The sequence below is a fragment of the Zingiber officinale genome, chromosome 4B (genome assembly GCF_018446385.1).
Source record: "Zingiber officinale cultivar Zhangliang chromosome 4B, Zo_v1.1, whole genome shotgun sequence".
NCBI lineage: Eukaryota > Viridiplantae > Streptophyta > Magnoliopsida > Zingiberales > Zingiberaceae > Zingiber > Zingiber officinale.
In genome coordinates, this window is record NC_055993.1 from 78,090,759 (window position 1) to 78,162,847 (window position 72,089).

General features: G+C 38.0%; 3 protein-coding genes across 3 annotated transcripts; 2 read left to right on the forward strand and 1 right to left on the reverse strand.

Annotated features, from left to right (window-relative positions):
- Positions 1–2,548: 2,548 nt before the first annotated feature.
- LOC121977633 (probable WRKY transcription factor 2) lies at positions 2,549–4,564 on the forward strand. Its single transcript, XM_042530095.1, has 3 exons — positions 2,549–3,340; positions 3,491–3,649; positions 3,899–4,564. Exons 1-3 carry the CDS (start codon positions 2,577–2,579, stop codon positions 4,494–4,496), a joined length of 1,521 nt encoding a protein of 506 aa, XP_042386029.1. The 5' UTR covers positions 2,549–2,576; the 3' UTR covers positions 4,497–4,564.
- A 364-nt stretch (positions 4,565–4,928) lies between these two features.
- On the reverse strand, positions 4,929–29,525 carry LOC121975214 (GPI-anchored protein LLG1-like). The gene is made up of 3 exons (XM_042526720.1): positions 29,331–29,525; positions 29,184–29,240; positions 4,929–5,496 (listed from the first exon to the last, which is right to left on the reverse strand). Exons 1-3 carry the CDS (start codon positions 29,413–29,415, stop codon positions 5,141–5,143), a joined length of 498 nt encoding a protein of 165 aa, XP_042382654.1. The 5' UTR covers positions 29,416–29,525; the 3' UTR covers positions 4,929–5,140.
- Positions 29,526–34,468: 4,943 nt separating this feature from the next.
- LOC121975215 (transmembrane 9 superfamily member 12-like) lies at positions 34,469–37,540 on the forward strand. The gene is made up of 2 exons (XM_042526721.1): positions 34,469–34,622; positions 35,225–37,540. The coding sequence occupies exon 2, from the start codon at positions 35,319–35,321 to the stop codon at positions 37,299–37,301; it is 1,983 nt and encodes a 660-aa protein (XP_042382655.1). The 5' UTR covers positions 34,469–34,622; positions 35,225–35,318; the 3' UTR covers positions 37,302–37,540.
- The last annotated feature ends 34,549 nt before the right edge of the window (positions 37,541–72,089 follow it).

A 72,089-nucleotide genomic window follows, 5' to 3' on the forward strand; every position in this document is an offset into this window, starting at 1 on the left:
GCAAATGGTTGTGGGGCGGACCATGTGGGCCGCTGGGTAACGGATTTCACTTTTTTGCTACAATAATCACAAAATATTATTGAATTTGATTACTATATTATTGTAGTAATCAAATTTGCGAGCGAAAACGAACAGAGGGGTATGGAATATGAGTGTGAATCCTCTGGTCCATTTTTTCATGATCCTCTCCTGATTTCCTTAGCAATTGTGGTTTGATATCTCTCCCTGAATTCACATTTCCACCCAAATTATAGTTTAGGCTTTGGACAGTCAACCAAAGGCTACTCCAATCCGGCCGTAATTGTAAAAGAGACCCAGAGAAGACCATGAAAAAGTAGACTAGAGGAATATGCTACGATTTGGATATTTTCAAATTGACTATAGGATTTGGATAGTATAAAACTATGTTCAGTAATCTGCCGATAAATAAATAAAGCGGGAAGAACAAAAAAAAAAAAAAAAAAAAACTTAGACGAGAAGCGCGCGCTCCCGTTTGATCCCAACGTATCCTTCTTCCGATCTTGCAGCTTCTTCATCCCTTTCTCGACCAAACCTTCCGTGCCTTCTCCTTCCTTCGAATTGATGCCATTCTGTTCGTTCCTGTCTGGTTCCTATTCGTTTGTGTTCGGTGCTTGGCTTCAAATGCGAATTTGCATGCTTTTGGTAGCTTCGTCTCGGCGATTTGATGGCCGCTTGGGCTTGCTGGATTTCGATCTGCCCGAAAGTTGTTTGCTTGTTGCTGTTCTGCGTTCCATCCGGAAGATTCCGATTTGAGGTGAGTAGCTGTTCGTTGCCTGAGATATGAAAATCTTTTATCGATGCTCTTCATTGTAATTTCTTGCACGACTGGAAATCCCTTCGGAATCTGATCTTAAGTTTGATCTAATTGTTTGTTTCTGTTTGAAATAAGGGCCTATTCTGACTTCCTTCACATTGCCGATGCTGCACTGGTTACAGCTGAATCGGGAGAGAAGTTGAATCGATCGTGGTTGAGGTAGATGATAACAACGCCATGATGGATAGCTGGCTGCCTCCAAATCCAAGCTCGAGAACCCTATTCTCAAACTCTTCAAACGAAGAGTTTGGTTCGAGATCATTCTCAACTCTCTTGGTAGAGAATGGAAATTTGGGGCTTCCATGGAACTCCGAAAACCAAAAGGTGAATGTGAGCTCAAGAATAGAAAGTGAGGTTGGAGTCGATTCCTTGAATGATCTCTCCCCTCAACCAAAGTTGTTTGGCGACCCTATATCAAGCTCATTCGGAAGTCTTGCAGAGAGGATGGCAACAAGAAAAGGTTTTCATGTTCCAAAGCTTGATACAGTTAATATCCAATCCACCAGCATGGTTTCATCCTCAGAAACTCCGTCGCCTTATCTAACAATTCCACCGGGTCTTAGTCCTACCGCGTTGTTCGACTCTCCAGCTTTGTTTTCTGATACATCGGTAAGATGCTACCCACCGTTACTTCGTGATTCTTAGGTGTTGCCATGAATTCATCAAGATGCTTGCAAAGAGAATTTAACAGAGGTCTTGTTTAGAAGAATCTCAAATGCAGTAAAAATGTGGAGCTGTTGTTTCAATCTTACCCTACAATTCACAAAGTTGTTGATTTTAAATAGTCTCTCATGCTTTTTCTTTGAACTTGTTGATATGGCATAGTTCTCTTTAAAACCAAAAAGCATTTAAGGAAACAGATTCCACCTAATTATCATACTGTAATAACTTGTTGAAGAAATGCATGCACAAGTTTTCTGATAATTTGAACTGTTTTCTTGTTAAATTTCATACCAAACAAAGAAGCCCCTCATAGTTGTTTGAGATTCTTGTTGGTTGGTTCTAACATTGCATATTGAAACGGCATGACGTAAATTGCCATTAAACTGAATCTAAATCTAGTAATTTTCACAATAGAAGTTGGTTAATGAGTGTTTTTATGAATTGATTATTATACCTCTAGGAATTTGATGTGTAACTGTGTCATATTTCTAGGATCAACCATCTCCAACCAGCAAATATGAATTTTTGGAGATTCGATCTTCAAACGCAATGCCTGTCTCATGTTTGGCGATGTTCGAACACAACCTATTTGAAGACATTTCAGAAGCATTTCCTTTCAAGACACATATAGAATCAGATTCATGTCACTCTAGATTGGTAAAGAAGGTAATATGGTGTATCTTGCATATGGATTATGCAGTTATGAATTCATACCTTTCTCTTGAATCATTTCTATGGACTTGGATATTTAGAATTAGTCACATTGGCTGCATTGCAGCATCAATCCTTCTAATATCTATATGATGTGAGCTAGGATACTCAAATATCTGAAATATAGAGGCTCATGAAATAAGTTAAAGAAGAATTGAAAATGAACGACGATTCTATCAAACTTGGTCTTCCAGTTTCATTTTGTAGCTAAATACAGGAATGAAATCATAAAGAATGGAATAGCTATTTGTGTAAACCAAACATATCATTAGACCTAACCTTGCTAACAAAAATGTCCATATTAACATTGTTATTTGTTTCCTCTCTAATCCAGTTTGAGCTACCAAGCATTGAGGGGTATGTTCAGATGGAAAATCCCGCAGAGGAACGCAAAGTAGAAGCTAGTAGTGAGAATTTCCAATACCAACCAGAATTCTGCATTCAATCTGGTTCTACTTTTGCATCTGATCAAAAAAATACTACAAATAATGCTATGCTAAACCAGCAAATTGCAGACTCTATTGTGGTGAGTGGCCGACAAAACAGAGAAGCAGGCCTACGGAGGGAACTCTCTGCGCCTCTTGGGACTCCAGCTGAGGATGGATATAATTGGAGAAAATATGGCCAGAAACAGGTAAAGGGTAGTGAGAATCCGAGAAGCTACTACAAATGCACTCACCCAAATTGTCAGATGAAGAAGAAAGTCGAGCGGTCTCATGAAGGTGGGATTACTGAGATAATCTACAAGGGTTCCCACAACCATCTGAAACCTAACCTTGATTGCCGGTTTAGTGCTCCTTCACCAAACCCACTCAATGAACTTAAGAGTGATGGCTCAGAGCAGCCAGATTCACAAGCAAGTTTTGATGAAAAACCAATAAAAGGAAGCTCTCAAAGTGGTAATGGATGCCAAGATTGTTTGGGGGATGGCCTGGAGGCAACTTCAGCTGCACCAATTGCTGCTGAATTCTGTGATGCCTCTAATGCATTGCAAGAGAACCAAGATGGTGATCATCCATCCCCAGAGTCTATTGATGTTTCTTCTGCAATGTCCAATGATGAAGAAGATGATCAAGAAACTCATGGCAGTATCTCCCTCAGCGGTGGAGAAGAGACAGAGTCAAGATCCAGGTTAACATTTGCTACCACTTAAAATTTGCCTTTTTTTTTTTTTTCTTGAGCAAGAAAAATTCATCTTTTAGACTAAATTTGGTAATTGATTTTTTTTTGTATTCATGTCCCATAAAATTCACTTGTTTGCTTTCATTTATTCTAATTTAGGAAGCTAGATTCTTGTGTTGTTGAGATAAATGCTGCTTCAAGAACAATTCGTGAACCAAGAGTTGTGATTCAGACAATGAGTGAGATTGACATTCTTGATGATGGATATCGTTGGCGAAAGTATGGCCAAAAGGTTGTCAAAGGAAATCCAAATCCAAGGTATGCCATGATGTGGTTGATGAATCTTGTATATTGTCTGAATATTAATAGTGATATAGTTATGAATGCAGTTAGTGAAACAAAATCCAATAGACGATTTCAAATAGTTGGGACTAACACGATTTGTTGCTATTAGCATTGCATTGAAACTCATTAACTGTTGAACCTAGTTTCTCTTCTTTATTGATATCTTGTATTGAGCTTATAAAATCTCTTCCTCGAGCATCAAGATGCAATTTTTGGTTGCAGGAGTTATTACAAGTGTACAAATCCTGGGTGCACTGTCCGAAAGCACATAGAGAGGGCTTCACATGATCTCAAATCAGTGATCACGACCTATGAGGGAACACATAACCATGAAGTCCCAACGACTAGAAGAAGTGGTCATCAGAACTCTGGCTCCTCAAATGTATCATCATCTAATTCGGCTACCCAATCTCGCAGTCTTCTGCAAAAACATGAACCAATCCAAGACAGATTTGCAAGATTCAATACTCACACTCCTCTCAGCACTTTTAACTTTCCACAAAAAGGCCAGTTAGGGACTGCTACAAGCTTCCCTTTTGCAATGGGGCAGCCAAGCTTGTCCAACCTTTCTATGTCTGGATTCAATCCTATTGCAGCAGCAAGTACGCCAATTGTTCCACCAGTCCATTCATTTCCAAGTCATGGACATCCTACTGAAGCAGGATACATGATGCATAAATTAGACCTCAAGGAAGAATTTTTGCCCGATACATTTCTTCCTCTGCCAAATTCTATGTCAGTTTATCATCAGATGATAAGCAAGCCTACCTGTGTTATAGAATGCAGAAGCAAAGATGGCTATTCCTTCAGTCAAGTTTAACTTCACTTGTGGCAAAATAAATGTTTGAATTTAATTTTTTCAATTTTTGCTAATGATAATATATATACACTGAGCATAAATAAATTTTATGCTTTTGTTTAGTTGATAATTTTCCTTTGCCTTGGTGAATATGTAACCAAAACATGATGCATTGGTAGAGAGATTGCTAGTTTGGCGTTTTGGATTGCAAAAGATTTGTGTTTGGTTGAGGCAAATGGCCAACCCATATGATTTATTCTCCCTAAATCCGGCTGCACAGGGATGATCTCCTCTTTCTATATACATATACATAGCTCGTTATTAGTTTCATGTATTTTATGTTGTATAATTGACATATATTTCATGTGTTTTGTGTTGTATGATTGATAATATTTGCCATTGCATTGCAGCAAAATCTGGCTCCTTGTCGATCTAAATACTGCATTCATAACAAAACAACAAAAGCTTGGCATGGCTGCTCACTTATTCCAACATCAAATCAGTTTGTTACAGACTTAAATATGTACCTATAAGCTTCCGCAAGTAAGATGTCAATTGCAAGAACAAAAACAGTCAAGGGCACAACACTTGCAATCTATAATTGAGATTGATGACAGTCTTTCCATCATCAAGTAGCTTAAGGTCAAGTGAGTTTAAATTCACTCTTATGAAAATAGAAACTCTAGAATGATTCCACAAACAAGGAAGAAAAAAGATACAGGAGTCTGACTGAGATTGCAAGAGCTCGTATTGTCCTCTGACTGTGGAGGAGCAGGACAGGGAAGTCCGTCCTTGTCACCATGACACTCATTAGCGAACAAGCCTGGAGGATAGTGCCCATTCAAGTTAATGTAACTGAACATGGTTGATGCACAGTTGTTTGTCAAATTGTTCAAGTAGGAAGCATATGGGCATGCAAATTCTGTGAAAGCAGAACAACACTGGTCTGCAGGATACTCGGGACCCCTGCACTTGCTTGTGAAGATCGTGTAGTTCTGGCGCTCAAAATTCACAGGGCAATCTGCAGATTTAAATAAGAAGAGATGAGATGCAAAGTGCATGATTTAGTAGCATTCTTATCAATAGAAGAATTGATATCCTTTGATACTGTTCAGTTCTCTACTCTTTTACACCCCAAAGTTTACATGTACAAGCCATCAGAAACTCTCTGAATGGAACAACAACCAAACTTATTGTCATGAAAAACAAAACTCTTCTTACTTTTTATCATATTCCATTGATGCTAACGAAAAGAAAATTGCCAAAATAATCCATCATAACACCAATTATGGAAGCTAAGGCTAAATAACTAGTTATCCAGATAAATCAAGCACTTTGGTGTGGACCATATTGTAATTTTTAAACAGAATATGATGGGCGGTGTTGATTTGAAACACTACCAAGATTTTTAATGGAACATGGTATGTGAATAATTTCAGATGGTACAAGAGTGCTGAATCGGTTGCGAGGCATAAGCAATTTTTGCAGCAATAACCTATTCTCTGAAAACAAATAAATGAAAGATTGATACCAAAGTAGCAATGCTACAATCATTGAAATGGATGACCCAATAGATTGGATGGCATTAGAAAGCATTGTTATTTTTGTAGTACAAACTTAGATTGGTATAGGATCTCCAAAGTGTTTCCAAAAAAAACATACCCATGAAATTAGATTGGTTTAAGACCTTGAAAAGCTTATCATACCCATAAAACTACGTAACGTGTCAACTGAAATATGTAAAGAAAATGTGCTATAGTTGTAAAAATATAACTTTGTAACATAATTATCACATATAATAGTACTATTTCAAAGTGCTTGTTGGTAGAACACAAGGAATTCACGATCTTGTATGAGTGATTTTAGGTTGGTATAAGGCCTAGTCCTTATCTATATGCTATTGGGCACTACCAGAGCCCTAATGGCTCAGTTGTTAAATAAACACAGATTTTTCACCAATTCTTTCTTGATCTAATGATGAAATATGTTGAATATGTTGATTTCAGCGGGAATACAAGGTGGTCAAGGGTTTTTTTAGTGTGGGAGCTAATGTAGCACAGAGAACAAACAATTCTTACCTACAAAAAATTAGTAATTCCCATCTAGAGAAAAGGAAATTGAAAATCATATTAACTCAAAAACTTTCTGATACATGAGATCTTAACCTCTTTTATAAATTGATAGCATGACTTATTCCTCGTGCAATCATTATTTAATGAAAACTCTAAACAATCTTTTTTAAAGGCCTCCACTAATTCTTAAAAAAATTAAAATTAAATAACTTTTTTAAAAAAAAGTTTCAACAACTTATAGAAACTAATGACTTGCACAATTTTGAACAATTTTATATAGAATTAAACTTCCCCATTACGTTATTCTCTCAGACCAAAGGGAGTTTGACTCCGTTAGGGGGGATATCACAATTTGGGAGTCCATAATATGCTTGAGGAGAAGGTTGTATTAAGTAGAGTCTCGAAATCGATGCTAACAATAAGCGACTTGTAGGCAAATCAACAAACAAACAAAAAAGCTCGAATGTTCCCTGATATGCAAATAAGTCCTCAATATTGAAAATTGGGTTGCTGTTTTAGTTAATAGGCAAAACAGCATATGCATTAGTATCAATTTTTCTCATAATTTAGGAAGGACTAGAGGAGCTAGCATGAAGTTTTTTGAAGGAGTTTTTAGGAAGCATTTGGGTTGAATGCTTAGCTTGAATTTTATAAGCTTCATTACTTAATGTGATTTTCTTCTTAACATTAGCATGGATTTCTCTTATGCGCTCAATAAAACTTTCAGCTGAATCAGATGAATGAGAAGTAATGGTAAGCGAATCAAGTCAATGGGTTGATGAGTTTTGACTCATGCACAATTTTGAATGTACTATAGTTCTTAGATTGGTTTACCAAATTACTCAGATAGGATTGGTTTAGCAAGTGGTAGGATAGACAATTGAGATCTTAGGGGCAGATCTTTGGTGTGATGGAGCAGTTGTGACTGTGTCATCTCCTTTTTCTTTTCAAATTGTGACTATGTCATAAGGTAGAGCGGCTGTCTCAATAGTTAAATCGATTTAATGGGTGACTTAGAGCATCCACATCAACTTCCCTAAACACAAAATTTACCTTAAATTTTACATTTTACGTAAAAAACTATTACATAAGCTGCCCTATCCATTCCCTAAATTTAGATTTCATGAACAATACTTTAAATTTAGGAAATGAAATCCATTCTCTAAACAATAAGGCAACGTTTGGTGAGGGGTTAGCCATGTAATGTAATCAAAATTACATTACAATATTGATTATTTTATTTGGTATAATTTTAAAGCTGTAATATAATGTAATCTGGAATACAAAAGATAATAAAGTTTTATAATATGGATTACAAGATCAACACCATGTAATCTAATTACATTCCAAACTCAATGTTTAACTAAAATTTAAATGTCAAATATACCTCTAGTTCATTTCCTGCACTAACCGATTGTCGACGTTGTCGTCGCCGCCGCTGTCGGCATATAATAATATGAATTACATTTCTTATAAAAAATAATGGACACTAAACAAAATAATGTAATCACCCTTGTAATCAAAGATTACATACACAGTATACAACTCTTTCACCAAACATAGTAATGTAATATTAATTACATTACAAATTTGATTATATTACAAACTTGATTACATTACTCCTAACCAAACACAGCCTAAAATATCATTTAATTTAGGAGAGAGAAAAATAAAGAGAAAAGATTGGGTAATGAAAAATAGATATTACATAAGGAGAGAGAAAAAATAATAAAAAAGTGGAAGAAAGAGAAAAAATAATAAAAAAATAAAAATAATGGAAATTTTAGAATAATTGATGCAGTGTGTAGTGAAAAGTGATTGTCTAAATTTAATAAAGTGGATGATTTATCTTAAATTTTAGAGACATTATAGAGAAACGGGTGTGGATGCTCTTAGAGCATCTACATCAGCTTCCCTAAACACAGAATTTACCTTAAATTTTACATTTTACTTAAAAAAACCTTTGCATAAGTTACCCTATTCATTCCCAAAATTTAGATTTCATGAATAGTACTTCTTTAAATTTAGGGAATGAAATCCATTCCCTGAATATTAAAATATCATTTAATTTGGGAGAGAGAAAAAAATAAAGCGAATAGATTGTGTAATGAAAAGTAGATATTGTTGGTGCGGTTAGCACTAACGATTTAACCCAGGTTTTGATGAATGACAAATAGGTTAAGTTAGGTTTATTGTTGATCTAACACCCTGATCGAGTGTGCAGGATAAGTCCAGACAGGTCGACCGGATGTCTGACGAAGTCAGGGTCGACTAGGCACGAAGCGGTGGGCGACCGGATAGTCGAAGTCGACGGGTGACCGACAACACCCAGACGTCTAAGGACGTAAGTCAGCGGAGGAGTGATCATGAGGACGTCTGAAGGAACATTAGGCGTCGATCCGCTTAGATCCATTTCGGATATCTAAGTCGAGATCGTGACTAGATTCCGTCCGAAAGACGGAATCTAAGTCATACTTTTCCGTTAATTCATACTTTATAAATTGTGCTAACAATCTGTTTCAGGATATATTTGCCTCGGACTAACCTTGTTTTGCAGGAGAAGGAATCTTTGGAAAGGTGGTCCGGCGCCGGAGGTCCGCCCGGAAGGATCCGGCAACTTTTATCCTCTCGCCGCCACGTGGAGCATTCTGATGGACTTTCCACGTCGCACTGTGGCACCGGGGATCCAGCGCCGAGCAGATATAAAAGAAGCCCGTGGTGGAGCTTGAATATAATCTCAGCATTCCCAGATTGCTTTGCTGTTCTGTGCTCCAGCGACGCTAACAAACCGCTCTTTAAGCTTTCTTTTCTGTCGGTATAGCTTTGTGTTTTGTTTCATTAGCATTTTGCACCCTTTTTGTAATCACATTCAATTGCTAGTGATTGCCCAACGAAAGTGGTCAAGGACCACGGCCTTGAGTAGGAGTCGCCACAGTTCCGAACGGCAAGTAAAATCAATGTGTTCATTTATTTTCCGCCGCGTACTTTTACACTCGAGTTTTCGAATCCCCTCTATCGAATGATCACGGTCCTACATGTGGTATCGGGTAGCTTCGATTTGGTGCAACCACCAATCAGACAGGGGGTGAAAAATTATTTTTTTTTTCTTTCCGGTTTTCAGTTTTACGTTTAATTTCAAACTAGTATTTTTACCTGTTTTGAATTTTTTTTTTCGTTGCAATTAAATCTAAATTAGTGCAACACCAATTTAGATACTTCTATTATTTTTTCTTCTTCCGCACTACTAATCCAAGACCAAGTCTTGGGATTTTTGTTTTTCTTTTCTTTCTTCTGTACGCAGGACTAAAATGTCTCAGACAGAAGGATTCAGCACAGTACGACCTCCACTCTTCAACGGGGACGATTTTCCGTACTGGAAGAAGCGCATGGAGGTTTATCTCAAAACAGACTTCGACCGTTACGAGACCCTATAAAATTCCAGTGGACAACTTGGGAATATCTGGATCCTGAAGACTGGACAGCAGATTTGAAGAAAAAGAGCGATCAACACTCTACAGTGTGGATTAAGAAGAGAAGAACTAAACAGAGTCGGTCCACACAAAAACGCTAAAGAGCTGTGGGACAAATTGATCGAGCTGCACGAGGGAACGAGCGACGCCAAGGTAACAAAACGAGACTTGCTTTTAAATAAAATTCTTAATATAAAAATGCAGGAAGGTGAAACGGCGAATCAGCTCCACGCGAGGATCAAGGACATCCTCAACGGGCTTCATGCGATAGGCCACCAGATGGAAAATAGAGACTTAATAAGGTACGCATTAAATGCTTTTCCACGTAATAGTTTGTGGGCATCAATAGTGGATGCCTACAAAATTTCTAAAAATCTTTCTAAGTTAAAGTTAGATGAGCTTTTCTGTGAATTAGAATTACATGAACAAACTAATGCTGGAGCCGAGAAAGGTATAGCTTTATTTGCAGGTTCCTCCAAAGAAAAGAAGAGCAAGCCTGAATATGAAGAAGATTCCGACCAAGACTCAAGACGAAGAACACCGGTGAACTTGGTAAGAAAAATGTTCACCAGGAGAAAAAGGAGCTTCAGCAAAAAGGACCTTCAAAAGATCAGTTCTCCCTCGGAACAAAAGAACGTGACTTGCTTCGTGCAATAAAAAGGGACACTACAAGAACGAATGCCCAAAACTGAAGTTCGACAAACCGAAGTCAACCAAAAAGAAGGCCCTCAAGACGAAAGAATCGGAGGAAGAAGAGCAAACATCGAGCCACCTCGACCGATGGCCCATCAAACAAGAAGTCGAAGATGAAGACGTCCGAACTCAACAAGCCACGAGTCCGTACTCGTTTCCGAAGGCCCAAATGAGGTATATTTTAATTTAAACAAAATTTTTTTTAGAATTATTTCCTGTTTAAATAGTAAATTAATTAAAATAGAAAATGAAAACAAATCACTTCTTGAGGAAAATCAAAACCTCAAGGAACAAATCAAAAATTCAAATCCAACTCAAGATCTAACACTTGAGGAGGAGAATTTATCATTAAAAAATGATATTAACAATTTAAAAAATATGCTAGAAAAATTTACAACAAGATCAAAAAATCTTGACTTAATCCTGAACAATCAAAAAGCATGTTATAATAAAACCGGACTCTCGGATACAAGTCGAACTCAAATAAAACTTTTAAGTCATTAATAACTCAATACAAATCAACTAATCAAGCTTGGGTACCAAAAGCGTGTCTGACCACGCAAGTAGGACTTAATCAATATTATATACCTAAAGAAAAAGTATATTATATAAACTCGATTAAACCAAATAAACCAAAATCGAAAAATTCAAAATTTAAAACTCAACAAAATATAAACTATCACCAAGTTAATTATAACTATAAAAGAAACAGATACAAACCTAAAACGAATATTTAAATTAAAGGTCAATAATTCAGGGGGAGGCTCCAGAATAGCTGGCACCTCCAAAATTAACTAACCCGACAGGGTAATTAGGATTAGTTAAAAAGAGACCAAGTTTAACTTGAATCATGGTACTGGTGAAGTTTTTGGATGATAGTACGTTAGGGATGAAAGATATGGTTTCGATCTGGTACATTTGGCCAAGTGGAACTGACCGAAGCTACCATTAAATGAATCCTAACCAGTTAGACCAAGATTTAGTACTAAGCTCCATGGATAGGACTATTCGGAAAACCTCGAAAGGTTGGTTACTACTAATGACGTCCATGTGACTCACCAAGGTTAGAAGTTTATCCGAAGATTGCCTATTTGTGGAGACCAAAGCTAAATCTGAATCTAACACAAGTTAAATCAAAACTCCATAATTAAAAATCCAATTTCATCTCACAAAATCATAGGATTTCCTGATTGATAATATAGATCGGGTGAGATGAACAAGGCTTAAATTTGTTTAATTAAAAATTAATTTCAAAATTTTAATTTTAAACTTAAAAATTAATTTCAAAATTTTAATTTTAAACTTAAAAATTAATTTCAAAATTTTAATTTTAAAACTTAAAAATTAATTTCAAAATTTTAATTTAAAACTTAAAAATTAATTTCAAAATTTTAATTTTAAACTTAAAAATTAATTTCAAAATTTTAATTTTAAAACTTAAAACTAATTTCAAAATTTTAATTTTAAACTTAAAAATTAATTTCAAAAATTAATTTCAAAATTTTAATTTTAAAATCTTAATTTTAAACTTAAAAATTAATTTCAAAATTTTAATTTTAAAACTTAAAAATTAATTTCAAAATTTTAATTTTAAACTTAAAAATTAATTTCAAAATTTTAATTTTAAACTTAAAAATAAATTTCAATAAACTTAAAAATAAATTTCAAAATTTTAATTTTAAACTTAAAAATTGATTTCAAAATTTTAATTTCAAACTTAAAAATTGATTTCAAAATTTTAATTTCAAACCTAAAAATTGATTTCAAAATCTTAATTTCAAACTTAAAAATTAATTTCAAAATTTTAATTTTAAAACTTAAAAATTAATTTCAAAATTTTAATTTCAAACTTAAAAATTAATTTCAAAATTTTAATTTCAAACTTAAAATTAATTTAAAAATTTTAATTTCAAACTTAAAAATTAATTTCAAAATTTTAATTTTAAACTTAAAAATTAATTTCAAATTTTTAATTTTAAACTTAAAAATTAATTTCAAAATTTTAACTTAAAAATTAATTTTAATTTCAAACTTAAAAATTAATTTCAAAATTTTAATTTCAAACTTAAAAATTAATTTCAAAACTTTAATTTTAAACTTAAAATTAACTTAAATAATGCCTGCTCAAAAATAAAAAGACTAACTTTAAATCCTACTTACTGTAGGAAACCAAGTGGATTTTGGACAGTGGTTGCTCCAAACATATGACTGGAGATCACACCAAGTTCACTCAACTCACTTACAAAAGCTTAGGAACAGTTGCCTTTGGAAACAACGGCAAACTTAAGGTAATTGGTATAGGTAATATTGAATTAAAAATAGACTTTATAATTACAAATGTTTTACTTGTTGAAAATTTTAAATATAATCTTCTGAGTATAAGTCAATTGTGTGATACTAGGTATAAGGTTAAATTTCTATCCACAGAGTGTTTAATCAAACATCTAGATAATCCTACCATAAGCCTAAAAGGTTTTAGAAAAGACAACATCTATGCCATCAACTTAACCACTTCTTCCATTAAGTGTTATTTAACACAAAAAGAAGAAACATAGAAGAATGTCTCATACCAACTTTAGAAATATAAGCAAATTAAATGGACTAGTGAGAAGCTTACCAAAATTACCTAACATAGATTCAACCATATGTAATGCTTGTCAACAAGGTAAACAAACTAAATCCACTCACAAACCAATAAATCAGCCACAAACCAACTCAATATTAGAACTTCTACACTTAGATCTTTTTGACTCCCATGGAGTCAAATCCATAAATGGAAACTTATACTGTTTAGTCATAATAGATGATTATTCTAGGTTTACTTGGGTAAAATTCTTAAAACATAAAGATGAAACTTTTGAAATCTTTACAAACTTTTGCAAACAAATTGAAAATGAAAAAGATCTTAAAATTAAAAGAATTAGGAGTGACAATGGGGGAGAATTTAAAAATCATAATTTTAACAAATTCTGTCTTGAAAATGGCTACCATCACGAATTTTCATGTCCTAAAACCCCCCAACAAAATGGAATTGTAGAAAGAAAAAATAGAACCTTACTATCACCTACCTAAATATTTCTGGGCAGAAGCTGTTAGCACAGCCTGCTATGTGCAAAATAGAACAACATTAAATAAAAGACATAATAAAACCTTCTTTGAAATATTTTATAACAAACAACCTAACATAAAATATTTTAAAGTATTTGGGTGTCCAGCCTTCATCCTAAATACTAGAGAACATTTAGGAAAATTCACCTCTAAAGTAGAAAATGAAATTTTGTAGGATATTCTCTAAACAGTAGGGGTTACAGAATATATAACAAAATTACGCTAAAAATCGAGGAAACCACAAATGTAAAATTTGAAGAAACCCAAGGACAAACTCAACTTCAACCTACTGAAATTAATGATTCTGAAGAAACCAATAAATCCCTAGACTATGAAGAAGATGAACACACTCAAGAAAATGAACCCCCTAGAACTATAAAAATAAATCCTAACCATCCAACAGATCAAATAATTGGTGACCCAGACTTAAGGGTTCAAACCAGATCATCTTTTAGGAACCTGAGTCAAATCTCCCTGATTTCAAAAATTGAACCCAAAACTATAGATGAATCCCTACTAGACCCAGACTGGATTATAGCTATGCAAGAAGAACTAGCCCAATTTGAGTGTAATGAAGTTTGGGACCTAGTACCACCACCTAAGAATAAGAAAATAATAGAAAAAAAATGGGTATTCAGAAACAAATTAAGTGAAACTGGGGAAATTACTAGAAATAAGGCTAGACTAATTGCCAAAGGGTTTAGTCAGGTTGAAGGACTTGACTATGATGAGACCTATGCCCCAGTAGCCAGATTAGAATCCATTAGAATGTTACTAAGTTATGGGATTCAAACTATACCAAATGGATGTTAAGTCCGCTTTCTTAATGGACTAATTAAAGAAGAAGTTTATGTAGGTCACCCGGGTTTGAAAGTCTAGAACACCGATTATGTTTTTAAGTTAAAGAAAGCATTATATGGACTTAAACAAGCACCTATGGTATGAAAGGCTAACATCTTACTTAACATCTAAAGGATTCAACCAAGTCAAATGACCCAACCTTGTTTGTTAAATCATTAAATACAGACATATTTATTGCACAAATATGTAGATGATATAATATTTCAACAAATTCAGAATTTTAGAAGAATTTATTAATCTAATGGAAAAGAATTTGAAATGAGCTTAGAGGGAAAATTAATTTCTTAGGATTACAAATCAAACAAACAAATGAAGGAAATTATATTTATCAACAAATACCAAAAAATTACTTAAAAATTCGGAAAATACAAAGAAATAAAACAAAGATAAACAATCTTAGATAATATAAACGAAAACCAAGTTGATTTAAAATATTATAGAGTGCAATAGGTAGCCTCATGTATAACCGATTTAACCCCGATATTTTATTTGCGAGTTAGTATGTGTTAGATACAAACTTGTGCTAAGGAATCCCATTGACAGTTAAAAGAATTTTAGATATCTTAAGGGAACAACAAATGTAGGAATTTGGTATCTTAGGACCAATAATTTTGAACTAATAGGGTATTCGACTCAGAATGTAAATTAGACCGCAAAAGCACAAGTGGTGGATGCCAATTATTAGGTTCATCACTTGTCATTTGGTTTAGTGAAAGCAACAGCGTCTGTATCTACCAGAGTCGAAATACATAGCTATAGCGAATGTGTTCTACAATTATTATGGATGATCATACTCTAAAAGATTTCAACTTAAATATCACAAATGTAAAAGTATTAATTGACAACATAAGTTCAATTAAAAAAGAACCCTGTGCATCATTCGAGAACCAAACATATTGAAATTAGGCACCACTTTATCAGGGATCATGTTACTAAAGGTGATATTGAACTCAAATACATTGATTCCAAATCAAATTTAGTGACATTTTCACAAAACCACTCCCGAAAGTGAATTTAGCAACTTACGTCGAAAATTAGCTTAATAGACTAGGTTTTTCAAAATTCAAAATTTTCAGATTATAAGTTAAACTGTTTGTTTTCAAAACTTTCCATTTTAGATTTTCAAAACCGTTTGGCCTTAGACTAGTTTTGAATCCTTAGAAAGCATATACCCATAGGACTTTTGAGCATCTCACCAAAACCCTAGACTTACCTTGCTTGTGTTTGCCAAACATAGAAAGGGTGAGATCATAAGCCACTTGCCTAAGACTTAAGATGCTTATTTCAGTGCATCGACATAAGTCTGGGCGTTAAAAACAAAATATATATTAATCAAGTTAAGATTGACCTTAACTTGACTAACCAAGTGAAAGCTACTATCTTTTGATAAGTCAGTCGGTAACTAAATGGTTAGACATTTGATTTGATGTCAGGTCCAGGGGGAGGAATCAATTAAAATTTTTTGATTTTTCAAAACATTTTTTTTTAAAATTTCTTAAACCTATTTTTGAAAACTAAGTTATTGAATTTCAAAATTAGATTTAACGTAGTTTTGAAAATTGAATTTAAAAATCTAGTTCTGAGAATTTGACTTTACTTAATTCTACTTAATTCTACAAAAATTAATTTTTGTAAACTAAACGTAAGTTTATAAACTAAGTCTTTTAAAAAAAATTTTAAATTTTTTACAAACTTAGTATTGAAAATTAGACTTCAATCAATCTTGAAATATATTTTAAAACTTAGCTTTGAAATCTTGCTTATGTTTGAAAAGAGTTGAAACCTGTTTTAAAAATTTTTTTTCTTGAAATTTAGAACTTATTCTTAAACCTTAACCTTAGAAGCTATACTTGAAAAATTAGCTATTTTTCACAAAACTTAGCCTTTAAATCTAATTTTTTTTAGCTATTTTAGCAAAATCAAGTCTTTTATGTTCTTAAGTCTTGAAAGTTGAATCCTTTACTAACTCAGTTTTAGAAAATCAATTTTACCTAGTTTTGAAAAATAGATCTTTTAAACTTGTCTCAAAACTTAGCTCTTTTACAAAATAGATTAACTTGACATGACTCCTTACTTTGTCTGAAGTCTGTATTTTTTACTTTAAACATGCTTATTTTTTATGAATGCCAAAGGGGGAGGGTTAGGTGGGTTAAGTTAGCCAAACCAATTGAAAATACAAACTAACTTAAAAACCTCCACATAATGATGTTATCTGTTTTTCTTGCAAATATCTTCACTAACTTAACCAGGTTGTCATTCCATCAAAAAGGGGGAGATTGTTGGTGCGGTTAGCACTAACAATTTAACCCAGGTTTTGATGAATGACAAATAGGTTAAGTTAGGTTTATTGTTGATCTAACACTCTGATCGAGTGTGCAGGATAAGTCCAAACAGGTCGACGGGCTGACCGGATGTCTGACATGAAGCCAGGTATTCGGAGGTCGACGGACCGGATAGCCACGAAGTCCAAGCGGATCGACCTGACCGACCAACGCTAGCAATCGAAGCCCAACCGGGGTCGACGGAGGCCATAGTCAGTACGAAGTCCGGACGGGTCGACGGTGGCCGACGGACGTCGCGGGTAAGTAGGTAAGTCGGAGGGGAGGATGATGAGGACGCCGTTCGTGAAGGGAACATTAGGCGTCGATCCGCTTAGATCCATTTCGGATATCTAAGTCGAGATCGTGACTAGATTCCGTCTCGGAAAGACGGAATCTAAGTCATACTTTTCTGTTAATTCATACTTTATAAATTGTGCTAACAATCATGTTGCAGGATATATTTTGCCTCGGACTAACCTTGTTTTGCAGGAGAAGGAATCTCGGAAAGGTGGTCCGCGAGGCAACTTTATCCTCCCGCCCGCCACGCTGGAGCATTGACATTGATGACTTGCACGTCGCACTGGCGCCGGAGGGATCCAGAGCCAAGATATAAAAGAAGCCCCGGGGTGGAGCTTGATATAATCTCAGATTTCCCAGTTGCCTTTGCTCAATAATTTGGCAAAGGCACAACGCTTGCGCGCCTTGCTCTAAGCTTTCTATGGTAGATAGCTTTGGTTTTGTTTCATTAGCATTTCTTGCACTTTGTAATCACATTGCAATTGTGGAATGATTCACGGTGGTCGAGGACCACCACGGCCTTGATGAGTCAAGTCGCCAGCAGTAAAGAAGTAAAATCGATCATGTTCATTTTCCGTTGCGTACTTTTACACTCGAGTTTTCGAATCGATATTCACCCCCCCCCCCTCTATCGAACGATCACGGTCCTACAGATATTACATAGGGAGAGAGAAAAATAATAAAAAATAATAAAAAAATGGATGAGAGAGAAGAAAACAATAAAAAAATGAAGATAATGAAAATTTTAGGATAGCTAATGTAGTCTAAATTTAATAAAGTGGATGGTTTATCCCAAATTTTAGAGATATTATAGAGAAACTAGTGTGAATGCTTTGGACTCACACTTGCTAGCTTGGCTAAGCATGTCCTGACATTTTGACCGTTGTGTTTAAAAAATGTAGATATTTCTCATCCATCATGAGAAACAAAGAGATTGTAAAGCCTAGATGAACCAAAGATGGCTAGGGAGACATCACACTATATTATGTCCATATATGGGCTAATCTCAATAGGAACCAAGCACCTTTATTTAATTGGGAGTTAGATCTGATTTACCCATGTTATCTTGTAGGTAGTTAGAGTATAGCGTAGATTCTATAAAGGGTTTGTATCAATACTAGTGTGGAAGGTAGTAGTGCATTTTCACATGCCGTATGATGTGAGAGAAGAAAGCATGCAACGGAGTACATGGAGTCCTTTAGTCTTTTCTTTTGTTGCTTCAAGCTTGTGGAACTCATCAAAGGGTTCAGCCGCTTAGTCACTACTTGGGTGCGGAAAGTATGCTACTTCGTCTTCAGGATTATGTTCCTATTCTAAAGTCAATACTCTGAGGATGCTTGGATGCCACACAGCCTTTACCATGTCAACTAAAGCTTGGATACTGGCTTTTTTTTTCTTTCCTTGGGGTTTGAGCATTTGTCTATACTATATGGATGAGAATTCCAAAGTGAGTTAGGTTAGTGGGCTTGCTAGACTATGTGATGTCGTATAAGTAGGATCACTACTTGTCGAGAGGCTTGATGGTCATGGGTAAGGGATTTATAAATTGCTCAATCTCTTCTGTCTTTTGGCATGTCACTTCACTCGAGGTTAGGGTGACTAATTTAACTTGTCATTACTAAAGAGGGTCAGGGTTTCCTTAGGGTGCAATATGGGATTACTTCGTATTTCTAAGTCTTCAAACTTGCTTAGATATTCAATTATGTTCATGTTTGATTGTTTTAGGTCGATCCATATTGTGTATTGTTGGTTCTTAAAGTATACTGGGATTCCTCATTCACAATGCACCGATCTTGGACACTTTGTCAATATTTCTTTGTTGAACCTATAAGTTTGATTTTTGCAAACCGTGCTAGTTTGATTTTTGCAAACCGTGCTTGTTTGATTTGAGTCATACTATACCAATTAAAGTAGTCCTCCATCTCGACAGCCCGGTCAATGAATGTGTTTGGATCTAGCCAACCATTGAAGCAAAGACATCCAATTTGACTCAGTGAGTAGTATCTATGCCTAGTCTAGGTTTTGTTCTAGGGTTAGGTTGGGTGTGAGTGTCTTAGAAGTGGTCCTCTTTGTTGAGAACAGAATGGTGATCTCAGTGTGAATGATGCCTTGATGATCTCAGAGCTATATGTGATGTTAGTTCTGGTTTGGGGCTCGTGTCCTTTTCCAATTTTTTTGATAATGTTAGAAGCATAAACTTTTAACTTTTCTACGCCTTCCACTCTAAATTAAAGGGTCTTAAGGTCGTCTTTCACAAATTACACCTAGTATCTACCTTTTTAATGGTGTGGAGTTTTTCGTCATGGAGATGTATGGTGATGTAGAAGTTCGACAAGTGATGAGTATTATACATGTAAAAAAACACTGAATTTAAGCAAACAAGTAGGAAATGACCACAAAGTAATCAAGAAAAAAACAACAAGGAAATTAGATAATGAACAAAAATTTATTAACCTACTAAACAGGTAATAAACAATGACAAAAGGTAGGAAGAGGCAATATGCAAGAAAGTTAGATGATGCACATAAATTAATTTACCTACTAATTAAACAATAAATAATTTTCAAAGAGGAAGAATGCTACCAAGTTGATGCGAGTCTCCCTACTACAGAATTTGCACTACCATTTTTTGTACTGTTAGAAGTTGAATTAAATTTGATTACGTGCACCATAATAAATGTACGATATACATGAACCAAGTGAAACATGAATCTTGTAATTCATGTATCTAATCGATGAAGCATGGTCTAGTAGTTTCTGTTGAGTAGTATAAATAGTCATGTAATGTAAAATTACAAGACAAGTCATTTTTATAATACAAGTCCTTATACTACAACTTCTCTTATATTCCTAGTAAGCTTTTGAGAGCCCACCACCTTCCAACAAAGTGGTATTAAAGCCAATGACATCAAAATCTTTTTCTTTCCAATACCCCCAACTTACCAAACTCAACTATGAGAATTGATCACTTGGAATGAAGGTTATTCTTGGATCCGAAGGAGTACGGGATATTGTTGAAAATAGTTTTGAAGTGCCCTTAGATGTGGCAACTCTACCTCAAAACCAAAAGATGCTTTGGAGAAAGAAAAGAAAGAGAGAGAGATCAAAGTGCTATTACCATCATCCATCAAGGTTTGGATGAAGACATGTTCAAGAAAATAGCCAATGAGACAACATCAAAGAAAGCATGGGAGACACTTCACAACTCTATTATGTGAGTAGATAAGGTGAAGAAGGTGTGACTTCTAACTCTTAAGGGCTGAGTTTGAATTAGTCTTTATGAAGGAGAGTGAACATATCTCCGACTATTTTACAAGAGTTTTTGCTATTGTCAATCAAATGAAGAGACTTGGAGAAACCGTACTTGAAGTTCGAGTAATTGAGAAAGTACTACGCTCTCTTAGCACAAAGTTTAATCATGTTGTTGTTGCAATTGAAGAGTCAAAAGATTTGGAGATCATGATCGTTGATGAATTAAACAGATCATTACGGGCTCATGAAGAAATGAACCGTGGAAAGCAAGAGCAATCAAAACATGTATTACAAGCAAAGACCAATTTGAAGACCAAAGGAGGTGTTTCTGGTAGAGGTCAAGGCCAAGGACGAGGCAGAGGCCAAGATTCAATACATGGTCGTAGTCAAGGGAAAGATGAGCAATCTTCTCAGTTTGATAAAAGAAATCAAACATTTGCAAAAGACCGTGGAAGAGCAAGAGGTAATTATGTGATGTATGACAATAGAAGAAATAAATCTCAAATTGAATGTTATTATCATAAGTTTGGATATTATTCCTGAGAGTGTCAATCAAACATGGAAGATGAAGAGGTAAATCTAATGGAGAATATGGAAGATGATGTTGAGCTATCCTTGTTTCTTGCACTCAAGGAAGACTCTAATGGAAAAGCAAATACATGGTACCTTAATAATGGAGCCAACAATCCTTTGACGGGTGATAAAAGTAAATTTGTAGAGCTTGATACAAACAAGAATGACTTTGTAAGCTTTGGAGACAATACAAAGGTGAAGATTGAGGCAAAGGTATAATTCTTTTTAAAACAAAGAATGGTGATCATAAAGTACTTTGTGATGTTTATTATGTTCCAAAATTGACTAACAATATCATATTGGTCAACTTTTGAAAATAAATTACAAGATTCATATGAAAGATTGTATGCTTAGGCTACGAGATTAAGATTCTAACCTAGTTGCTAAGGTGTCTATGATAAAGAAGGATGTTTTTATTAGACTTGAAGAATTGTGGGTCTATGTGCTTGAAGACTTATATCTAGGATCTATCATGGATTTGGCATATGAGGTTTAGTCATTTGAATTTTGACGGACTCAAAGATTTGGAGATCATAAGATGGTGAAAGAGATTCCAAATATTGATCACCCCAATCAATTATGTGAAGCATACTTACTTGGTAAGCATCCAAGAAAGAGCTTTCCCAAGCAACCCATGTCGAGGGCAACAACCACTCCAGCTTGTCTATGCTAATGTTTATGGTCCTATCAAGCCTGAATCTCTCGGTAAAATCTATTTCTTTGTGCTCTTTATTAGGGGTGGGGAAAAAATCAAAAATTTCAGTATACCGCATACTATACCGATATTTATCATTCATGTTGGTCCCTTAGCGGTCGGCTAGAGAGGGGTGAATAGCCCTGCAAAAAAAACGAATCTTCCTCGAACTTTATAGCTTTATATTAAACTAACACTTGTATAAAATAAATACGAGACTGAAAAAGAAGAGGCACGAAGGGATTTATTTTGTTACAACCAGGGAGGTTGTTAATCCAAGGAAGTTGAAAGCTCGCTAAATTCTCCTACAGGCGGAGAAGCCTCTTTACAGCAATTAAAGCACTCGATTACAAAACAAAACTAAAGAAGAATCAATCACAAGTGTTGTTTTGAACCATTGAGACTATGACTGTATTTATAGCCCTGGTCAAGGAGCCTGGAAGGGTTCCAGGCGCCTCTAGGGAGATAAAACTTTATCTCCATCGCAACAGATCGCGTCAAACGCGATCCGGATAAAATTCATGGTCTGGGCGCCCGAACCTAAGTTAACTTTATTTTAACTGTTTGGTCCGGGTTCTTGCTTCGGCTCCGCTCGCTTGGGTCCGAGTCTTCCTCTCCGGCTTCTTTCGCTTCCGCAGCACCTCGTCCCTCAGACGCACCGAGCCCGTCGGCTCTCTCCCGTGCCGCCTTTCTCACTAGCTACGTCTTTCGCTCGACTTCCTGTGCTCTTAAGTTCCTGCATACTTAGACACAGGGTTAAATACCAACAGGATCTAACTTGACTTGGTTAATCACATCAAAACTGCCACAGGGTACTTACAATTCATACCGAAAATTTTACTACGGTATTATAATGTATCAATTTTTTCAGTATTGGTATCAGTATTTCGGTATACAGAAATACCTAATATATTCTCTTATAAATTATTTATTATTCTAATTGGGCCTAAAAATTGTATTGGGTCGAGATAAGAAATGCTGCTATGATGAAGTCTAATACGCTGCCAAGTTTATCCCAAACATCAAATGCAATAGAATCTGAAACATAGAAGTCTATGGGTTGAAAAGGATTAAGAAAATCTTCAAAATCAAAGCCTCCTATAGCTCCTAAACAATCCAAGAGTATATTTTGGGAGCATTGTGAAAAGGGAAGAAGGAAGTTGTGTGATGGGAGCGAGCAACAAATAGGGATATGCAAATATTTCAAAGTTGAGATCCCAACAGTTTACAAAAGTACTAGTGGATTAAAAAACCACTTAGTAAAGAGGTGTAAGTCACATCCTCTCTATGAAGCAAGTGAGAATGATAAAAATCAACCTACATCGATGAATGAGACTATGGGATAAGGAAGTGTCATGCTTCCTTATACTTATAATCAGAAAAGATGCGAATTGAAATTGATAAGGTATGTGATTATCGATGAAGTGTCTGTTAGGCTATCGAAAGGAAGGAGTTTGTAGAGTTATTGATTCAGAATTCTTGATTGAAAGAAAGTTGCAAGTATGGTTTATGATCTATTCTTAGTTGAGAAAGCTAAGATATAAAGTGTGATTGGCGTCACAACTAATACTTGGACATTCATTCAAAACATAAATTATTTCGTAACGACAACTCACTTTTTGGATAGTAATTGGAAGTTACATAAAAGAATAATTAACTTCACAAAAATCACTAGCCATGTAGGAGAAGAAATTGGCAAGATAGTTAGGTTGTCTCAGCGAGTGGGGATAGAAAAAGTCTTTCAATTATAGTTGGCAATGCTTCCTCTAATGACACTACAATTGATTACTTGAAAAGTGAAAATTCATTGTTATTTGACAGGAAATACTTGCACTTGAGGTGTGCATGTCATACTCTTAACTTAATTGTTAAGGATGGCTTGAAGATGCTTAATGTTTCAATTAAAGCGGTAAAGAATGCAGTTGTTTTTACTCATTCTTCCCCATCAAGGTTGAATAAATTTAGGGAGTTAGCCATGCTAGGCAAGTTTTCTAGTACATCAACAATCCTATGGATATCAAAACAAGGTGGCATGCAACTTATAAAATGCTCAAAGTTGCATTAAAGTATAGAAGGGTGTTCAAAAGGATGACCAAAAAATGGTTGCCTTCTTTGAATTATTTTCATGAAAAAGATGAAAGGGGTAAAGAAAGGATGGGATCTCCAATTGCTGATGATTACGAGAATGCAAAAACTTTTGTACACTTTCTAAAAAAAATTATAATGCCACTTTGGAGCTAAATGCATCAAAAAGTCCTACATCCCAATTGATTTATCAATCAATGATTGCACTACAAATTGAGATTGAGAGAGAGAATTGATGATTCAGATCCAACTCTTCAAAAGGTAGCATGTGCAATGAAGTTAAAGTTTGACAAGTATTGGGGGAATTGGGATAATATGAACCCATTGATATTTATTGGGAATATTTTGGACCCGAAGAACAAACTTCAAATGATCAAAGTCAATGTCAAAAATTTTGGAGGTACTCCTATAAGGATCCAAGAGTTCGTTGATAAGGTCAAACAACAGTTGGTAACTTTGTAGATGGAGTACAAGGGAATATATTGAATGTTGAGAGTTAAAGTATGCAAATAGAGTGTGATGGTGGAGATGGTGGTACTAGAGGCGGCGGCGGTGGTCTTTGTGATGAATTGTTTGATGATGTGGAATCACAAAGCGAAGAAGAACAACTTCAAGAGATATCCAATGAAGTGGATAAGTACCTAGCTGATGAGATTGAAAAATGATCTAATCAATCTTTCAATCTTTTGGAGTGGTGGAGAGAAAGTGAAACTAGGTACCCAATCCTTTCAATTATTGCCAAAGATATTTTTTGAATTCCATGCTCAATTATTGCTAGTGAGTCCGCTTTTAGCTTAGACAAAAGCTTTGTGGATTCTTTTAGAAGCAATTTGAGTCCTAAAATGATTGAGGCATTGGTGTGCACTAGTAATTGGCTAAGAGCGGAGGAGTTCAGTTTTTGGAAAGATCCAACAGATGATGACATTGAATTATATAAGAAATTGAAGAAATTGAAAAGAGTAAGAATTTTTTATTAAATTAAATTTAAATAATATATATATCATTGTTAATCTAACATGAATTATAATCCTTATTTTTACAGCTATAAATGTCACTCAAGACTGTGCCAGAGCTATCTGTTCTACTTCTGTCTCCACTTTGGTCTAATTTGAAGAATAAGATTATATTCATATTGCTAGCTAGATGTCTATTGAGATTAAAGTGTAGGGTCGCTAGGAGAGATAGACTAAGATGAGAGAAACTCTCTTCAAAAAGTCTAGTACTACTCATAGTTGAAAAATAAATCAGAGCTAAAGATAAGAAATCAAAACATATAAAATATTATTAACCAAAAGAGATCTAAATTACTTAGGCATTATTAATGGTATGTCTTATATGGCAATCAATGACTAAGTGGTGCAATAAAACTCATTTGCCTACCCCCTAAAGATATAATCATGTAATGAAGCTCAATTGCCCTTAGTTAGTTAGAATTGCTTATTCATGGTTTCCATGATAGTCCCATATAAAACAATATGAATATTTATATAAAAAAGAATTATAAGAATAGTGAAAGGGCCACTCCATCCTTAAATGGAACCACTATATTTTCATTGAAAGGGTCACTCCACTTACATAGCAAGATTGCATATAAAATGTTAGATTATGCATAATAACTCTTTCTCTTTCTATCCATATATTATTTTTTGAAATGGAACCACTATCGTTATCTTGACATCAAGTTTTTACACACGATGCTTTCTATAGGATTGTGCTTATTTTAGCACAATATGTTTTCTTTGTTGCTAGTTTTTGTTTTTCTTCTTAGTGTTTAATTTTGGCTAACTTTGGATTCTTAAATTGTTTTTAGTTAGACATTTTTTATTGTCAAACATTTTGTGGTGCCAGTGTTTTCTTCAGCTATTATATGTAGTTATCTTGACCCTTCTTACCGCAGTTAAAGCAAGTCAACTTGCTTTTAGGTTTCTTTCCGATCTTCTTTCCTATCTTCTTGATTGGGCCCTGACAGTAGTAGCTTCTTTCTTCTTTCTCTTCCCTTTCTTGAACCATTTCTTTTTTATGGATCCAAATGATCCAACAAAACCAACAGCCATATGGGCTTGTCTAAAGATCCTTTTACATGGCGTGAGACGTCAATGAAAGTCTTGATACTTTTATTGTCAGTTAGTGTCTGCTTCATAGTCTCCCAAGAATCTGGAAGGGAACAAATAACTGCTTGAACCTATTATTTATCGATCAAATCATGACCAGCAGTTTTAAGCTCCCGAATCATGTTCGACATCTCCCTGAGGTGTTGAACCAATGAAACATTCAGACGCTTCTTGTAGCTATCAAATCTGATTGTCAGCTATCGAAGCTTACTCAAACTTACTCCATTGTATTTCTCTTTAAGGGTTACCCAGATTGCATGAGCCGAAAGATATGACTCATACTCAAAAGTAGGTCATCTACCATTGAACTAATCAACATGTCCTTTGCAGTGGAGTCAGCTTTCTTCCATGCCTTATAGGCATCAAGATCTCGTCTATTCTGTATAGTGGGACCATCTACAGGTTCTACCATAACCTAATTTACAGCCTCCAAAAACTTCTTGTTCCTCAAGTACATACTGTATCCTGAGGTGCCAGATCTTATAGTTATTCCCATTAAGTTTTTCACCCTTGTTGAGTTCAACTATAATGTTTTTGATTGTCATAATCTATCATAAACAAACACGCTATTTAGTATTCAGTGTAATTTATATGCATGCAATTTATGATTGACTGATCCTTTTCCATTCTTCGGTTATGTATAATTGAATATTAATTTGAGTTGGTTTACAAAATCAAGTGATAACTACGTTTTCACTCATCATTTATATGACCAATCAAATTAACATTGATAAATTCTATTACACACGTCCCAACAAATGAACTAATAATTTATTATATCATGATTTCTTTAATTAAATGAACTAATCATTTAATAAAATGAACTAATCATTTATCATGCATCATGTAGAGTAAACAACATAAATAAACATATGAATGAACATATCATTAACACAAAAATATGATGCATATTGTTAACACATAACAAACTGACATGAACTAAATGGACTAATACTGTTCATACATAATGACAGTAACAATAACAAAACTCTAATAAACTAGATAGGCTAACATCACTCATACTAGGATAGACACTAGTGCAGTGGCCAACATTATCTCTTTCAACCTGGACTCATTTGGGGTAATCATAGGTGGGGCAACTTCAGGATTCTCTATCGGATCATTAATCAGATCCTCTTCTAGATCTTCCTCAAACATTTCCAAATATTCTTCGAACTCTTCAGGATCCTTTTCAGCTATATGGTGAAATAGTTCCTTACATAATTATGAATATGTGACGCGTCCTTCATGACGCCCCCGAACATAGTCTGCTATCACCTTAAGATACTCTGCAAATGAACACATCAAAGCCCAAATCCTATAACTGTCCAGGACCGAAAACTCTTCTCGCTCAAGTTTCCAAAATAGTTCATCAAGTAATCTAATGTGTCCGTCGACTCTATAAGCAGAGTTATACTCTATCTCCTGAATTTCATCCCTAAGCTGGTTCTGTCGCACTTCGCGATGAGTCAATGTGGCAATCGTCCGTGTCATCTTTAAAATTGAAATTAAATAAGTCAATACAAAACCGACTAACCAATACAAAACCGACTTAATTCAATTTATATAAGCATAGAACCAACATAATTAATCAAGAAAAATAAATCTTCTCAATTTTGAGGAGTCTAAGTCGATTGACTCATTAGACCGGTCGATTGGGAATCCAGATCCTGAGCTCGGTCCATCGTCCCGTTAGAACTAATCTAATTGGACAAGGATTTTCTATATTTTCTGTTATTGTTAAATCTAAGTTCATTCAGCCAATCTCAGACTTATTAATCAAATTCAGGTATATTTGATCAAATTAATATCTATTGGATTAAGTCTACCCTTAGAACAAATCTAATCCATTCGATCAAATTTGACCTGATAGAACAAATTTGGTCATTTGATCATATTTGATCCAAGCCCAATTAAATCAACCCAAAGCAATTATGGTTTGGATCAAACTGGTTCGGTTAAACCAACTAATCGTTTAATCTAAACCGGGTCTAATTGAACCAAAAAATAGTCTAGTTAAACTAACCTTGTCAGTTTGGTTCAATGAACCAGATTGAGATCTAAGCTCAATTACAATTAGTATCCAACATGCATTAATTAATTGAGACTTAAATTATTAAGTTATATAAGCTAACGTTTTTTTTATTATGACAATCCGAAATAAAAATAACATGCATATATTTATATATAAACTGCTAACATGACCACGCCATCACGCATCCCTTCCCACGCCGCACAATGTGCGCTGCACGCTGCACGTCCTCTGCAGCAACGAACATGCCAACATTAACGGCTGCTCATCGCCTACCTCCTGCTTACCGACAATTGATCATGACGCATTGTGAGCTTGGAAGGAAACCACGACACACAGTCGTGATTTCTCGACAGTTGTGCATGCCCCGGCTACAACTGGGATTTGTGAGATCAACGCCGACTTGTCCTCCACGGCTATTAGTCTCTATCAGTCCACGGTAACAACGTAAATTGTAACTCAAAAAATTGCATGTCAACAGAAGACGCGGAATAGTATGGGCAGAAAAAACAACGTGGAGCCAAATCTGTATCGTGATTGCACGAACGAATAGAGGATAAAGAAAAAATGAACTGAAACATTTTAATCTACATGCGTTATGATTGCAAACATTCGAACATGCATTTTATAAATTCTTTCATGCATTTAGAACCTTGCTCTGATATCAATGTAGTAATCTAAATACATGAAGTAAAATGACAACGGTAAACACTTACAACGATTTACAAGGACCTTCTTCATACACACACTATCGGAAGATTCGTGCTTAGTGCTCACCGTCGGAAGAGCAATTACAGAAATCGAAAAGCTCTCCACTATTTCACAAACCAAATCCCGCAGCCTCGGATGTTTCTTATTCTATATGAAAACGAATCTCATGTTCACAACTTCTCAACCCCTATAAACCACCCTTGGACGTACCTTTTATAATGGGAATTATCCCAGGTAAAAGAGACTTTTTTCCCAAAAGAAAGTAGGCACATTCTCATTTCTTACACCAAGCCACTAAGCACTGTCCATTCTCTTTTTTTTTTTTTTTTAATGAATTTATTTATTATTATAAATCAATTTATCATTTTTTATGAATTAAAAAAATCAGTAAAGGGATTGGAGAGATGGAAGGAAAGGGCGAAACTCACCCGTCGTTTGCTGCAGCAAGCTCCGGCCGCCAGGCAAGCGACGCACGAACACGTCCTCTGAAACAAGATATCGCACAGAAAGCCTCATCAGAATCCACCTCAACTCGATTTGCCATCAAAATTCAAACTTTAAAGGAGATGCCTCACCGGAGATGAATCCCGAAGCGGCCGCCAGCCCGACGAACGCAGCCAGAAGAACCGCCGGCGAGGTAGCCTTCCGACTCAAGCCCATCTCCTCCCTTTCCCGACAGCAGAAGAAGACGAACAGAACCACTGACTGCTAAATAGGATTCAACATTAGAGCTGAAACGAAAAGTCAAGGACAAAAGTAACGTGTCTGCGTTCGATGACCGACTGTGGATGATTAAAAGAGTTGACTCTATGGGACGACTCAGGTCTGAATCAGTCTTTTTGCTTCGGCTTTTGTCTATTTAATATTGGAGTGGCTCATTCTGTTCCATCGTAAATTTGAAAAGTATGAATTCTGACGAATAGTCACAGTGGTTCGAGCATTGTGAATATATGAGATGTCCGGTGTAAATCTTGAACTTTCGTTGCATGAAAATCTGTCCTTCCTCTTACATTTATACTCGACTACTGCTAAATTGTCGACCAAGATAATCAAAATCTCATTAAACATAATTGACAACATTGCAATGGTGATCCACAAGTATTCGACGTATCATTCAATCAAATGTTCAGTATTTGTATCTCAACGTAGGCATGTTTCACTCATAGCATTTATTTTCAATCATTATATCGCAATTCCCAAACACACGAGATGGAACTTTCAAATTCCTTTGCTGCCCGACTATACCTTCCCTTACAAATTCAAATTCGATAGAGCTCTTGTCCTCTTACACTCAAACGGGTCCATCACCTGCACATTGACATAGACGTCAGTGTGATCCCTCTGTAATCAAGCCGTCTTAACAATTCTTTATACCTTTAAGTAGGAAAAAAAAACTTAGGGTCTTAATATTTTTGTAAAAAATAAATAAAAAAAATTATTAGAAATATTTAATTTTATTAGAAAAAATTTAAAAGAAAAGTTTCATATATTGCAAAAGAATATTTATACAATTGGAATAGTCTTATAGTAATATTTTTATCTTTGACGAATCCTAGTTGTTTATTAGTAAAATTTTAAAAATAAAAATTATTTTTTGTTAAATTTGTTGGATTCGGAGCGCAACGAAATACATATATTAAAATCATATTTGTCTCTTAAATCATAAATCTCTTCGTGGTACATGTAGTTTTAAAATAAAATAATATAAAATATATCTTGAGTCTTTGATAGTCTTGAATGATATCACAAACAAATAAGATCCCCACGTATGACTCCTCTAGTGGTATACATGCTAGATCACGAACTTGATACGATCCGTTAGATGATATAGCCTCTTGAATCGATAAAAACTTTTGAAAGTATTATAAATCTCTTTTGATGGAAGAAGGAGAGAAGTGAAATTAGTTTTTTACAACCTTTCCAGGGGTAGCTATTTATAGCTTTAAAGGGAGATGAAGTTAAGGTTTCCATTAGTTCTTTATTTATAATCTCTATTAATTAGGAAGATGAAGAGTTATGACTTTCATTAATTCTTTATTTATGACATCCATTAATTAAGAAGATGAAGAGTTATAAGTTTCATTAATTCTTTCTTTATGACCTCCATTAATTAGGAAGATGAAAAGTTATGACTCTCCAAATTTATAAGGATTACCATGATTGTGTTTATCTAAATTCTCTACTCCCTCTTCTTTGAATCAAATAAAATCATATTTGATCTTGACCTGTATTAACTTCTAATATTTCAGAATTAATTAATAATCTAATTAATTTTTATTTTGAAATAATCAATTGATTAATTTTAATGTCCATTAAAATAATCAATCATAGATAATGTTCACATGCTATGTGTGCGACCCTCTAGATTTTATATACAAAGACAATGTAAATCCATATACAGACAAAGATAACCGTTTAGTAATAATTTTTAGCTACCTAACGTGATAAAATTAACATTAGTCATAAACTATAAACTACCATAAACCAATTACTGTATAATTCAATCTCTTCATCTAAGCATATATCCCAATTAATTCGATACATTATGTATTATTATCAAATTAATTATTTTACTGGATTTCTAAGATATAACAGACTACTCTTAAATGATCAAACATTCCTCCCATGATCATGGATTTCGAGACACTAATATCTCTATCAAGCGATCAGAATGTTAACTCATAATCCAAGAGAACGATGAATTCTCTATTGACTCAACACTATTATCTCTACGCTTTACCATACACCCAACTACTATATTAATAACAATCCGATTAAAGACTACTTTTAATAGAGTCAAAGTATATCACTCCACGCATAGAATAAATATATGTCTCAAGTCAAAAGATCAGTTACATTCGTTCATAAGAGGAATGCCAAATGATGCTTAATATGTGGTCTCCTCTTAAGCAAGTCGTGCCCAGTATACCTCTAAACTCAAGGCACCCCCAAGTACAACTTAGATATCCATCTCTCGATCTATCTCGATCTAATTATACTTAGCGTTGATCTAGATATTCATATTCCTTCTAGATATATATCCTATCAAGAATTGTTTCCAGATTAATATACCCATTAATCATATACGTATAGAAAAGTAAAAATTAACGATAAATACTTGCCTTTATGAAATAGTTATTCACAAAATACATAAGTAGTATTTTGACACATAAATGCACACACTAACAAAAACTTTCAAGTTTCAACTATAATTTATTAAAAATTAAATATATTTATTTAATAAATATTTTAATTAAATAAACTAAATTTCTCCAATAAAATATTAAAATACTAACTAATTTGGCAACGAGTAATAATTATTATAATATTATTAATATAATACTATTAAAATATATTTTAATTGTAATTAAAAAAATTATCGATTAATTTTAACTTTGATAAAAAAAAAAAAAAAGTAGATCCGCTACCTTAGCGGCCCCCCTAGTGTCGGCCCCACGGATATGGAGGGAGGTTCATGCAGGTACACAGGCCATAGGCGCATGGCGGGGTAAACCCCAGGTCGTCAGTTCCTGAGAATCGACCCCTGGCCATTACGCCAGAGATACCATGCGCCCACCGTCTGCGCTACGCCCTGGGGGCATAATTAAATTTTTTTTTGATGATCCAGAGAAGTCTTGACGTAATGGTAAAATTATTATTATGTGACATAGATGTAACAGATTCGAGTAGCAAATATAATCATTGATTTTTTTAATCAAATTTAACTTCGATAAATTATCGATCAAATTTATTTATCCAAAAATAATTAGCTTATAAACATTGATGGTGAATTATTAAAAAAAACTTACACAATAACTTGTGGCAATGACACAATAATAAGAATGTAAAAAAGATAATGAAAAAGAAGAAAAATGGGGAACAATAAATTTAAGGAGAAATAATAATACAATATTAAATATGAATATTGACCCTGTCCGACGCTGGGGATATGACGCTCTTGTTGACTGATCGAAGACTTCGAAGGTGTAGATCTTCCGCTGTCGTAGACCTGCAAGCATAATGTCGAGCCGGGGGGGTTCCCCGGCGATGACCCTCCGACGCTCATGTAAGATCTTCGGCGGAAAGAAGTAGAGCAAAGAGGAAGCGAAAACTGTAGCTACAGTAAAGAAGTGAGCATACCTCCGTCGAAGTCTGGAGGTCCTTATATAGGGCTCCCCTGAGGTGCGTGCACGCTCCCCGAGACGTGCATGCTCCTCAAAGCAAACCTGGAATGGGCGTGTTAGAAAAATGTGTCTGACGTCATACCTTAATAGCACGAGCATATTCCTGACGTGACAGTGTAAGATTCTATCGTACGATTCTCTGTCTGACCATGCCACCGACCATACCACCTATCAGTGACACTGGTCTCTAAGAAGATATCGTCAGTTGCTTCCTTTGTCCTCCACCGGGCTGAGCGGAGGAACCGTTCGGCTAGCGCCTTTCGAACGACACCATGGCCAGGCCGAGCGGGAGGTCCGCTTGGCCAATCATCCTATTGTCCCGGCTCCGTCTTGCCGAGCGAAGAAACCATATCTGCCAGGCCAAGGCTGTGTCCCCTGTTCGACCGAGCGAGGGGGTCGCTTGATCCTCCTTCCTCCCTGCTAGAGCCATGCTTGAGTCTTCTGAGCTGTAATGCAGAATCAGATGCACATGCTTGAGCCATGCTTGAGGCAGACCGTCCGCTCAGCCGGATACTCACGACGTTGATCGTTGACTTTGACCTCCCACGTGGCTCAGGACTTTCTACAGGACGGGGCCCATCTTACCGCCGGATCAAATATGCTTCTGACTTTCAAAAGTAATTTTTTTTTTAAAAAATCAATTACTCATAAGTATAACCAATAAATACTTTTAATTTATTAATCAAACTTAATTCTAGTATGTTAATCAAATTTTGATCAATGAAAAATTTAAAATTATAGATCAAATTTTAATAAAAAAATAAAAAAATTATCAACCAAATCTAACGGTAAAAAATTAATATTTTTAATCAAATCTAATAAAAAAAATAAAAAATGATTAAATTTAACTTTAATAAAAAACTAAAATTTAGTGGTCAAATATAAAAAATTAAAATTTTTGATTAAATATAATTTAACTAGTTAAAAATTAAAATTACCTATGAAAATAAATCTTAACTAAAATTTATTTTAACCATAATTAAAATTATTTAATATCCAAACCCATATATTTCTAAACTAATATTCATGTTAAATTTAATATATATATTTGATGGGCCCACTATAATAGGGCCTAGGCATAGGCCTGCCTTGAGCTGGCCCTGCTAACAATCAAATTAGTACGGAGCTGAAAGAGAGAAAATACAGTAATTTCGCGGGGAGAAAAGAGCTAATAGCGTAGATAAAATAGAGAAATAAAAAAAAAAAAAAGAGGTAACCTGTCAAGTTCAACAAATTATCGACTCCTGATTCTCGGATTTGGTAGCTCTCTTAATTATTTACTTGTGGGACCCTACTTGTCTTTTTTTTAATCATTAATTTGATTCAGGTAAAAAAAATATAGTATTAAAGTTAGGATGTTTTTATAAAGTTGAGTGATAATATATTAAATTAAATAGACCTAGAAATACATTTATAGGGATGCAGAACGGTTGCTGAGGTATCGGATTCTTTCTATATGCGTTACAGGTGAGCCCGGATCCGGATTCGCCATCCACTGAGGCGGGCACTCCGACCCAAGCGGTTCATCCACGCCGCTCGTCTCGCCTCCACTACTTGCGTTTATTTCATCCCCCTCGCCTACCCCTCCCCTCTCCTCTCCTCTCCTCTCCAAGCTCTCTCTCAGCGGAGACAGATCTGAGAGCTCCCGGGATCCAGTCGCTGTCGGATCTTCCTGTCGATGAGGTAAACTTCCTTCCTCGACCCGGGATCTAGGCGATTTCTTCGCCGCAATGTACCTCTCTTGCGTTTTCCGTCGAGATCCAAGGACCTACGATTTTGGATCTGCTGTTTTTATCTTCAGATTCTTGCTTAAAGTTACTGTGTTTGAGTTTTTTTTTTTCATTATCTTGTTGGTCCAACGGGGCCTCAGATCGAGTTGCCTCTCCGATCTTGTTGCTCCATCTGGTAATTTCTCTTTTCTACTTGCAGATCTGTTCGATTTCTCTGTTGTGTTTAGTTTAATTTCTCCTCGGATCCATCTTATATTAGCTTTGCAGGTTGTGACCTGTTGTTTTCACATGCGGAAGGAAGAACTTGCTTTTTCCCATTTAGGGTTTACTACTTGTTTCGTCTTGGTGTTTATTACATTATTACTTGGTTATGATGTTGGAAAAGCTTAAAATTAGAGTTTTTTTTTTCCTTTCTAGATTCGATTGTTTGGGCATTGATTTTCTTTTGTTTCTGAAGTAGCTTTTGTTGCGTTTATTATCTAGAAGATTTCTCTGTTGAAGGGAGAAAAAGGGATTCTAAGGGTTGAATGACACGTTGCTTTGTTTTTGACTCAGGTTTCTTCAGTCATCTTGTGAATTTTGAAGGAAGTTGGTGTTGGATCTTAGGTTTGAGTTGTAAGAAGAAAGAGCATAGAAGAAACAATTCGAAATGGGGTCTTTTTCATTCTCCAAGAAATCGTCCTCGTTGTCTACATTTGCTTTACTGGCCTTGTTTCTGTTTTTCAGTTCTAGTAATGCATTTTATCTCCCTGGTAGTTATATGCACACCTACACACCTGGTGAGAGCATATATGCCAAAGTTAATTCCCTCACCTCCATTGAGACTGAGCTCCCATATAGCTATTACAGCCTTCCATATTGCCATCCGCAAGGTGGAATCAAAAAGAGTGCAGAGAATTTGGGTGAGCTTCTCATGGGTGACCAGATTGATAACTCTCCATACCGATTCCATGTTAATGTTAATGAATCACTTTACTTGTGCACCACTAATGCATTGAATGAACATGAGGTTAAACTTTTGAAGCAGAGGACACATGATCTCTACCAAGTGAACATGATACTTGACAATCTACCTGTGAGAAGGTTCACTGACCAGAATGGCATTGCCATTCAGTGGACTGGATTTCCTGTTGGTTATACTCCAACTGGAAGCTCTGAAGACTACATTATCAATCACTTGAAGTTTAAAGTGTTGGTTCATGAGTACGAAGGGCGTGGTGCAGTTATGACCACAGGAGAAGAGGGGATGGGAATGATTGCTGAAACTGATGATAAGAAGGCTGGGTATGAAATTGTTGGATTTGAAGTGATTCCCTGCAGCGTGAAGCGTGATCCACAGGCAATGCTAAAACTGAACATGTATGATAAAGTTGAGTCTGTGAGCTGTCCATTGGAGCTTGACAAGTCTCAGACCATTCGGGAGCAGGAGAAGATATCTTTTACCTATGAAGTTGTATTTGTTAAAAGTGACATCAGATGGCCATCAAGATGGGATGCATATCTAAAGATGGAGGGTGCAAAGGTTCATTGGTTCTCTATCATGAATTCCTTGATGGTTATCTTCTTTTTGGCCGGAATCGTCTTTGTTATTTTCTTGAGAACAGTCCGGAGGGACTTAACAAAGTATGAGGAGCTGGACAAAGAAGCCCAAGCCCAGATGAACGAGGAGCTTTCTGGCTGGAAACTTGTCGTGGGTGATGTATTCAGAGAGCCAACATGCTCAAAGCTTTTCTGTGTCATGATTGGAGATGGTGTACAAATTACAGGTATGGCAGTTGTAACAATCATCTTTGCTGCACTTGGGTTCATGTCTCCTGCTTCACGCGGCATGCTTTTGACGGGGATGATAATTCTCTATCTTTTCCTTGGGATTGTTGCTGGATATGTTGGCGTTCGATTGTGGAGGACCTTCAAAGGAGGATCTGAGGGCTGGCGATCACTCTGCTGGTCAATTGCTTGTTTCTTTCCGGGGATCGTCTTTGTCATTTTAACTGTATTAAACTTTATCCTATGGGGAAGCAAGAGTACTGGAGCTATCCCTATCTCGTTGTATTTCACTCTACTCTCGTTGTGGTTCTGCATCTCAGTGCCACTGACTCTAGCTGGTGGTTTTATCGGTGCCCAAGCTGAGGAAATACAATTTCCTGTTAGAACCAACCAAATCCCTAGAGAAATTCCTGCTCGGAAATACCCTTCGTGGCTTCTCATCCTCGGTGCTGGGACTCTGCCCTTCGGAACCCTCTTCATTGAGCTCTTTTTTATCCTATCGAGCATTTGGCTGGGGAGGTTCTACTATGTGTTCGGTTTCCTCCTTGTGGTTCTCATGCTGCTAGTGATAGTCTGTGCTGAAGTCTCCGTGGTCCTGACTTACATGCACCTCTGTGTGGAGGACTGGAGGTGGTGGTGGAAGGCTTTCTTTGCTTCTGGATCTGTAGCCCTGTATGTTTTTCTCTACTCCATCAATTACTTGGTATTCGACCTTAGGAGCTTGAGTGGCCCTGTTTCAGCTACCCTTTATCTTGGTTATTCGCTGATCATGTCGATTGCAATCATGCTGTCTACTGGCGCCATTGGCTTTCTGGTGTCATTCTATTTTGTTCATTACCTATTCTCTTCCGTCAAGATCGATTAGCATTTAGCACTGTGCTTCAAAAGCTACCTGCCAGAACTTTTGTTCTGCAAGATGTTTACTTCTGAATTCTATTAATAGCCCACTGGGGGAGCCTAGTGCCATAATATTGTAATTTTGAGGGGTGGGTTTCATAGTAACTGTAGCTGAGATTGGCTTGTTTCCTTTTCTTGTCATGATACATCACAGGAATGTAATCTTTTAAAAGCTTTGTTCAAGTTTCCTGGATGAATTTGTTTCAAGGAGATTGACTACAAATGCGATCTCTAGTTTTATAGTACAAATTGAATTCTGTGTCAAGGATGACTATCTACTAGTTTGGTTCGTTCATGAGACCTAAACAGTAGCTTAGTTTCCATTGAATGAACATGTTGGCTTTGAAGCTTCAGAACGGTTGGATATGCATTCGTGAACATGGTCCATTCCGAACGTTGTTAGAAACTCAGATTATCACAATCTTTTTATAATTTTGAGTATTTAGTGAACCTATTCCAAACGTCTTTTTTAGCATTGAGTGATGCAAACGGGATAAATATAATAACGTTTACGCCAAACGCCTCTCACATCAAGTCTAGTTTGATTCGTCTCTATTCAAGTAACAAGTTATTAAAAAAGGCCTAACAAGTTATTAAAATCAAATTTTCTAACAATTCATTCACCATGCCAAAGCTCCACCTCTTTCATTTTGGTTTAAGATTAATGCTTAATTTGATCAAATTATAGTGCAATACCAACCCCAACTAAACTTGGATTTTTATCCATCTCAAACATATTCAAAGCTCCACCTCTCTCATTTTGGTATAGATTAATGTTTAGTTTGATCAAATTACCAAGTCCACCAAACTCGATCGAACCTTAATTATGAACATTCTCAAGCACTGTTCACTCCATTAAACAAGGTCTTGTTTGTTTCAGTTTGATTTAGAGCCATTATCGACACTAACGACATCTGCGTATATCAACTAGGGAAGCTTATACAGTTTAACCGGACATAATTAGTTTGTGCTATGAGAGAAGGAACTCTGTGCTTTGTTTCAGATGAGATCAAACGAAGCAGTTGTCGCATCAACCACCACCACAGTCACCGCCGTCACAACCACTGCCACCACAGCCACCACCGCCACCACAACCACAGCAACAGCCACATCCACCTCCAAGAAGAGTCGAAGCTTCGAGGACATGGCGGAGCCATTGCCAGTGAACGACGCCTCTGCCAAGATCCGGCCCATCTCCGATCACTACTGTCGAACGGATAGGTGCTTTAATTCCTTGGCATGTGCACGTTTAGCTCGTATATATAGAGAATGGAGCCTGGTGAATGGCTTATGGCTTCTAGCGAACGGCTTAAGAATTCTAAGTCTTCGCGTTTACTTTTGATTGTTTAATTTGGAAAATTCTCACAATTTACAAAGTCCCTGGTGATGTCCACAAAGTTAAAAAAAAAGTTAACACCACCAGACGTAGACGTTGACTATGTTTGTCTACCGGTTGTTACCTCGAATTTAATAATTTGGTAGCAATAAAAATCAAATAAAAGGCTGAAATCCCTGTCGAAAAGTTATTTATGTTGGCTCGTGGCACCGGATTGCCAACCCGCCATCTAATATTAAAAACAATTAATTACATATTTTTTTTAGAAAAATATTTAAAAGATAAATCAGTTTTTTTTTTTTTTTTCAAAAACAATGTTTAAAACGGAAAATTATAGAAAAATACGAATATGACAAAAAAATATATTAAAAAAAAATTAAAATTGACAAATGGATAACTAAAAATCCTAATTGTTGTGTTATTGAATATCATTTTCGTTGCATGAGGGCTCTCAATTATGAGTTAATATGTAAGTTAATGCGTATAACTTGTATGTTAAATTTATTCGATAGATGAATATCATCTTCCGGATTAATCAAGCGAAGATTGAACACTAGATTATTTTTTAAAAAATGATTGTTGGGCAAATTGTAAATAAGAATGGTAAATAACATGGTAAAAATACTAAGTTTGGGGCCACCAGTTATCCCAATTGTTCAAGCATTGCCCATGTAATTACATGGCATGAGAATCGAATTTTGGATGTACGAGTATTTCACTTGGTGTCTTACCACTGCACCAAGTTTGGGGCTACAAATGTAATTGTCTTTGGTTAAAAAAAATTAGGTAACTAACTGTTGTGATGCTACAAATCTAAGTTTTTATTTTTTATTTTTCTTAGTTGACACTAAATACCCATTTCTTCGAACCAACTAATTTCGAAAATGATTTTCCAATAATCACCAGAGTAATTAAACACCGTACATGTCTCAACAGATTATCAAACTATAATACTATATTTAACTCCGTTACACTTAAATCGTTGTGCCATATATATATATATATATATATATATATATATATATATATATATATATACGGTTTTGATATCCTGCGCGCCGCACAGTGCGCGACTGTGCGCGCGCGCAGGATATCAGTGATTTTAATTTGTTTTTTTTTTTTTTTTTTAATTTTTGAATTAAAAAAAATAATTAAAAATTTTTTTAAAAATTTTATTTTTAGGGTTCAGGCTTTGGGTATAGTGTTAAAGTTATTTTTTTTTTTAGATTTTACCTTTGGGGTTTAGGCTTTTCAATTAGGTTATAGTGTTTGGTTTTAAAAAAAAATTAAAATAGCTTTTATTTAAGCTTTTATTGAGTATTGTAATATGTTAAGGGGATATATTAAGGTATTAAAAATTTATATAAGGAAATGTTAAATTTTTTAATTAATTTTTTAAATTTAAAATATTAAAAAAATAAAAAAAATAAAAAAAAATTGACCGATCTCCTGCGCGCGCGCACAGTCGCGCACTGTGCGAGCGCGCAGGAGATATATATATATATATATATATATATATATATATATATATGTGAGAGAGATTCTAATAAAAACTGAATTAATCATGGTAATTGAAATATCTTATTGTAGTAAAATATTATTCACTTTTTATTCTTATTCTGGTACTCTACTTAAAATATTCATACTAATAAAGATATCTCTTGAGCATCGGGTCATTTTTGACCTATTCAGAATTTCCTCTCGAGCATCGAGTCATTGACTCGTGCTTCTTTCGATGATTAATCCAATGAAAAACGATCTTGCTCTAATACAAATTATAGGATAGAAAAAAATTTAGATATATCCACAATAGTATGATATTATTTACTTTAAGTCCAAGTACTTATAATTTTATTCTTAGACTTTATCTAAAAAAATTTATACTAATGGAGATATCATTCTTCATCTTTTATATATACTTTCAATATAAAATTATATTTTTAACCTATAACCCAACACACTCTGGAATCATATCATCATCGCTGCCGTCCCATGGATGGCTCACTCAATCCATCAAAAACTGGTTTAATCACATGACGATCCGGTCCGATCCGGTCCGGTCCAGGCCATCCAGCCGTTGTCTCATTGGTAAGGGATCATATTGCTTAAGATCGCCATCTATGGATCTCATCGGACGGCCAATATTTGATGCCATGTGATGTTGTCTCCTTTTTACCTCCTCCGCTCATTGACATGGGAGTTCACTAGGGAATGCCCATCGCGTCATCCGTTGGATGAAGCAAGCGTAGCTTCCCGTCCACCTCAAAGCTCCCAGTTGGGTTCATTAATACAGTGTGTCCATCATCAATTGGCTCGTCCGCCGGAATGCCACGATGTCTTCCCTCGATCGGTCGGCACCCCACAAAGGTTTGGTCGATCCGGTTGGCCAACTTATTCCATACGTTGTAAGAAACTCAGATTATAACAAATGCTTTGTAATTTCGAGTAATTAGGGAACCAATTCACTTTTACAAGAAAAAGAACCACACACCGACACACAAATAGTATAGTTTAAGTTTCAGTTATTGCACAAAAAATTAATCATTTAAAAGGAAATAATTTTGAAAGAGTGAAAGGCATTCCGCACATATGTAGCCTTAGAAGGCATCTTGCATAGCGCAAGAGGCGAGGATATGGTTCTTGGCAATCATGCGCGAGCTCAAGTTCGAATTTACAAGCGAGCATTGTCTACTATTTGCATGCAACACTTCTTTGCATCCCGTTTCTGTCTGAAACCGATAAAAATGTATAGTTGGTGAGATGGATGGCGTGCAAACGGAGAAAATCTAAAGTCGATAACTAGCCTGTCACATCATTGAAGGCACATAGAGAAGAAAGAGCGGCCAATGGATGACCCCTGTCACAATCATTTTGACGCTCAAATTAATTTTTGAGGTCAAATCTAAATAACTATGCAAAGAATGATGACGAATAATAAAAAATTATTGAAGAGTTTATTTGTGCGTGGAGAAGGAACCTCCTTATGTAGTACATCCATCCTTGGCACCTGTATCGAGGTGTCTTACTATGATAATTTAACTCCTAATATAACATGTCTTAGTCCTATGCCTAAATGGTATCAGGTAGTCCAATCATAGGGATGGTAAAGATGTATCTAATATGGGTTGCAAATATACATTCTAGGGATTTTCTGACAAACTCTTATAGGGCATTAAATAAGGTAATAGGTTGATGGGTCAAACGGATCAACAGGCCTTTAGTTAATATCCTTTAATAGTGAACACGTGTTGTTTAAGAAAAAGCCTTGTGGACCCGTAAATGAGGAATTTGAACTTGAATGGGCCTCCAAGGGATTTGAGACCTTAATGACCCCTAATGATCCTTCAACGAAATCAACTTTGTTAGAGCCCGATCGAACCTAGTTGTTAGGACTAAAAGAATTACAGGTGACTTTACTGATTTCAAAATACACAACTCCTTATGCAGGGAACCATAGTGACTTCAAGTCTAAGGACAATTTATACCAAAATTACTATGAGAATATTTATGATACTCACATAATAATTCATGAAACATTCTCACAGCGGGTCAATTCAGTACATATTCTCTAATATATATCCATATGTTAATTTAATATCTTATATCCATGACTTGTGAGATTAATCAATTGACCTATATATATACACACATACAATCTCCCACTATCAATTCGACTAGTTGATATGTAGTAGACTAGAACCAACTATTCTAGGACATTTTTATACTTATTCATTTGGCATAGATCCGAAGTAAATATAATAACTATAAACTTTACCTTTTATTAATAAAATATGATACAAAAGTTCTATTTTCAATCATCTCATAATTAGCTCCAAGGGCCAATACTTGTAATCTCCTACTAGTAGAGCTGTCAGACAGGCCAACCCGTGACAGGGCGGGTTGGCCTGTGGCATGTCAACCATTTGGTGGGGCGGGGCGAGCTGACCCGTCAACTTGGCGAGTTAGGAAATTTCCAACCCAACTCAATCCAAGACAGGTTGCGGGTTTGGCAGGCCAACCCGCGGGCCCATCAATTTTTTTTTTAAAAAAATAAAAAAATATTTCATATCTTCAACGTTTTACTTCAAAAAGATCTCATCAATTAAATATATCCATAAATATGTATTTTAAATATAAAGACATAAATGAGTACTTATATGGGATGAAAAGTACTATTTTTATTTCAAAATTATAACAAAGAAAGATAATAAATTGACATAGAACTTAGTTTACATGTGTTTCTCAACCCGTGGGCCAACCCAAGCCCATCGCGGGCCAACCTGCGTGGGTTGCGAGCCTAGGTGGGTCGGCCCACGGCGGGCTTGGGTTGATAAAATTTCAACCCAATCCGCTTAAATTGTTTGGCGGGGCGGGCCAACCCGATAGGCCCAAACCAAATTGACAACTCTATCCACTAGCACTAGTACCAATCATTGAAATATCTAATATCCAATGACCTAATGTGACCATCTTGCTGTTGGTGTAGCTGACACCAATGATCAAACCTAAGTTTTGATGAATGACAAATGGATTAAAGTTAGGTGTGGTGTGATCTAACCTCTCTACCAAGTGTGCAGACTTGACAGATCTAACACCAAGTTGAAATCCAGCTAGGTTTGGAGGACCTAATAACGAGTGTAGAAGTTCAGATAGGTCAACGAGTGACCTAATCCGGTTAGGTCTACGGGACTTGACAGCTGGCCGAAGTCTAGTTGAGTTAGAAGACCTGACAACTAGCGAGAAGACTTGGTGGATCAAAAGACAGTCAAGCGATTCTACATGGTAAGTAAGGAAAGTCATTGGAGGAGAGTGTTCCAGTGAGAAGGAATCTCAATTAGGGACTTTAGGTGTAGGTCTAGTTTAGATCCATTTTGGATTTCTAAACTGAAACCTTGACTAAATACTGGTTTTTGATAGACAGAATCTAATTAATAATTCTATTTTTATTATTGTGATAACTTTGTTTTATAAGTTACACTGTGTTTTTGGACTAACACATTTTACAGGACGAAAGGAGCAAAAGTTAGCTTTGGATCCTATCTTAGAGGTGCCTTGGATGAGCCGAAGGTGCCTTCAAGGAGATAAGAGTGGTAGATAAGACTTTGTGGCGCAGAGGTGCCCTAGAGGCGTTGGAGGCACCTCCAAGGTGCATTGGAGGTGCCTCAGAGTGCTTGGAGGCACCCTCGCATAGATAGAAATCACAGTAAGTGGAGCTTATCAAGACCGAGGTTTTCAAGATCAATTTTGCCACTGGAGGCACCCTTATTGAGCTTGGAGGTGCCCTCAATGCTCTATATAAGGCAGACTCGGCCAGAACTTCAACACAACCAATACACAACTTTAATACGTGATCTGTTTGTTGGTTGGTCCTAGGAAGATCGAACCGGTTCTACTGTATAAAAATTTTGTACAAGTGTCGAACCTTTCCTAAACAACCTATTGTGTTCTTTAGAAAATAAATTAGGAATTACAAACGGAACTTAACATTATTGATTCCAAATTTAACTTATCTGTTCTTAATGGTTTAGATTTGGATCGCAAACAACGCTTAACATTATTGATCCAAATCCACCTATGTTATAAATTCAATTAAATATTAATTTCTAAAATTGGCTTCCAGGATAAACATGGCGAGGCACTAGGCCTTCTTGGATATGGGAGCAACCACAACTTCCTAGACAAAGCCTTTTAAAGAAATTTAATATTTAATTTCCTTATATAACTCTAGGTTTAACCAAAAGGAACAATCGAATCACAAATTCGAAAAACCAAAAAAAAAAACACAAACTCGAATCACAAATTCGAAACTCTAGAATCATATGCCTCTTGTGTTTAGAATTCATACAAAGAAAAACTAGTATGATGCGGAAAACAATTACTAGTTATACCTTTCTTTGTAAGCAAATAACCTCTTGATCTTCTACCGTATTCCTCTTCTTATCTCGGACGTTGTGTGGGCAACGATTTACTGAGATGAAAACCACCCAAGCCCTTATTCTTCTTCACCAAGTTTCGGCCACCAAGACTCCTCTAAGGATGTAGAGGTTCGGCCACCACCACCAAGCTCCAAGGGATGCTAGAAACAAAACCTCTTTTCTCTCCTTCTTCTCCTAGCTAGAACCGGCCACCAACAAGAGCTCCAAGAGAGATGAAACCGGCCACTAAAGAAGAAAAGAAGAGGAGAAGAAAAATCTCTAGGGACGACCACCACCAAGGAAGAGAGGGAGGAAAATAGAATAGAGTTGTCACCCATGAAAGCACATCTACCCCCTCTTTTATAATCCTTGGTCTTGACAAATAAGGAAATTTAAATAAAAACTTCCTTAATTCCTTTGCCATGAAAAGGAAAATTTAATTAATTAAAACCAAATTCCTTTTTTTAAATCATATGGCCGACCACCTTAAGAGCTTCCAAAATAGGCAAGTTTTAAACAAAAATTAAAACTTCCTTATTTGTTTCCGGAAATTTTAGAAATAAAATTTCTCTAATAATTTATCCCTTCATGGTTGGTTATAAAAGGAAATTTCTTTAAATTAAAATCTCTCTTTTAAAACATGTGGATGATTTCCAAAAAGCAAAGTTATCTCTAAAATTAAAATCTCCTTTCAATCTACAAATAAGGAAAGATATCAAATCTTTTCTTAATCTTTTGTAAAAACTTATAAAAGGAAATATTTAATTTTAAAACTCTCTTTTTAAATCATGAACATGGTTACAAAAAAGGAAAGTTTTATCAAAATTAAAATCTTCCTATCAATCTACAAATAAGGAAAGATATCAAATCTTTTCTAGAAAGCTATTGATACGGGTTAGGTTCCATGGACCCCCGATGAGGAAGGGAAAGGGGATAGCCGAGTTGAGATAGGCCAATATCGAGCGGGATATACCTCCAGAGAGGTAGGCTAATATCGGCCGGGATATACCTCCAAAGGAGGTAGGTTAGTATCGACCGAAATATGCCTCCAAGGAGGAAGACCCATATTAATTAACATATACCTCAAAGGAGGTAGGCTAATATCGGCCGGTATATACCTCAAAGAAGGTAGGTTAGTATCGACCGAAATATGCCTCCAAGGAGGAAAACTCATATTAATTGACATATACCTCAAAGGAGGTAGGCTAATATCGGCCGGGATATACCTCCAAAGGAGGTAGGTTGGTATCAACCGAAATATGCCTCCAAGGAGGAAGACCCGTATTAATTGACATATACCTCAAAGGAGGTAGGCTAATATCGGCCGGGATATACCTCCAAAGGAGGTAGGTTAGTATTGACCGAAATATGCCTCCAAGGAGGAAGACCCATATTAATTAACATATACCTCAAAGGAGGTAGGCTAATATCGGCCGGGATATACCTCCAAAGGAGGTAGGTTAGTATCGACCGAAATATGTCTCCAAGGAGGAAGACCCGTATTAATTAACATATACCTCAAAGGAGGTAGGCTAATATCGGCCGGGATATACCTCCAAAGGAGGTAAGTTAGTATCGACCAAAATATGTCTCCAAGGAGGAAGACCCGTATTAATTGACATATACCTCAAAGGAAGTAGGTTAATATCGGCCGGGATATACCTCCAAAGGAGGTAGGTTGGTATCGACCGTAATATGCCTCCAAGGAGGAAGACCCATATTAATTAACATATACCTCAAAGGAGGTAGGCTAATATCGGCCGAGATATACCTCCAAAGGAGGTAGGTTAGTATCGACCGAAATATGTCTCTAAGGAGGAAAACCCATATTAATTGACATATACCTCAAAGGAAGTAGACTAATATCGGCCGGGATATACCTCAAAAGGAGGTAGATTTGCATCGACCGAAATGTGCTTTAAGAAGGAAAGCCAAGACCGGTCGGTTGACCAATACCTTGGAAAGATACTTGATAAAATATAGCCTAGTGCTAGTTAGGATAAATAACATAGAAGGGCGCCGATAGAAGCCTCATGAGGAATAATAATCATTAACTAAATCTAGTTGTGATTAACCTCGACCGATACAAGGAACATTGGTACATTGAGCTATCCATGATATAATAGAAGCAGGAGGGTCGAAACGATAGAAACACTTTAAAGGGACTCATGAGGTAGGATAGAGGTAAATATTTCAAATAAGATAATTAATGAAGATATTTGCAATATGTGACTATATGACAGGTATTATATATTTTGGCGGGAAATGTGTTTTTAGATTGTTTTACAGGTGCTAAACGACAAAGGAGGTACATCTGGGGTACAAGAAAGATTCCTTAAAAGTTATTCACCACAAGTACGCAGCTTACGTCATCTCATAACAAACTCTAACAAACCGGGGTCCACTTCATGACTACGGAGGTTATATGAAGTGGTATAAAAGGGGGAATCCTCTCCGTTGGCCAGGTAAGTTCACATCATCATGCACATTCGTAACCCTAATTTTGAACTACTGTTCATCTTCTTCTTCTTCACCAAGAGAGATCACTAACTTGAGCGTCGGAGGGCCTAGCCAGGGATTCCCACCCCGGTCTTAGGTCACTGACAATAGTGTTGGCTGATCTCTTATGTGCAAGAGGTCTCCGGAGCTTCGAATTCGGGTGTCTCTTCGATTGGGTTTCTTTCTCGTCATCAGGTCTTCGTGCCGGGAGGGCATTGGGTGATCCTATTCTTCCCGATCTGCTTTGGGTTTCTCGGATCGGCGTTCTCTAGGCATTCTTCTCCATCAGCAGTAAGTTCTTTCTACTGGATCTCCGTCTTGTCCAGCTTCTCAGACAGGATCAAATTTAGCGTCGTATGTGGGAACTTCACCTGAATCTGAGACTACAAGATGGAAGAGGCTGGAAAATCGAATTTACTCACTATTAGCCGTGAAGATCTAGATTTTCTTATTAATTCTCATGTACAAAAAGCTTTGCAACAACAACAACAACAACTTCAAGCTCATACTGGAGCTGCTCTGCCAGTAGCTCATAATCCAGCAATTTCGACTACTGAGCACCGGAAAGGAAAGGAGCCAGAATAAGAAGAACATGTATATTTCCCTCCGGCCACAGCTTCCCCAACTAGGCGTCCTTGAGCTTTCCTTCGCACTCCTTTGGAACAAGGAGGACGAAAGCCTATATTTCAAGAATCCTCTGGCGAAGCACCAGACAGAGAAAAGCGCTAAGTTAAGATGATAACTAGCGATAGCTCACTGGAAAGAATCATTTCTCCATTCTCTCAAAGTGTACTGGATGATCCGCTTCCTAAGCGGTATCAAAATCTTCAGATCGGCGAGTACACTGGGACTACAGATCCGGAAGATCATTTGTTAAAATTCTAGAATGTAACGCTACTACAACAATTTTCTGATGGAGTAAAGTGTCGGATGTTCCTTACGACACTCGGAGGAGCATCTCAATGCTGGTTTAAAAGATTGCCAGAGAATTCTATCCGAAGGTTTAAAGATTTCAAGAAGGTTTTCTTGCATCATTTTCCAGCAACAAGAGGTATCATAAAACTCCTTGGAGCTTATTTTCAATTAAACAGGGATCTAAAGAGTCCATTAGAGCCTATATTAAGAGATTCAATCAGGTAGCCATCGATGTGCCCAATGCTACCACTGAGATATTGGTAAGTGCTTTTTCTCAAGGCTTAAATGATAATAATTTCTTTAAAGATCTGGTGAGAAATCCTCCTGCCAATTTTGACTTATTAATTGAACGTGCTACTGAGTTTATTAATGTCGAAGAAGCTCAGGCTGCACGCCGAAAAGAAGATACCACTTCTTCTCCTGCTCCTATTAAGGAGAAAACTCCTGCTCCTGTTCCTTCACCAAGAGGACATAGAGTAATTCACCCACCCCATCATCATCCAGAATATCATCCACAAGCAATACAGCATGTGGAGATGCAGCAAGAAGCACCAAGAAGATGATGCACTTATCATAGGACCAACAACCATCATTCAAAAGACTATTTTGTTTTGAAAAATAAGAAAGCAAATAGGGATCGTTATCAAAGGCGAAACTATTATTAATAGCAATATTCCAAGCAGCAAAGTCCGCTCAAGTATCTGTCATTTGGGGGCTTTAAGTCGGAACCGACCAGGCTTCCTTAAGGATTCTCAAAGACGTTAAAAACATCACAAGGTTGGTGCAAGCATTTTAGTTTCCCTCAAATAATAGTCTATCGGGAAATCTCATGAAGTAACTCGGACGTGTCTTCATGGGAGGAACCGGAGACTTTAAACTATCATAAAAGCATAGTCGATCGGGAAATCTCATGAAGTAACTCGGACGGGTCTTCATGGGAGGAACCGGAGACTTTAAACTATCATAAAAGCATAGTCGATCGGGAAATCTCATGAAGTAACTCGGACGGGTCTTCTTGAGAGGACCCGAGACTTTAAATTATCATGAACATAGTTGATCGGGCAATCTCATGAAGTAACTCGGACGGGACTTCATGGGAGGAACCGAAGACTTTAAACTATCATAAAAGCATAGTTGATTAGGAAATCTCATGAAGTAACTCGGACGGGTCTTCATGGGAGGAACCAGAGACTTTAAACTATCATAAAGACATAGTCGATCGGAAAATCTCATGAACTAACTCGGATGGGTCTTCTTGAGAGGAACCGGAGACTTTAAACTATCATGAACATAGTCAATCGGGCAATCTCATGAAGTAACTCGGATGAGTCTTCTTGAGAGGAACTGGAGACTTTAAACTATCATGAACATAGTCGATCGGGAAATCTCATGAAGTAACTCAGACGGGTCTTCATGGGAGGAACCAGAGACTTTAAACTATCATAAAAGCATAGTCGATCGAGAAATCTTGTGAAGTAACTCGGACGGGTCTTCATGGGAGGAACCGGAGACTTTAAACTATCATAAATGCATAGTCGATCGGGAAATCTCATGAAGTAACTCGGACGTGTCTTCATGGGAGGAACCGGAGACTTTAAACTATCATAAAATCATAGTCGATCGGGAAATCTCATGAAGTAACTCGGACGGGTCTTCATGGGAGGAACCGGAGACTTTAAACTATCATAAAAGCATAGTCGATCGGGAAATCTCATGAAGTAACTCGGACGGGTCTTCATGGGAGGAACCGAAGACTTTAAACTATCATAAATGCATAGTCGATCGGGAAATCTCATGAAGTAACTCGGACGGGTCTTCATGGGAGGAATCGGAGACTTTAAACTATCATAAAAGCATAGTCGATCGGGAAATCTCGTGAAGTAACTCGGACGGGTCTTCATGGGAGGAACCGGAGACTTTAAACTATTATGAGTAAAATCATGCGAGATTGATACAGCACAATAATTTGTGGACCCGAATCACTCGGCCCGACCGAAATTCAAAGGCATCTGGATTTCTTTGTCACTCAGAATTACACTCTTGACCATGATTCAATATTCAGTGGGAATTCTTTCAAAATTATACTCCCAGTCAGAATTCATAGTCTTATGAGATTTTTATGATTTCCTTATATATTACTGCTCAGGATCAAACACTTGATCAGAAGTTACAATCATATGGAGTTCTTTATATATAATCATTCAAAATTATATTCCCGGTCGGAATTCATAGTCTTATGAGATTCTTATGATTTCCTTATATATTACTGCTCAGGATCAAGCACTTGAACAGAAGTTGCAATCATATGGAGTTCTTTATATATAATGATTCAAAATTATACTCCCGGTCAGAATTCATAGTCTTATGAGATTCTTATGATTTCCTTATATATTACTGCTCAAGATCAAGCACTTGATTAGAAGTTGCAATCATATGGAGTTCTTTATATATAATCATTCAAAATTATACTCCCGGTCAGAATTCATAGTCTTATGAGATTCTTATGATTTCCTTATATATTACTGCTCAGGATCAAACACTTGATCAGAAGTTACAAACATATGGAGTTCTTTATATATAATCATTCAAAATTATACTCCCGATCAGAATTCATAGTCTTATGAGATTCGTATGATTTACTTATATATTACTGCTTAGGATCACGTACCCGATCAGAAGTTGCAATCATATGGAGTTCTTTATCTAAAATCGCTCGAGGTTATACTCCCCACCGGAGTGGATAAATCCTAGGGAATTTTTCACATAAAGTTGCTCGGGATTATACGCCCTTTTGGAATACGGATGGAATCTTATATTTATATATATATATAGTCATGCCTGATTGAAGTTCAAGGAGTTTATGGAAAGTCTTATTGTTCAAAATCATATGATCAATTAAGATACCACAAATAGAGGAGTTTATCAAAACAGTACCTAACTTCGAGAAATCAGAAAGAATTCTTGAACAAGATAGTACTTATTCTCACGAACATCTCAAATGAAGCAGTAGCAAGATAACAAAGGTCAGTAAAGCAGGTAAGTACAAATTTTTACAAAAATGCAAGTATTTAATTACAAGTCTTTTATGAATACATAATCATGCTTACTCAAAATTGCTTGTCAAGTTTTCGGGCAATTCCTGATTAAGTCTGCGACGGTTTATGAATAGAGAGGAGGGTTCTCAAGATAGATAACCACATTCCCTTAATTGTTGAATAACCCCTGTCACGGAATGATTTAAAGTCCCTATTATACGGCGGACATATTCATCATTAAACTTCGAAGACCTCAGATAGGCTAAACGCTTGTCCTCCCATCGGTCTTCCTCATGCTCCTTATAACTCTGAAATTCGGCTTGTAGTTTAGTATTTTCATCTTTGAAAATGTCTCTTTCCAATTTAAGTTGTTCTAGTTCTTTTTGGAGTGAGGATATCTCTGCATCCTGAGCCTTTCTTTGTTCTTGCTCTTGTAGAAGAGCAAATTCTTTTGATGATAAATCTTGAACCTGCTCTGAAAAAAAAAATTATTGTGAAGCCTCTCTACTTTCTCTAAGATAATATTTTTATGAGAAACATCTGAAATAATTTTGTCCTTCAAAGTAGTTTCCACCTAGAGGTTGGAGTTTAACTGATCCACTTGTAACTCCAAGGTTTTCCTCTCAAGCTCTTTGTTTTCTAATAATTGGTGTCGATGCTGCAGTTCTTTCTTCAGAGCTTCCAATTGTTGATTCTGTAAGGCTATTTTTTCTCGTAATTGGGGGCGATCATTGTGAGAAGGAGGAAGAATAACTTTCAAAGCTTCTATTTGGGCCCTTAATTTACTATTATACCTTTCCATAGCAATGAGCAGCTGGTCTAAATGAAGACTTGAGGCAAGGAACTAAACAAAATAATAATGCGGTTAGAGGAAGTGATAAGAAGTTAATAACATGTAATTAAAAACACTTACAACAATCGCTTGACGACTGTGACTCCTCGTCGTGCGACAAATCGAATCATGTAAGGGTTGGTGACGCCTCGTCGTGCGCCTCCAACATTTTCTTACCGTCGAAAAGCAAATCATAATCAAGGAAGTTTTGGAAAAAGTCGCAGTTTACCAAGTGTAATAAAGAAAGATGGAAGAAGAATAAGAAAAAATAAAAACTCATGTCTAGTCAGTCGGTGACACCTCCTTCGACTAAACTTAGAGGGAAGGCTAGTGATATGGGTTAGGTTCCATGGATCCCCGATGAGGAAGGGAAAGGGGATAGCCGAGTTGAGAAGATAGGCCAATATCGAGCGGGATATACCTCCAGAGAGGTAGGCTAATATCGGCCGGGATATACCTCGAAAGGAGGTAGGTTGGTATCGACCCAAATATGCCTCCAAGGAGGAAGACCCATATTAATTAACATATACCTCAAAGGAGGTAGACTAATATCGACCGGTATATACCTCCAAAGGAGGTAGTTTAGTATCGACCGAAATATGCCTCCAAGGAGGAAAGCCCATATTAATTGACATATACCTCAAAGGAGGTAGGCTAATATCGGCCAGGATATACCTCCAAAGGAGGTAGGTTGGTATCGACCGAAATATGCCTCCAAGGAGGAAGACCCGTATTAATTGACATATACCTCAAAGGAGGTAGGCTAATATCGGCCGGGATATACCTCCAAAGGAGGTAGGTTAGTATTGACCGAAATATGCCTCCAAGGAGGAAGACCCATATTAATTAATATATACCTCAAAGGAGGTAGGCTAATATCGGCCGGGATATACCTCCAAAGGAGGTAGGTTAGTATCGACCGAAATGTCTCCAAAGAGGAAGACCCGTATTAATTAACATATACCTCAAAGGAGGTAGGCTAATATCGACCGGGATATATCTCCAAAGGAGGTAGGTTAGTATCGACCGAAATATGTCTCCAAGGAGGAAGACCCGTATTAATTGACATATACCTCAAAGGAAGTAGGCTAATATCGGCCGGGATATACCTCAAAAGGAGGTAGGTTGGTATCGACCGAAATATGCCTCCAAGGAGGAAGACCCATATTAATTAACATATACCTTAAAGGAGGTAGGCTAATATCGGCCGGAATATACCTCCAAAGGAGGTAGGTTAGTATCTACCGAAATATGTCTCCAAGGAGGAAGACCCGTATTAATTGACATATACCTCAAAGGAAGTAGGCTAATATTGGCCGGGATATACCTCAAAAGGAGGTAGGTTTGCATCGACCGAAATATGCTTTAAGAAGAAAAGCTAAGACCGGTCGGTTGACCAATACCTTGGAAAGATACTTGATAAAATATAGCCTAGTGCTAGTTAGGATAAATAACATAGAAGGGCGTCGATAGAAGCCTCATGAGGAATAATAATCATTAACTAAATCTAGTTGTGATTAACCTCGACCGATATAAGGAACATTGGTACATTGAGCTATCTATGATATAATAGAAGCAGGAGGGGCGAAACGATAGAAACACTTTAAAGGGACTCATGAGGTAGGATAGAGGTAAATATTTCAAATAAGATAATTAATGAAGATATTTGCAATATGTGACTATATGACAGGTATTATATATTTTGGCGGGAAATGTGTTTTTAGATTATTTTACAGGTGCTAAACAACAAAGGAGGTACATCTGGGGTACAAGAAAGATTCCTTAAAAGTCATTCACCACAAGTACGCAGCTTACGTCATCTCATAACAAACTTTAACAAACCAGGGTCCACTTCATGACTACGGAGGTTATATGAAGTGGTATAAAAGGGGGAATCCTCTCCGTTGGCCAGGTAAGTTCACATCATCACGCACATTCGTAACCCTAATTTTGAACTACTGTTCATCTTCTTCTTCTTCACCAAGAGAGATCACTAACTTGAGCGTCGGAGGGCCTAGCCAGGGATTCCCACCCCGGTCTTAGGTCACTGACAATAGTGTTGGCTGGTCTCTTGTGTGCAGGAGGTCTCGGGAGCTTCGGATTCGGGTGTCTCTTCGATTGGGTTTCTTTCTCGTCATCAGGTCTTCGTGCGGGGAGGGCATTGGGTGATCCTATTCTTCCCGATCCGCTTTGGGTTTCTCGGATCGACGTTCTCTAGGCATTATTCTCCATCAGCAGTAAGTTCTTTCTACCGGATCTCCGTCTTCTCCAGCTTCTCAGACAGGATCAGCTATAAAAGGAAAGATTTAAATTTTAAACTTTCTTTTAAAACCATGGAATCCACATAAGGAAAATTTTAAAATAAAAATCCTTTTATTTTGCTTAAGGTCGGCCACACCATGCTTGGGCTCCAAGCATTGGCCGGCCCAAGCTTGGGTTCCAAGCTTGCTTGGCCAACCCCATTAGGATGGGTAAGAAGGTGGGTAAGGGTGGGTATAATACTTTATAAATAAGAGGCTACGATAGGAACCGAGAGGAGGAGTTAGTTTTGGTCTCCCGATGAAATTAAGCTTCCCGTGTTTGCCCCGAACACTCAACTTAATTTCATCAATAATAATTCATACCACTAAAGAATTATTATTGAACTACCGTACCAATCCCAAATTATATTTTGGGCTCCTTCTTATTATGAGTGTGTTAGTCTCCCTGTGTTTAAGATGCCGGATGTCCACTAATTAATTGAGTTACTGACAACTCATTTTAATTAATTTCTTAGTCCAAGAGTAGTACCACTCAACCTTATCGTCATGTCGGATTAAGTCCACCTGCAGGGTTTAACATGACAATCCTTATGAGCTTCTCTTGGGGACATTATCATCCTAGATTACTAGGACACAGTTTCCTTCTATAATCAACAACACACACTATAAGTAATATCATTTCTCAACTTATCGGATCTATTGATTTATCGAGCTAAATCTCACTCTTTGATAAGTCAAAGAAATAAATACTAAATATATGTGCTTGTTATTATATTAGGATTAAGAGCACACACTTCCATAATAACTAAGGTCTTATTCTTTTATTAAGTCAGTATAAAAAGAACTTACCTTAAATGGTCCTACTCAATACACTCAGAGTGTACTAGTGTAATTATATAGTTAAGATAAACTAATACCTAATTACACTATGATTATTCCAATGGTTTTCTCCTTTCCATCCTAGTCGCGAGCTACTGTTTATAATTTATAAGGAACTGATAACATGATCTTCTGTGTGTGACACCACACACCATGTTATCTACAATATAAATTAATTGAACAACTACACTTAGCATATAAATGTAGATATTGACCAATGTGATTCCTATTTCTAAATATATGTTTATACAAAAAGCTAGGCTTTTAGTATACATTCCAACAATCTCTCACTTATACTAAAAGACTATGCTGCCATATATCCTGCCATACATCTGATTCCCAAACCTTCAACATGCCCATCAAAAGATCTTGCCTTAAGAGCCTTAGTGAAAGGATCTCTCAGGTTATCTACTGATGCAATCTAGTCGGCAACAACTTCTTCTCGTTATACGATGTCTCGTATTGGGTGGTACTTGCGCTCTATTGTGTTTACTTGCCTTATGGACTTATGGTTTCTTCGAGTTTGCTACTGCACCATAATCTTTGGACAAACCAGAAATCATGTTTAAGTCCATTATGAAGTTTCTGAGCCCTATAACTTCTATGACTGCCTTAAAGGTTGCCACATACCCAGCTTCTATGGTGGAGTCCGGAAAAGCACCTATGCTTAACACTCCTCCATAGATATGACTTGACCTCCTAAAGTAAACACAAAACCCCGAGGTTGACTTACTATTATCCCTATCTGATTGGAAGTCAAAAATCCGTGTAACCCACAGGGATCAAATCATCTGCTTAGTAAACCAGCATATAATCTTTAGTCCTTCTCAGGTACTTCAATATATGCTTTACAGCAGTCTAATGTCCCTGTCCAGGGTTACTTTGATATCTGCTATCCATGGTAAAATAGATATCCGGTCTCGTAATATAGCATACATTAGGCTTCCGATAGTCGAAGCATAAGGAACTACCTTCACGTCCTCTATCTCTTTTGAAATCTTCGGAGACATCTCTTTAGATAAAGATACTCTATGCCAAAAAGATAGAAAACCCTTTCTAGGAGTCTTGCATGCTAATACGAGCTATGATTCTATCGATATATGAAGCTCGAGATAAGCACAACATTCTTTTCTTGTGATCCCTTATCACTTTGATCACGAGAATATGTGCGCATTCTCCCAAGTCCTTCATATCAAATTGTTTAGACAACCATACCCTTACTTCTGACAACACTTTGATATTGTTTCCAACTACCAAAAATGTCATCTACGTATAGCACAAGAAATACCACCATGTTTCCTATCATACTTCTTGTATACACAAGACTCATCCGGACACTGAATAAATCCATACGACTGGATTACTTCATTAAATCGGATGTTCCAAGACCTTGACGCTTTGCTTCAGTCCATAGACTGATTGAGCTTGCACACAAGATGCTCTTTGCCCTTTGCAATGAACCCTTCTGGTTGCTTTATATGGATGTTTTCTTCAAGACTTCCATTAAGGAAAGCTATCTTGACATCCACTTACCAAATCTCATAATCCATATGAGCAGCAATAGATAAAAGAATCCGGATAGACTTAAGCATGACTACCGGTGAAAAAGCTTCCTTTTTCAACAAGCCTTGCTTTGAAAGTTTCCACCTTCCTGTCTATCTCTCTTTTCCTATTGTAGACCTTTTTACACCCAATGAATTTTACATCATCTGGTGGTTCTACAAGCTCCCAGACTTTATTAGAATACGTAGATTCTATTTCAGAGTTCATTGTACTTTTGCCAAGATGCTGCATCTTTATCTTGGAGTGCTTCTTCATGTGTCCGGGGATCAAGTTCATGTTCACTAGGGGTCAAGTCCTAAGACTTTTCTAAAACATGAATCTTTCAGGTTGCCTAACAACCCTCCCACTACGACGAGACACTTTCTATAATTGTGTATCATTTGTGATACGTGTTGCAGTTTCTTGTGATATTTCATCTTGTACAGTTGGTACTAGATTAGATGTGTCCTTTATTATTTCCTTAAGAACAATTTTACTTATGGACTTGTGGTTCATTACATAGTCTTCTTCTAAAAATCGGGCATTGGTGCTTACAATGACCTTCTAATTTTTAGGACTATAAACCTCCTTTCGTTTCTCTAGGATAACCCACAAACAAGTGAACTCCTGTCCAACTTATCAGTGTCTCTCATGTGCTCTACTACCCCAAATCTGAATATGCTTCAGACTAGGCTTTCGCCCATTCTGTAATTCTATGGGAGTAGAGAGTTCTAACTTAGAAGGTACTATGTTTACTTCCGTTTCCAGAGTATGTTAGTTAGAGCCCTAGAGTCAATCATATGATGATTGTTGTATGGACTCGTTGTATCATATTCTTGTATATAAATAAAGATATTTCTTTATGGTTATTATACTTACTTATATTGGTGTCAAATAACTAAGTATAATAGTGTCCCTGAGTAGAAGGTTCATATCTATATCAATTGATTGGTTGAATCGATAGTGAGATGATATAGAGAACACTACTCTTAATCATTCCTAGTCAAGTATTAACATACAGGGACAATGTTAATGCGACAAGACTAGCATGTAGGTCAACTCGATGACTTGATCTCATAAGTCACGGATATAGAGATATTAAGTTGACATATGGGCATGCATTGGAGAATGTATACTGAATGACCCACCATGAGAAAGTATCATGGATCATTATATGAGTGTCACATACTTTCTCATGTGATTATTAGTATGATTATCAGTCCTTGGACCTGAAGTCACCATGGTTCCCTACATAAGGAGTTGCATACTTTGGCTTCGTCAAACATCACCCGTAACTGGGTGGACTATAAAGGCGATTACTGGGTATGTAACAAATTATGCGGAGGGATGTGAGTGATGTAGATGAGATCTATCCCTCCTATATAATGAGAGTGACATCGTTATTTTGATAGAGTGAGACCACTAAGTGCATGGCCATGCCCAAATGAGTCAATATGAGATATTGAGCTCATTTGATTAGAGTGAGTCTACTTGGAGTTCAAGATTTAGATTGATCAGAGGATGACACCGTCTATGCCTCAAATTGATCAATCTAGATGTCAAGGATAGAAGGACATTGTCATATATTGTGAAAAGTCACAATTAGTAGTCACAAGGTGATGTTGGATCTCAACATTCTTGTAACTTGGGTAGTAATGATGTGTTGCTAGATACCGCTCATTACTTATACTTCTAAATGGGTTTAGGAGCATTGTCAATGTTATAAGAACCTATAGGGTCACATACAAAGGGCAATTAGATGGAGATTAGGTTCATATGATGAACCAAGAGGATTAGGTTCATGTGATGAACCAAATTGGATTAAGAGTAATCCAAATTAAACTAATTGAGTTGGACTCAATTTGGTTCATGTGTTAAATGAGTCTAATTAGATTTAGATTCATTGAGTCAATTTAATTCAATGAATATAGATTCATTAAATTAAATTGGTTTGAAGCAAATGGTTAGATTTGATCAACCATGGGAGAGAAGAGGTCAAGTTTGACTTGACTTAAGAGGGAAGATGAAGGGTCAAGTTTGACTTGACCATTTGTCATCTCATTTGTGAGTTGGCATAAGGTGGGCCAATGATGATGTTCCACACCATCAAGGTTGACTTATGTGTGTGCCATATCATGAGGGAGATCAAGAGTTGTGACTCTTGATATCCCATGGAGGTTTAAAACCCCTCCTTGAAGTGGCCGGCCACTTAATTCATTGTGTGAGTTACATTTTGTTGGGTGTAACTTCTTCTTCTTCCTCCTCTCATCTTCTTCTCTCTCTCTCCTCCACCTTGGCCGAAACCTTCAAGAGTGCTAGCGCACTCTAAGGTTTCTTCTCCACCTTTTGTTCGTGTGGATACACATAGAGGGGTGTTCACTTAACACCCTTGAGATCCGGCGAACCTTGGATGAGCGGGATAAGCGAAGGGCTTCGCATCAAAGGTATAACTTCTCTACCATGTAGATCTAGTGTAGATCTAGGATTAGAAAACATGTACACGAAAAATTTTAATTTTCGCATGGATCTGGTGGCATGGAACTTCGGAGTTTCCATAACGCAAAAAGCGGTTTTTGCGGCCCGAAAGTCCCAACAGTGGTATCAGAGCCACGTGCGAAGCGTGTACTTGTTTTTATTTTAATTTTTATGAAAAATTATAGTTCTGTAAGTTTCTGTGATTTTATTAATTTTATGGTTTTTAAGAGTATTTTTCTCGTAGAAGCGAAGCAACAAGTGTTTGAACACTTGTAGGCTTTGACTACCGAGAAACACCTTCCGTAATGATAAGGTCTCACCCAAAATGTTTTGGGACAGCGGCTAAAGGCACTGTAAGATCGTCGTGGGACACTCGTGAGACTCATTTTGCGAGAAGGGGTGCTGCCCCTAACACCGCAAGGGGCATTGTCCTGCGATCGCGCCTGAAAATCACTAAACGAGACCGTCGGGAAGTTGCGACTCATAAAATCGTAAAAACAGTAATAAAATTACAGAAATTTATATAAAATACATAATTTAGAATTATGTATGATTTGTGATGGTCATGGCCCAAAAAAACCCCAATTGGATTGGTTACATGTGTTGTAATTCATAATATGGTCTGCGCGCCATTTTTGTGTGATTGTGCGTGTTGTATATGTGATACGCGACCTGCGCGTCGTGCCTTTCTATTTTATTTCCTATTGTAAAATAGTTTAGACTCGAATGTAACTCGAGTTTCATCTTTGTAATGCACAAAAATGGAGTTGTGGAAGGTCCACTCGAGGAGGAGTTACGAGGAGGGTGCGAGCAACACATGGCGGTCAAAGGGAGGAGCTTGGAGAAGTTGTTGACCTTAGGTTGACCGTCCGATCTTCTCATTGGCTTGAGAAGATCGTAGTAGGGCCATGACCTAATCACAGTTTAATTAATTTCTTGGGTGTGTGTATGTGATGTATGCTAGAGTAGAGTAATTAATTAGTGTCTTTACGATTAGATTAGATCTTAATCGCGTATATGATACACATCAACGATTAGATTAGATCTTAATCTCATCAACTCAAAATACCTACCATGCCGTGATACCTATCACTACCTCGATCACATGTTGTTGTTGAATCTGCCAAATCAGAACAACGCATATTATCTTGGTAGGGTGCGGAGGGACAATCTTGGTTCCGCCTATCAACGCCTGGGTGAGTACAAACTCAATCAGATTGAGTAAAACTAGTTAAACTCAATTAGATCGGGTTTAACTATAGGCATTTTCCAATGGTTGGTAGATAGGTCAAAATCACATTTATATTAACTCTTGGGCGATTTAGCCAAAGCTAACTCAAATTTTAATATACATGCAGATCTTGATCCTATAAACAAGAGTTGCATAGAGATGTAATTGGTAATTAGTTACCTACCGATCATACTAAGTCTTGGGCGATTTAGCCAAAGCTAACTCAAGGTGTAGTATGATGTGGATCTTGTACCGCAAGAATTATAGCTAGTTGGTTAGAATCTAGTAGGTGTGGTTTGACCACATCCATGACTTGATTCTACAAAAGTTCTATAATTCAGTGGGAGCATCATTTAGTTAAAGGCCTAATTAAATGATTAATGGAATATGATATTTATTTTCTGCATTTTTCTGTTGTAGATTGCCATGTCGACAAACACGAACACCTTCTCTCTGCGTTCTGTCCTTGATAAGGACAAGCTCAATGGAGCTAATTTCCTGGACTGGTGCAGGAATCTGAGAATTGTTCTCACTCAGGAAAGGAAACTGTACGTCCTGGAGACGCTCATTCCCGAGGCACCTCCTGCCACTGCCACGCGAGCTGACCGTGATGCTTATAAGAAGCATAAAGATGACGCATTAGATGTGTCCTGTCTCATGCTCACGACCATGAACTCTGAGCTTCAGAAGCAACACGAGTTGATGGGAGATTATGATATGGTTGAACATCTTCATCAACTATATCAAGGACAAACTAGGCACGAGAGATTCGAGATCTCTAAGGCACTATTTCAGTGCAAGATGCAAGACGGGACTCCCATAGGTCCATATGTACTCAAGATGATTGGGTACATATAAAACCTACAGAGGTTGGGATTTCCCCTTGGCCAAGAGCTGGCCACTGACTTGATCTTGCAATCCTTGTCGGAGAGCTACAGTCAATTTGTCATGAATTACAATATGAATGAAATTGACAAGCCACTGCCCGAGCTGCTTAGCATGTTGAGAATTGATGAGCTCAACCTTAAGAAGGTAAAACCCAACACCATTTTGATGGTGCAAAAGGGAAAAGGCAAGGGCAAGCCTAAAGGTAAGGGAAAGTCCCAAGTCAAGGGCAAAGTCAAGGCATTGAAACCCAAAGGAGGGGTTGCCAAGGATGCTACCTGTTTCCACTGCGGTCAGACCGGGCACTGGAAGAGGAACTGCAAAGTATACCTGGAAGATCTTAAAAAGAAGAGAAGTGAGACTTCTACTTCAGGTATATATGTTATAGAAGTTAATCTCTCTATTTCTTCATTATGGGTATTAGATACCGGATGTGCTTCTCACATTTGTACTAATGTGCAGGCATTGAGAAATAACAGGGCATTAACGAAGGGCGAGGTGGACCTACGAGTAGGCAATGGAGCACGAGTTGCTGCTGTTGCTGTAGGGACTTACTATCTATCTCTGCCCTCTGGGCTTGTACTAGAACTAGATAAATGTTGTTATGTGCCTACTCTTACTAAGAACATAATTTTAGTTTCTTATTTGGACAAGAAAGGTTTTTCATTTATAATAAAGAACAAATGTTGTTCAGTTTATTTAAATGATATGTTCTATTGTAGTGCACATCTGATGAACGGACTCTACATTCTAGACTTAGAGAACCTCATCTATAATATAAATACCAAGAGGTTCAAATGAAATGAAATGAACCAAACTTATCTCTGGCATTGTCGCTTAGGTCATATAAATGACAAACGCTTATCCTAGCTCCATAAAGATGGTTTGCTGAAGTCATTTGATTTTGAATCATATGAGACATGTGAGTCATGCCTACTGGGCAAGATGATCAAGACTCCCTTTAGTGGAAACAGCGAAAGAGCGACTGACTTGTTAGGACTTATACATAGTGATGTATGTGGCCCTTTCAATGTCGCTGCCAGAGGTGGTTATAGGTACTTCATTACATTTACTGATGACTTCAGTAGATATGGCTATTTGTATCTGATGACATATAAGTCAGAATCTTTTAAAAAGTTTAAAGAATTAAAGAATAAAGTACAAAACCAGATTGGCAAGAGTATTAAGATACTTCGATCAGATCGAGGTGGTGAATACCTTAGCCATGAGTTTCGTGACTATCTAGCTGAGTGTGAGATTCTATCCCAACACACTCCTCCTGGAACATCACAGTGGAATGGTGTATCCGAAAGGAGGAATCGTACCCTATTAGATATGGTATGGTCTATGATGAGTCACATAGATCTTCCTATATCTCTTTGGGGCTATGCTCTGGACACAGTAGCCTTCATACTCAACTGTGTTCAATCCAAGGCTGTGATAAAGACACCATATAGGATATGGATTGAGAGAGATGCCCAGGTGTCTTTTATGAGGATTTGGGGTTGTGAGGTTTACGTTCAACGTCAAGTCTCAGACAAATTGGGACTCAAATCCGATAAGTGCTATTTTATAGGATATCCCAAGGAAACGAAGGGATATTACTTCTACATTCCCAGTCAACACAAGGTAGTTGTGGCTAAGACTGAGATATTTCTGGAAAGGGATTTTGTTTCTAGAAAAACTAGTGGGAGTATGTTTAATCTTGAAGAAGTTCAGGAGATGGACCATAGCACTGAAGCCTTGATGGAAGTTGAACTGGAACCACAAAGTGTTGTGGATGATGAGATTGTTCCACAAGGAGTTGAGGAACATCAACTAGTTCACGTAGACCTACCTCTTCGCAGGTCTGATAGGGTACGTCGTCAGCCTGAGAGATACTCATTTCTCTTGTCTGACCATGGTGACGCTATGCTCATTGAGAATGAGTCTACCTCCTATCAAGAAGCTGTGATGAGACCAGATTCTGAGAAATGACTAGAAGTCATGAGATCCGAAATGGAATCCATATACACCAACCAAGTATGGACTTTGGTTGATCCACCTGAGGGGGTCAAACCCATTAGTGTAAGTGGGTCTTTAAGAGAAAGACTCACATGGATGGACTTATATATAAGGGTCGTCTGGTAGCTAAAAGTTTCAAGAAAATTCATGGTATTGACTATGATGAAACTTTTTCTCCAGTAGCGATGTTTAAGTCCATTCGGATCATGCTTGCTATTGCAGCATATATGAGATCTGACAGATGGATGTCAAAACCACGTTTCTGAATGGAAACTTGTTCGAGGATGTGTACATTGTTGGTTGCTACTCGGAAAACCTAGAGGTTCCACTGTACAAAAATTTTGTACAAAGGTCTGAACCTTTTCCTAACTACCATGTGTTCTTTTAAATTAAATTTTGGATCGCCTGCGGAACTTAACACGTTTGATCCAAAACTTAATCTATTTGTTCTTTTAGGTTTTGACTTGGATCTCCTGCGGAACTTAACACGTTTGATCCAAATCACCTAAGTTATTAATTCCATTAAATATTAATTTCCGAAATTGGTTCCCAGTACTGACGTGGCAAGGCACATAGTCTTCTTGGATATGGGAGCAACCACCACCGACTAGACAAAACCTTTTAAGGAAAGCTAATATTTAATTTCCTAAAATAACTTTAGGTCAACCGAAAAGAACAATCAAATCACAAGGAAAAGAAAAACAAAAGAACACTATATCGAAAACAAATTCGAAACACTAGAATCGTATGCCTCTTGTATTTAGTATTATTTCAAAAAATAACTAGTATGATGCGGAAAGAAAAATTACTAGTTATACCTTTTAGAAAGACCTCTTGATCTTCTACCGTATTCCTCTTCTAACCTCGGACGTTGTGTGGGCAACGATCTTCCAAGATGAGAACCACCTAGGCACCTTCTTCCTTCTTCCTTCAAGTTTCGGCCAAGCACAAGAACTTCCAAAGGATGAAGAATTTTCCACCAACCAAGCTCCAAGGGATGCATGCTTTCTCTCCTTCTTCTCCTTCCTTGATCCGGCCACATCCTCCAAGCTCCAAGAGATGATAGATTTCGGCCACAACAAGAGGAGAGAAGAGAAAGGGAAGGGCCGGCCACCACACCAAGGAAAAGAGGGAGAAAAATAGAATAGAGTCCTTAGCCTTGAAGCCTCCTCTACCTCCTCTTTTATAATCCTTGGTCTTGGCAAATAAGGAAAATTTAATAAAAACTTCCTTAATTCTTTTGCCATTGAAAAGGAAAATTTATTTAATTAAAATAATTTTCTTTTTTCAAATTACAATGGCCGGCCATAACAAATAATATCTCCAAGTAAATAAAATTTTAAACACCAATTAAAACTTCCTTATTTGTTTCCGGAAATTTATAAAAATTTCTCCAATAATTTTATCCCTTCATGATTGGTTTATAAAAAGGAAATTTAATAAATTAAAATCTTTCTTTTAAACATGTGGATAAAAAGAAAGTTATCTCTATAAATTAAAATCTCTTTTAATCTACAAATAAGGAAAGATATCAAATCTTTTCTTAATCTTTTGTAGAAACTTATAAAAGAGAATATTTAATTTTAAACTCTCTTTTAAATCATGAACATGGTTAAAAAGGAAAGTTTTCTTAAAATTTAAAATCCTCCTTTAATCAACAAATAAGGAAAGATTTCAAATTTTAAACTCTCTTTTAAACATGTAGATGATTTACAAATAAGGAAAGTTTTTACCAAAAATTAAAACCATCCTTTTAAACTACAAATAAGGAAAGAGATTAATCTCTTCTCTTAATCTTTTGTAGAAAGCTATAAAAGGAAAATTTTAATTTTTAAACTCTCTTTTAAAATCACGATATCCACATAAGAAATAATTTTAATAAAAATCCTTTTTAATATTCTAGTGGCCGGCCACCTAAACTTGGGACCCAAGCTTTGACCGGTCACCTACATGGCTCATCCACTTGGTCTTGGCCGGCCCTAGCTTGGGTTCCAAGCTAGCTTGGCCGACCCCATTGGATGGGTAAGAAGATGGGTATGTGGTGGGTATAAATCTCTATATACAAGAGGCTATGATAGGGACCGAGAGGAGGAATTGGTTTTGGTCTCCCGATGAAATTAAGCATCACGTGTTCGCCCCGAACACGTAACTTAATTTCATCAATAATAATTCATTCCACTAAAGAACTATTATTGAACTACCGCACTAATCCCAAATTACATTTTGGGCTCCTTCTTATTATGAGTGTGTCAGTCTCCCTGTGTTTAATATAACAAATGTCCACTAATTAAGTAAGTTACTGACAACTCACTTAATTAATATCTAGCTCCAAGAGTAGTACCACTCAACTTCATCGTCATGTCGGACTAAGTCCACCTGTAGGGTTTAACATGACAATCCTTATGAGCTCCACTTGGGAACATTCTCAACCTAGATTACTAGGGCACAGTTTCCTTCTATAATCAACAACACACACTATAAATGATATCATTTCCCAACTTATCGGGCTTATTGATTTATCGAACTAAATCTCACCCATTGATAAATTAAAGAAATAAATATCAAATATATGTGCTTGTTATTATATTAGGATTAAGAGCACACACTTCCATAATAACTGAGGTCTTTGTTTCTTTATAAAGTCAGTGATCCTGTCCGAATACTGAATCAACGGACGCTGGGCACGGGGCGCTTTGCGACTGCTGACGTGGATCTTCGACTGGTAGGGGTTCCCGGCGGCGACCCTCCGACGCTCAAGTCAGGTAAGCAAGTGGTGGAAAAAGTAGCTCCAAAGGTATTTTTTCGCGTACCTCCGACGAAGTATGCGGCTCTTTATATAGAGCGGTGAAAGAGCTCCTACACGCCCACCAAGGCACGTACATGTCTGCAGCCCATACCTCGGTATTTGTCTGTCACCTCGTTGTCAGACTTGGAGTATGGCCTAGCCATAGGACTTGACGGCTGTCAGAAGAAGTTCCTGTCCTTCTTTACCCATCACCGGCCGGGACGTCCATCCGGCCGGTTGGACGAAAAGCGTCATCCGGACGGCCCTCCTCCCCTGCGCCGGCCGGGCGGCACGCCCATCCCATCCCGCCTGTCGCTTGCATTGATATGCTGAGGGAGACTTCCGGGCGGGTGCTACGTAAGGACTGTTAGTAGTATGTCCCCTTCTCTTAGGCCTTCCGCTCGGCTCTTAGATATTGTTTCAACTGAGCGTCGGAACCCCGACCCCTATCAGGGCACCTTTTACTGTTGGATGCTCATCGGTCGACCGATCGGTCTGTCTCTTTCTCCCAAGTCCGGTCGGCTCACCCTTCTCCAGTGGACCCCCCGGCCCTTTGATTTTCACGTGGCGTTGACCTCTTGCAATGGGGGTCCCCTGCCTTGACCACCGGATCACTCGACTGACTGGACTGCCGATCTGATCGAGTGGCGACCGATACCTTAGTCCGCTCGGACAGGCTGAGGGTTGCTCGACCGTTCGGCGATATCTTGCCTGTGCCTTGGAAATTATGTCGAGGCATTTGTCAACCACGTGCGTTAACCAGTAACTGGCTGACACGTGGCTACCTTTCTCTTGTCAGGGTATGGCGGTGGCGACCTGGATCGGACGACTGAAATTAATAGCGGCCGCCCTTATAAAGCTCCGACTTCCGCTTTCCGCCGCATTTTGGCCTTATCTCCTCCCGACCTCTCGCTGCTCCTTTCTTCTCTGGCGACCTTGCGTTCCGGCTCTCCGGCGACCCTACAACTTCTTCCGATCATCTCCCTTGCCCGTAAGGCTTCCTTTTCCTTGCCGCCTTTCCTTTCTTCTCTCTATTAGCTATTTCTTTTATCATCCCGCACTCTTTCCTAGTTTTATTTCTCCTTCCTTCCATCACGCGTCCATCCCTGGCCTTATACCATGACCAGTACCTCACAGCCGACCGGCGGTGCTCCTAGTCTTTGGTATGCACCTCACTCGAACCTACGATCTGCCGACCGACCACCACATCATAGTAGCTGACACCACCGACCGGCCACATGAACCGCCGCTCGGCACCGTTCTTTTCTTCCGAGACCAATTTTTGGCTGGGCTGCGTTTTCCACCCCACAAGTTCTTCTTACAAGTCTGTAATTATTTTCGCATTCCGCTCGGCCAGATAGTCCCTAGCTCCATTAGGCTGTTGAGCGGAGTGATAGTCCTTTTTAAACTGAACAACATCCCCCTCGACCCCAAGATTTTTCACTACTTTTTTTATCCCAAGCAATCCTATGGGTACTTTTATTTTTAGGTGATAGGTTTGTCCTTTTGATAATATGCGAGCTCCAACAAACATTGGAAGGAGCACTTTTCTATGTCGTTTTCCCATTTTCGTACCAAATGGCCAGAAAGGCAAATTTAGAGCGGCATACCTTCATGGGTGAGCGGTTGGTGGGTCAGCTATCACATTGACAGCTCCTAATGTATATATTATTTGTCTTCTACCAGTATCGGCCTCTGACATGAGTAAGTGATTCTCATCCCTCCTTTTCTTTTGTTCTAATTGATTTAATCTTTATTTACTGAAGTTATGTGGCGTGCTAAGGCGACGAGAAGCTCAAATTGAAGGCCACCGATGAAGAACAAGGAGGTCGCCGGGCGGGGCCTTGATCCACCTGATCCGACCGGTGAAGTCCGTGAGGGACTCAGGATGCCCTGAAGCCTTAGCAGCTACTACCTCTCACGAGTCACTCGGAAGCGCCGACGGCCGGAATCTGCCTCTGCCTTAACTCCACTTGATGAGCCACAGCCCGAGCGGGGCGCGGATGCTCCGATGTTATCGGGGACCATTTCTCTAGAGAGTACCCCCACCCCACATGGCTCTCCGAGGGCAAGCTATGAGGTGCCGCCATCCAGCCCTTCAAGAACTCTGCGCCGTATCAGGCGTTTGGGCGAGCTTCCTTCCTCATCCACCGGTGGGCCATCCGGTAAGGCCGATGCTTCTCAGAGCGAGCCGAGCGAGCCGAGCGGCCCGAAGGCTGCTGCTGATCGGCCAGTGGTCCCCGAGCAGCAGATCACTTTGACGGGCCCTCTTGCAAAAGCTTGGAAGGATGCTCGGCGTCGAATAGCCGCGTTGACTCCCGGGCAGCTAGGCGATAGCAACCTACAACAGGCCACCGGGGTATGCTCTTTTTCTTTGTTCGTGTATTTGAATTAAGTTTTTAACTTGTTCACGTTTGCTCACAGAACTGGGTGGAGCAGATTGCCATTAGCGATCGGTTGGCCGAATTGGAGGACAAACTGAAGAAGCTCAAGGCTGCGGGGGACAACAGACAATCGACGGTCGCTTTGGAGAAGACCAAAAGATTACTGGAAGCCGAACGAAAACGAGCTTTCGATCTGACGAGCGAGGTCACTCGGCTTGAAGCGATGGTCAAACAACGAGATAAGGAGATCAAGACGGCGACCACTCGGAACCGCCAGGCCATCAATGACATGGACCGAATGAAGGTGGAGATCAGATGGCTAGAGCAACGCATCAAGGATCTGGATGCCCTTCTGACCACCGAGAAGGAGAGCCGCTCGGCCGATTTGCTGAAATTTGATGAAGACTTAAAGGCTCTCCATGTATCAGGATGGGGAGTCGGCTCGCTCGAGGAAGTGAGGAAGGCATTCGTCCGCTCGGATGCCTTTGGGGAGAAATTTCTGACAAGATCTCCCTTACCTTTGAAGAGGCGATCAAGGCGGTTGTGGATCACTTGAAGACCAAGGGTCACCTTCCCGCCGAGCTGACGAGGATCTAGCTACCGTGATGGGCGCCATTCCTGATGCACTCTTTGATTTTGACGTGAGTGTTTTCATCAACTTTTTGTTCCTCGCTCGGCTCGCAAAACTTTTTTTGTAACTTTTTGGTTTGCCCAAAGCGATAAATAGATTATCTTTCTCGTTCCTTCAACTTTTGTTTTGGCAAGAAATTTTTCTTTCGTCATATTAAGTGTTCTTTAAAACTCCTCTGCTCGGCCTCACGCTCTAATGTGGACTCAAGCTGCTTGCCTTCAATAACGTCTTTCGCCATGCAATCGGGCAACCGCTCGGCGCGCGAACGTCACCCGTTCACGTGCTCACATTTTTAATTCTAATTAACCATCTTTTGCTTTGCGCCTTACCTCAAAGGGGTTTTCGCTAGATTTTTGCAATGCGAGCCGCTTGGACGATTATAGACGCCGGTTCGTCTCTTGATATTTAACGTTGAAGCTCGACGGTCTTCCGCTCGGACGTTTATAGACGCCGGCTCGTCTCTCGATATTTAACGTCGTAGCTCGACGGTCTTCCGCTCGGACGTTTATAGACGCCGGCTCGTCTCTCGATATTTAACGCGGGTCGGTCTTCCGCCGTTCGACGCTTATAGACGACGGCTCGTCTCTTTGATATTGCGTCGGGCTCGGCGGTCTTCCTCCGGACGTTTATAGACACCGCTCGTCTCTTGATATTTAACGCCGGAGCTTGGCGGTCTTCCGCTCGACGCTTATAGACGCGCGCTCGTCTTGATATTTAACGTCGCAGCTCGACGGTCTTCCGCTCGGACGTTTATAGACGCCGGCTCATCTCTTGATATTTAACGTCGGAGCTCAACGGTCTTCCGCTCGGACGTTTATAGACGTCGGCTCGTCTCTTGATATTTAACGTCGGAGCTCGATGGTCTTACGCTCGGGGCTTATAAACGCCCTCGCTCTCTGATATTTAGCCGTCGAGCTCGACGGTCTTCCGCCGACGCTTATAGACGGCGGCGTCCTCGATACGATCGAGCTCGGCAGTCTTACGCTCTCGTATAACGCCGGCCGTCTCTCGATATTTAACGTCGGAGCTCGACGGCCTTCCGCCTTCGGACGTTTATGACGCCGCGCTTCGTCTCTTGATATTTAACGCCGAGGCTGCGGTCTTCCGCGCTCGGACATTTATAGACGCCGGCTCGTCTCTTGATATTTAAGCGTCGGAGCGCGTCTTCCGCCGGACGCTTATAAACGCCGGCTCGTCTCTTGATATTTAACGTCGAGCTCGGCGGTCTTCCCGAGCGGACGTTTATGCCGGCGTGCGGCGCTTCTTGATATTTAACGTCCGGAGCTCGGCGGTCTTCCGCCGGGCGTTTATAGACGCCTTCGTCTCGTCTGATATTTAACGTCGGAGCTCGGCGGTCTCCGCTTCGGGCGTTTATAGCGGCCCGGCTGTCTTTGATATTTAACGTTGGAGCTCGACGATCTTCCGCTCGGACGTTTATAGACACCGGGTCGTTTCTTGATATTTAACGTGGGAGCTCGACGGTCTTCCGCTCGGACGTTTATAGACGCCGGCTCGTCTCTCGATATTTAACGTCGGAGCTCGACAGTCTTCCGCTCGGACGTTTATAGACGTCGGCTCATCTCTCGATATTTAACGTCGGAGCTCGACGGCCTTTTTTAAGGCTAACTTCAATACAGCCGCTCGGCAAACCTATTGGCCATCCTTTGAATTAATTTTACTTCCTGCATTACAAGGGCACGGGCGACCAAAATATATGCAGAAATAAGTTACATTAGTGCACCTTTCACCCAACCCGATAAGGCTGCAGATGATTCGCGCTCCATGGCCGGCCCAGTTGACGTCCATCTTCATCCTCCAGATAATAAGCGCCCGAGCGGAGCTTTTCAATAACCTTGAAGGGGCCCGCCCATGGTGCCTCCAATTTGCCGACGTCGCCGACCGGCTTGACTTTTTTCCAGACAAGATCGCCAACCTGGAATGATCTGGGGATTACGCGGCGATTGTAGTTTTGCTTCATCCGCTGCCGATACGCCATAAGCCGAACGGACGCCTTGGCCCGCTCCTCGTCAACCAAATCCAACTCCATGTTGCCATCATCATAACTCTGGATCCGAGCGGATTCGACGCCGACTTCAACAGGAATGACTGCCTCGCCGCCATACACCAAGTGGAAAGGCGTGACGCCCGTCCCTTCCTTTGGAGTCGTTCGGATGGCCCATAAGACGCCCGGCACTTCATCCACCCAACTTCCTCCCAAATGGTTGAGCTGAGCGCGCAAAATACGAAGAATTTCCCGATTGGCCACTTCGGCTTGCCCATTGCTCTGGGGATATGCCACGGATGTGAAGTGTTGCTCGATGCCATAGCTTTTGCACCAATCTTCGAGCAACTTTCCCGTGAATTGCCGCTCATTATCGGAGATAAGTCGACGGGGGATGCCGAACCGACAGATGATGTTCTGCCAAATAAATTTCTTGACCATCTGCTCGGTGATCTTGGCTAGCGGCTCGGCCTCCACCCACTTGGAAAAATAATCAACCGCCACCAATAAGAATTTTCGCTGTCCGGTCGCCATAGGAAATGAACCCATGATATCCATTCCCCATTGGTCGAACAGGCACGACACAATGGCGGCCTTCATTTCCTCTGCCGGTCGGTGGTAGAAGTTATGGTATTTTTGGCACGAAAGGCATGTCGACACGGTCCGAGCGGCGTCCGCTTGTAAAGTTGGCCAAAAGTATCCAGCTACTATTTGGTGGAGCTATTTATAACCGCTTCGAATAATGCTTTTAGGAGCGGTTATTCTTGTTTCACCACAAGTTGTTGTTGGGGTACAATAGATGCTAGGAGTGGATGAAATTGAGCCAGTAATGGAACCACTTCCCACTTCAAGTTTATTTGAAGCGGTTAGAATACGCTTCGGAAGGTCCCAAAAACCGGTTCTAAAGCCCTTGTTTTTTTGTAGTGTATCCCTTCTGTCCTGTCGATATGTGCCACTAATGAGACTTGCTCGATCGAATGCTCTATGGTGATCGACATCAAGGAGCTGGCTAATCTTGCCAACTCATCTGCTGTTTGGTTCTCCGATCGAGAGATCTTCTGGATGACGACCTCCTTTAAGTTAGCCTTCAGCTTCTCGAAAGCTTCCGCGTAGAGCTTTAACCGAGCATTGTTTATCTCTAATGT

What these genes read in the sequence shown, in the direction of transcription:
- LOC121977633 (XM_042530095.1), top strand. Translation starts at nt 2,577, where the DNA reads ATGGAAAATCCCGCAGAGGAACGCAAAGTAGAAGCTAGTAGTGAGAAT. An exon ending in GAGACAGAGTCAAGATCCAG is followed by an intron (nt 3,341 to 3,490) that starts GTTAACATTTGC and finishes ATTCTAATTTAG; the next exon opens with GAAGCTAGATTCTTGTGTTG. An exon ending in AAAGGAAATCCAAATCCAAG is followed by an intron (nt 3,650 to 3,898) that starts GTATGCCATGAT and finishes TTTTGGTTGCAG; the next exon opens with GAGTTATTACAAGTGTACAA.
- LOC121975214 (XM_042526720.1), bottom strand. Translation starts at nt 29,415, where the DNA reads ATGGGCTTGAGTCGGAAGGCTACCTCGCCGGCGGTTCTTCTGGCTGCG. An exon ending in CGCTTCGGGATTCATCTCCG is followed by an intron (nt 29,241 to 29,330) that starts GTGAGGCATCTC and finishes ATCTTGTTTCAG; the next exon opens with AGGACGTGTTCGTGCGTCGC. An exon ending in CTTGCTGCAGCAAACGACGG is followed by an intron (nt 5,497 to 29,183) that starts GTGAGTTTCGCC and finishes TTAAATCTGCAG; the next exon opens with ATTGCCCTGTGAATTTTGAG.
- LOC121975215 (XM_042526721.1), top strand. Translation starts at nt 35,319, where the DNA reads ATGGGGTCTTTTTCATTCTCCAAGAAATCGTCCTCGTTGTCTACATTT.